At 32.2% G+C, this 72,089-nt stretch overlaps 4 protein-coding genes and 1 pseudogene across 5 annotated transcripts in view; 4 read left to right on the top strand and 1 right to left on the bottom strand.

Moving 5' to 3' along the window:
• LOC108663559 (uncharacterized) overlaps nt 1-2,556 on the bottom strand; it is a 6,401-nt gene extending 3,845 nt beyond the window's left edge. The window contains exons 1-4 of the mRNA XM_018128594.2: nt 1,969-2,556; nt 1,096-1,266; nt 898-969; nt 602-706 (exon numbers count right to left, since the gene is read on the bottom strand). Coding sequence (XP_017984083.2) covers nt 602-706; nt 898-969; nt 1,096-1,266; nt 1,969-2,451 — 831 coding nt within the window. The 5' untranslated portion in view covers nt 2,452-2,556. The remainder of the gene's footprint in view (nt 1-601; nt 707-897; nt 970-1,095; nt 1,267-1,968) is intronic.
• Nucleotides 2,557-21,470: 18,914 nt separating this feature from the next.
• LOC18586970 (cytochrome P450 714C2-like) lies at nt 21,471-23,597 on the top strand. Its single transcript, XM_018128706.2, has 5 exons — nt 21,471-21,841; nt 21,924-22,150; nt 22,263-22,510; nt 22,639-22,993; nt 23,067-23,597. The coding sequence occupies exons 1-5, from the start codon at nt 21,547-21,549 to the stop codon at nt 23,490-23,492; spliced, it is 1,551 nt and encodes a 516-aa protein (XP_017984195.2). The 5' UTR covers nt 21,471-21,546; the 3' UTR covers nt 23,493-23,597.
• An 18,883-nt stretch (nt 23,598-42,480) lies between these two features.
• On the top strand, nt 42,481-44,393 carry LOC148760443 (uncharacterized). Its single transcript, XM_088810488.1, has 3 exons — nt 42,481-42,538; nt 43,362-43,727; nt 43,821-44,393. The coding sequence occupies exons 1-3, from the start codon at nt 42,518-42,520 to the stop codon at nt 44,391-44,393; spliced, it is 960 nt and encodes a 319-aa protein (XP_088666614.1). The 5' UTR covers nt 42,481-42,517.
• A 4,048-nt stretch (nt 44,394-48,441) lies between these two features.
• Nucleotides 48,442-68,097, top strand: GYRA (DNA GYRASE A). 2 transcript variants are annotated; one of them, XM_018129599.2, is made up of 27 exons: nt 48,442-48,962; nt 49,384-49,453; nt 49,587-49,652; nt 49,760-49,861; nt 53,777-53,821; nt 53,927-54,025; nt 54,227-54,313; nt 55,502-55,572; nt 56,825-56,933; nt 57,033-57,095; nt 58,631-58,696; nt 58,814-58,902; nt 59,899-59,947; nt 60,734-60,820; nt 61,024-61,117; nt 61,283-61,353; nt 61,471-61,560; nt 62,927-63,052; nt 63,172-63,329; nt 63,915-63,996; nt 64,085-64,249; nt 64,338-64,439; nt 65,587-65,723; nt 66,430-66,550; nt 66,637-66,691; nt 66,833-66,929; nt 67,838-68,097. In XM_018129599.2, the coding sequence occupies exons 1-27, from the start codon at nt 48,592-48,594 to the stop codon at nt 67,995-67,997; spliced, it is 2,832 nt and encodes a 943-aa protein (XP_017985088.2). In that variant the 5' UTR covers nt 48,442-48,591; the 3' UTR covers nt 67,998-68,097. The 2 variants fall into 2 exon arrangements, with proteins under 2 accessions (XP_017985088.2, XP_017985087.2); XM_018129598.2 differs by having other exon boundaries at nt 66,830-66,929.
• Nucleotides 68,098-68,854: 757 nt separating this feature from the next.
• On the top strand, nt 68,855-70,321 carry LOC108663634 (serine/threonine-protein kinase BLUS1-like; annotated as a pseudogene).
• The last annotated feature ends 1,768 nt before the right edge of the window (nt 70,322-72,089 follow it).

Raw genomic sequence — 72,089 nt, 5'->3', positions numbered from 1 at the left:
TAAATTTCACCATTGCATCTCATACAATAATGTCTGTTTCTGAGCTATGATTTGTATGTCTTATGTTACTAGTTTGTTAACTAGCAGGACAACAACAAGGATATTCCAGCAGCAATTATTTGCACCATTATTTAGATTCTGCAGAGACTGCTGATAAAAAAGTCAAATAATTATTAGCAACTCTCTCACTTCATATGATGACTTCAATAATATGTGATATCACATTCCCAAAATTAGGTCAAGGAGAAAACACACAATCTGTAACTAAAATTTTCTATCATGAAAGCAAAATAAATGCTCCAATTATCAGTAAACTATCACAATATTCTTCTCTAGAAGATTAACAAGCATACTGCAGAAACAAAACTATGAAGACAACAGTATTGTGGTGCTCATTATTAACCAAGTCTCTTTTTTGGCAATGCCACTAAGTTAAATTTTTAAAGAAATAACAGAAAATGCAGGATCATAAAAACACTGAGAACAAATCACACTTAATATTTATAAAAAGTAAGATGTCTTTTGACTTAATTGCACTCAACTTAACTCATGTAGAGACCCAAAGGGAAATATTGAATTGAAGAAGCCAAAATTAACTTACGCTCTCCAGCTCATTTTGGATGTCGGAAATTGCCCGTCTCACTTCTGATTTAACAGTTTTGTATATCTCACTAGCACCAGTATCATCTCCCACCAAATTATTCCCCTGGAATGAGGTCAAAATGAAGCATGAAACTAAAGTACATCAGAAGAGTTTGCATCTAATGTGTAAAACAATAAAATTGATCAACATTGACATTCAAAAGATAAACACTTAGGAAACTAGCATTTAGGTATCTAACCTGAGGTTAAACGATCCATTTAGTATAAACCAATTCAAATGACCCACAATCTCACCTCCATCAGTTCAGCTTCTGAAAAAGAACTCGTCGAGACCACATCATCCCATGTTGCAGTTCTTAAACGAGACTAAACAAAGAAAAAACATGAAATATTACCACATCATTACAAAGAAAATCCCTCCCTATTTGCAAGCATACCAAATCAATCTTTCAAAAACATTTTATTCTAAAAAGAGGTCCATTGAGCTAATACCAAACTTGTAGGAGAAGCATCCAAAGGATCAATAGGCTTCCGTTGACTTGACCGTGTCAAACTAGACCTGCTCCTCGCAAAGTTACCCTTTTGACCATTGCTCGATGTAGCACTTAAATTACCTTTATTCCTAGATTTCATCCATAAATTACCTTCTTGCTCCACCTCACTCTGCCCAAAATCAACAATTATCAATAAAAATGAACTTAAAAGAAAAATAAAAAATCAAGTCTCTTATGATATGTTTGGTTATTAGTTTCACCACTTGCTATTTTTACTTTCCGCTTCCTCAAAGTTGCTAAAAATACTAGAAAAATTGATTAAAAATGAAGTAATGACTAAAATGTAACACCAATTCTAACATAATTGATCTATATAAAATAAAAATCATATATTTTATTTTCCCAAAAAAAATCAGATTTCTAATTTTTAATTCTTCAAAGGTATAACTTTCATATCCAAATGTGCTTCTTGCTTTTGGCTTTCAAGAAGCAAAATTCACTGCCATAACTTCAACTCCAATTTGTTCCTTGCTTTTGCTACTTACTCTTTTAACTTCTGGAAACGAAAGGCAAAATGCATCAATTTCAATTTATACAGAAAATATTCTACTTTAATGTATGTTACATTAGAACTAATTGCTGAAATATAATTTTTTGTTTTTACTAATTAGATTTCCATTTTATTTTAGGCTCCATTTGATCAATGCTTTTACTATTTTTTTTTCATAAAAAAAAAAGTAAAAAATAAGCAAAATGCATCAACCAAACCAAAGAAAAAATGTAAACAGCCAAATATTCATCATTCAAAACCAAAATACTTCCATTTGAAACTAAATTGAACAAAAACTCTGATAAAAAAAAATGGCAGAACCTCAGAAGAGGCCAAATGGCTCCTTGAAAGTGGAGTGCGGGAGACAGAGCGGACACGTCTCCTTGTATCCACAACGGACAAGCTCCGAGACAACTCCTTGCTATTCCCCGACGCCGACGCGTGTTTTCCATCAGGGCCAGTTCTGGAAACAGATCTGCCTCTCCTATTGCTATTCTCATCGGCGGCAACTGCTTTGTGTTTGGTTTTGGAAGTAATTTGGTCGGATTTAAGGACGGATTTGAACACAGTTTCGTTGTCGTCGTCGTCGTGATTGTTGTTGTTGTTGTCAAAGAGCGGGTTGTCTCTTTTTATGGAGAATTCGGAGAAGTCGGAATGTGAGGTTCTCGAAAAGGCGCTTACACTTCTGGATCTCCGAGGTGGAGCTGTTGCTGCTCTTTTCGAAGAGTCGGATGACGATGGCGTCGTCTTTCTCGTCGGGTTCCCTCTTCTTAGAGAGGATTCGAACGTCGATGATGCCGCCATTTTTCCTTCTCTAAGGTAGGAATGGGGGGAGACAGGGGAGCTGAAGAAAAGATTAAGGTCCAATAATAAAAAAATAGAAGAGACAACAAATAGAAACTAATTTCAATCCTTGCAGGTCCATTGGTCTTATCATCCTTTGTATTACACCATGTTTCGCTGGCGCTACTGTAATTTAAATTTAGTGGCACATGCTGACGCCTTGACGGCGATGCTTTTGTCCACGTCATCTTGGGATTGCTTGTGCTCAACTGTGTCAACTATTCCATGTTGATTTGGCAATTCAATCACCCAAACTTCAAATTTAATTATTTGCCAATTTCACTGTTTAATTTCTGTTTTTTTATTATGTACTAATCAGAAAAAATTCGACAATTTTAATCAATACAGTAACTTTTCCGTATTTTAATAAATTTTTTTATATATACCAAACACGATAATAATATTTATTTTAATTATCATATCTCGTAAATCATATTATACTATAAAACATATATTATGATATTTATTATTAAAACAAATATTAATAAAAATTTAAAAAAGGATGCGCTCGAACCTTAATGAGCAGTGGCAAAATTACAATCAGCTACTTTATAGATTCAATAATTGAAAGGTTTATTAAATGAAATTTACTTGTGATTATTTAGATTAAAGTTGTGGGGCTTAAGATTATTTAATGTGTATTTCATTTGTTACACTATGTTAAAATTCAGAGAATAGAGAAAAAGGGGTCTATTAAATTTATTTATAAATAGGATTGTATTTAATCCAAGATCAATTATTATTAAATTTTGAAATACACACAAATGTATATATTTTTTATTTATAATTTTGACTGTGGAAATAATATTAGTCAAATAAATATTAAAATTCAATGAATTAGGATTTTTCTCTTTCTTTATTTTAGAACTCTTCAATGACAAGATTTTTAATGTTTTCAAGATAGAAGAAACAACTAGTTTTAGCTTTGTATATTGAACTCTTAATCTCAACATTTAAGATTTCCTTTATACGTCTATCTCCATAATAATATTAGAACTTAACTAATTTTATTCATTATATTATGGACTATAATATTATCTTAGATCAGATTAATTGTCTCGTAATTTTGATAAAAAAATAAATTAAATAATGTAAGTTCAAATTTTAATTATTTGAAAAATCTAACAATCTCTCGTTTTGATTATATTATTTAAATTCAAATTTTAAAAAGCAAATTTTCTTAAAATCGACTCAGTCAAGACAACTGAAAACTTCATCAGTTTGATTTAAAATAGATTGGTCTTAAAGATTACTTCAAACATTTTACTATCCAACAAAATTTGTGACATCAAAAAGTAGCAATAACTGCATCTATAAGAACAACACCTTCACTCTTATCTACATGAATTTGATGCGGTAGTGTAGCAATAAACAACAATACTTTCTTGATGATTTATTTCATTTATTGGATTCATTTGTCAATTATTTTAATTTCTACTTTATGATTTATTAGTAAACTCGTTTGTCTACTTTACACATCTTCATTTGTGCTTTATGTGTCAAAGACATAACCTCGTAACTATCAATTTATATGCCCATCTATGCTTAAAGACTAACATATCTTACGCATTCACATATGCAAAATGCATATATACATAAGCACTTTATTACTAAATATCATAGAATAATCATTATTTATAATAAATCCAAAAACATTAACAACGACCAAACAAAATTAAACATAAAAGCATATAAATATATCAATGTTTAATCCTTCCATTAACCGAGGACATTAAAAGATTCTACAATACCCATATCATAAACATATTTATTGAAAGTGGCAAGACATAGTTCCTTAGTAAGAAGATCAACTATTATGTCATCAATTCCAATAAGCTTTATTGAAATGTCACCATTTTTACAAGTTCTTTAACAATTAAATATTTTATCTTCATATGCTTAACTCTTTTGGTACCTTTTTCGTTAATAGTGAACATAATTGCTTCACCATTATCACACTCCTAGAAATATGCCCATGCGCTGCACACGAAAACAATAATACATGTTGTAATAGTTGTGTTTATTATATTTTTCATTCTATATCTTTTTGTAAGTGAAGACTAAAGTTAGTCGCTGTACTAAAAATTACATATACAAAATGTTATAGTCAGTAGTAAAAATTGTAAAGCAATATTACGACAATTTATAATTTTATGTATTGATTGTTAGCTTAGTTATAAAAAGCCACTACCAAAAAACAAGATTTTTCTGATGAAAGTTTTTGTTAGAAAAAGTTAAAATTCTGTTGGAAATACCTTTTTCCAACGGATTTCTAGCGGAAAAATCTATTGGAAATTCCATCAGTAAAAGTCTCGTAGGAAATACTTTCCGTTAGAAATCTGTCAAAAATTTCTAACGAAAAATTTCGTTGGAAAAAATATATAATCTATCGGCTGTCTTGTAGCAATTTCATTGGAAATTTTCAACGGAGTTTCTGTTGGAAATTTTTTTCAAACGAAATTCCGTTGAAAATTTTCAATGAAATTTTTCATTGGAAAAGCATTTTTCACGGAAAATTCTATTTGAAAAGCATTCCCAATGGAAAATTTCGTTGGAAATTTCCAACGGACTTTTTTGTTGGAAAAGCATTTCCAATGGAATTTTCCGTTGGTGATGTATTTCCAACAGAAATTCTTTTTCTAATTTTCGATGACATGTTCTGTTAGTAATGCTTTTCCAACAAAAATTATCAATTAAAATTTCGATAATAAATTATCAATTAACATCCACAATTGACTTTCAAAATTTATAAGTGAAACACACATTAAAAACTAAAATTCAAAATCAAGTTTATACAATTAAAAATTGTCATAAACACACAATAACTAAAAATGTAAAACACATATAAATATAAAGCTAAATGTGCTATTAAATACCTATACTAAAAAAATCCAAGTTTAGCAATGAAAAAGAGATATCATATTATAAAATGTTACGTTCCTACTTGTTAAGATTTGAGTTTGAAGTACGCGTATTTTCTTGTTTTGAAAGCGTATTAGTCACGATCATTATTTCCATACGTGCCATAAATTTACTTATACTTTTCGTCATTGCATTCTTAATTTCTTCACGTATTTTCTCACGTATCTTACCTAAGTTTTTTGATATATTTTTCACTTTTTCTTCTAATGCAATTGCAGGATTAGTAGCATTTGAGTTGATAGGGCCACACCCAGACTCAAATGTTGCTACATTACTGTGTGTTCCACTAAGTAGAGCTGTAACAAGCACCCGAGTACCAAACCTATACACGTGAAGATGTGTAGTCTCCATCCCTCCAATTGCTTCAGTCCAAGCATGCGGATCGAATTCTGGGTGAGAAGATGAATCTTCACCATACTTCTGCGATAATATAGAATTATACATTTTCTACATAAAAAATTAAAAGATTAGTATTCAATTATGTCATCAACTTTGAAGTAAAAATTAATCAATTTTGTACATAAACTCGTAGATTTAGACTTGTTATCTATAAAATCACTATGACCCGCTAAATGCTTGTGGGTGCGATTGAACACTTCCAAAAAGCTAACATCTCGTTCTATCTCAATTGCTTGCATTTATTTACAACTATATATACTCAATCATAATCCATATATATAAATAACATGTAAGGAAAAACCAAAGTCAAACTACTAAATATACAATTTAAATTTAGTTTGAAAGAAAACCATACATATTAATGTGAAGTAAGATTAATTCATACCATTCTTTTTGCATGAACAACAAATGGAACTGAACCGTCAGTGTGCTTTGGAATGCTTCCTTCTTTTGGCGTTAAATGATTTTGCCTTGCTTTTATCGATTTGTTTTGCCATTCATCTGTACCTTATACCGTATCAATAAGGGCATCCTAAATTTCATTTGTGATCTATTCCCTTGACATGCCTTTGCAATCCCTAATGTTGTTTGTTTTGGCTTCTGTCATTGCTTTATTCCTCTCTTCTGAATGCGTGTTTTTTAATCGATCAGAACAAATTTTATCCTATATTCGTCGAACCAAAACATCATGATTTATAGGCCAAACACATTTTTCCTACATCAAAATAATAGAGTAACTAAAAAAATTGATACAAATTAATTGAAAACAAAAAGTTATAATTTAATTGAATAATAAACATAGTACCTAAAATTTTTTAAACATTAACTCCTTTATGTCATTAGGGACTTTTCTCTATGTCAACCATGGATCGTGGAAGTGATTTTTTATGATCCTTGTTATTGTAGCCGTGACAGCTTGCTCAAAAAAAATACTTGTACAAGATAAAAGAAAATTATTACATGTTAAAATATATAACAAATATAACTATTTCATTATAATACAAGATAACATACCTCTCTCCAATAAGAGTTATGCGTAATTTTTCGAATGGATCTACGGGAGTCTGTAATCCTACACTAGGCCCCTTACACCTTTGACCTTGAAGATGTATCATCTACACTTGCACCTAAATCAATAAATGTGGATCTACGAGAATCGTGAGTAGATGTCTCATTATCTACTTGCTCTGCAAATGCACCTAACAAAGAAGGTGGCTCAAAGGGCATTATTATTGACCTGCTGCATCTGTGGTTGAATGGATAGATCAGCAAACATACTAGCATTTGTAGGCAATGATATAATTCCAGAAGCATTTGTTGTTCTACGTCTCGATTTTGAATGCTTCCCTTTAACTATTGTTCCTATAATATTTTTTTGTTAAAATTCATACATAAATTTTTTTAAGAAAAATTGAAACAAACTATAAAAATCATCTATTTACAACAATCAAAAGAAATTCCTAATCATTTGTACAATAAAAGATGCCATTATAAAGTATTCATTTCAACAATTATAAATATAAACTATAATAATTTTATAACATATCAAGATTTTTCAATATTATAAAATTAAAGTTAAACAACTGTGTAACAAAAGATATAAAACCAATATCATATATGTCTATGATCATCAATCACTTTCACAGTAAGCAAATTCATGTTCTTCATTATTATCATTATCATCACCAAAAGTTTCTTTATCTTCGTCTTCAACTTCATCTTCATCTTCATCTTTATCTCCTTCCATGTCATCTTCTTCATCTTCATCTCCTTGCATGTCATCTTTTTCATCCTCAATCAAGAGATTAACCTCTTCATAATCACCACTTGCTAAAACTGTAAAGTTATCAAGTTCTTCCGATGGAGTAATATTAATTGAAATAGACATATCTTTTTGGTATACTTCTTCATTCAAATCAATTTCATTTTCTCTATCTCCACTACTAGGAATGTGAAATCTACTCCTAGCTTTTGTTTTAAATACTGGCCACCAATCACGTCGATCTCTTTTAGTTGATGGATAACTACTATAATAAACTTGGTAAGCTTGTCCAACTAAAACAAATGGTTCATTAGTGGCAAGTATTGAGTTGTGTTTAATTTCAACAAGACCATGAAAAGGGTCTACCTTAATACCTTTTTTAATATCAAACCAATGACACTTCAATAGCACAACTTTATTTCTAATACCAAAATACTCCAACTCGATTATATCCACTAAAATACCATAAAAGTCATGTTCATAATCATTGTAAAAACTCCCTTTTATGCATACCCCGGTATTCATTATTTTACAGTTTTATCCGTAATTTAGGGTGTGAAACTTGAAACCATTTACAAAGTATCTTTTGTAACAACTTATCATACGTCCTAGACCATGAGAGATTTCAAGTATATGTGGATCAATTTCATCCTTACGTTTTGCAACCTACGAACATGAAATACAAGACCAAAAATGATTAATTACATAATTAATGCATATTTGTTATTAAAAGTTCACTTCTAATTTACGTAAACATACATAATTTTTAAAGCATTTCACAAATCTTGCATCACGTACTTTCTCCAATTCATTTTTCGATATATGCACAACATCTCTCTTCACCATTTTATCAAATATCTTATCATCATACCCACAATTTACAAATTAAAGTTCATTCTTATGATCAATCATTTGAGTTTATGGTAGAATGGTACTTACTTAATATATGGGAGCACTTCTTCACAATTCATTAAAACATATAGCTCAGCAGCTTAAAACTCATCCTCATCTAAAAATCGAGTTTTATCTAATAGACCAAAAGCTTGCCCAAGATGAGTGAAAATTGAAAGACGACCTAGAAAGTCCACGTCTCCCCCATCATCATTACGTGGCATTCGATTTAATCTTGTTCACACAATAGATTCAAAATACCATAAGCAAAATGAGGAGATTTCCTCGATCATATAAGCCTTACATATAGATCCTTCAACAAAGGCTCAATTTTTTGCTTTCTTTTTTAAATGTTGCTAAAACCTAAAAATCACAATATTCATAAAACTTAATAAGTACCTTAAACTCTTATAACAAACTATTTGAAAACAAATAACAAGTATAGTACCTCTCAAATGGATACATCCATCAATACTGGATGGGTCCACCAACCTTTGCCTCGTAAGGTAAATGAATCGGCAAATGCTCCATAGAGTCAAAGAAAGCAGGAGGAAAGATCTTTTCTAGTTTGCATATAGTTTTACATATTTTCCTTCCAAAGCTTTCATATGATCTACAGGTATTTCAATTGTGCATAAATCTTTTAAAAAATGAGACATCTCAGTAATTGCATCCCAAATTGAGCGAGGCACTATATCATGAAAGACAATTGGGAGCAATCGTTGTAAAAAAAATGACAATCATGACTTTTCATCCCATAAAATTTGCAATCAATCTCATTAACACACTGAGATATGTTCGACGCAAAGCCATCAGGTAATCTCAATTGTTTCACTCAAGCACAAACAATTTTTATTTCCTCTTTATTTAAGGTGTATGAAGCCTTAGGCTTGAAAGTTTTTTCATTATTTTCCACCAATTTTAATTCTGGCTGCTTGCAATACACCTTTAAATCTTGTCGGACCTTTAAGTTATCTTTATCTTTCGTCTTTCCCTTACCATCTATCATTGTATTGAATATATTTTCAAATACCTTACGTTCAATATGCATCACACTTAGATTATGACAAATAAGAAGCGTATGCCAATAAGGTAGATCCCAAAATATACTTTTTTCACCCAATTATGTCTTATACCATAACCCGAAATCTTCTACTCACCACATTTTGCTCCAAATGGGATATGAGGAAACGAATTCAAACGTGACAATATTTCTTCACCTGATAATCGAGGAAATGAGAAGTCATGCTCAACTCTTTTTTTTAAGAAATTTGTCTCTCTGCCTCCTAAAAGGATGATTAAGTCGCAAGAATTGCCAATGACAAGAAAAAAAAAAAAGGTTTCCTACCATGATCCAATATGAAAGACTTAGAACGTTCCATACAATATGAACATGATAATCAACTATGAGTACTCCACCCTGACAACAAACCGTAAGTAGGAAAATCATTAATTGTCCATAATAATGCTGCCCTCAGTTAAAAATTTTGTTTCCTATATGCATCATACTTGACAACACCCTCGATCCACAATACTTTCAACTCATCTATCAAAGGCCTCAAGAAAACATCTATGTTTTAGCTTGAAATTTTCTTCCTCGGAATGACCACATTAAAAAATGTATATTGTTGTTTCATACACATCCATGGGGTAAATTATACACACAGAGCATTATTGACCAAACAGAATAATATTTCGCAGTCGGTCCAAAAGGATTGAAACCATCAACACATAACCTTAGTCTGACATTTCGAGGTTCCATTGCAAATAACTCAGGTGTGCGGTTGAAGTGTTGCTAAGCTTCACCATCAATATGGTGTCTGAGGACTTCATCATGACTTTGGTTTTGTGCATGTCAAGTCATATGTTCAGCAGTTTTACCTGACATATAAAGCCTTCGAAGCTTTGGTATAAGTGACAAGTAACGTAAAATCTTGTAAGGTATTTTCTTCTGCCTTTTCACACTTGATTTTTTCAGTTTATACCGAGGATGCCCACATATCATACAATGCTCCAAATCAGCAGTTTCTTCATAAAATAAGATGCAATTATTTTTGCAAGCATAAATTTTGATATATCCAAGTCCAAGTTTTGCTACTTTTTTTTTTCATTTTATAGAAGTGAGTAGGTAAAGTTTCATCTTATGGCAACATATTCTTTATTATCTCCAATAGCCGATTAAAACATGAATCACTCAAATTAAACTTTGACTTAACATTTAAAAGTTGTGACACAGTTGAAAGCATTGTGTGCTTTGTGCAACCTGATCACAAAGGTTCATTTGCATTACTTAACAAAGAGTAAAAGCTGGTTGCATTTGGATTTGGATCTTCTTCCACAAACCTTGATTGATTATCATGACTATAATTGAAAGCAACTTCCGGACCCATAGCATCCCTAACCACTCTAGTATATGAATTTTCTATTTCCTTTTCATATGTAGGTTCCCCATATTCCCCATGTTCCCCATTACTAGCATATGGTTCAACTCTATCTTTACTTCTTGATGATTGTCCAACATCATGTTCACCATGTAAACTCCATATTGTGTAAGCACTAGTAAAACCTTTTTTAAAGATGTGCTTTGCCACCTTATCGGAATTTAGAAACTTATTGTTATTACATCAAGAGCAAGGGCATCTAATCTTATTCTTTCACATAAATGTAGAGTTAGAACATGCAAAATTAATAAATTCTTTAACTCCATTTATAAATTCATCTCTAATGAATCCATCAGAAGTTAAGCGGCGGTACATCCAAGATCGATCTCTCATCATTTTGTAATCCTAAGTGTCATAGAATATAACAGTCAAGAGTAATTTCCATTCTTGTTTACAATAAAAATTGTTAACAATTACATTCCATTATGAAAAACTAAGTTAAACATTTTAAATATAAATTAAAAAAAAATAATAACATGTCAAGATAGTAAAAATGATTTCATACAATTACCTAGTGTTAAGTATCATTCCAATTTCATAACATATTAATAACTATTTCGTATAATTTTGCAACACAAAATTAAAAACAAGCCAGAAAGATAAAAGATAATAAAAAGCCTAAACTCAAATTTAAATAGAAACCAAATAGTAAAATAATTGAGTTTCGATAATAAAAAGGGGAATCTAAACTGAATCCCTGAACTGAACTAACCTAGTTTTTTCTTTGAAGTTGAAAATCAAAGCACCAATGATTGCATACAGCTCGAACTAGGAAGCAGCTAGTTCAACAGGAAAAAATATATGTATTTTGAGGAGCTAAGCAACAAAAGAAAAGAAAAGGAGTAGAGTCAAAGAACATAACTAATATATTTTTAACTTTTTAATCGTATATGAATGAGTTGGTCTATACATGTAGTGTACAGCACATAACTAATATAATAAAATAAATTTTAAAAAAAATACTACCACTTCAAGGGTAGAAGAAAAACCATTTCATTTTCAATATTTTTTCTTAACAAGTATTTTTTTATATTTTTGTTTTGATTATAATTCACCTAAAATCTTAAATGCCATTAATAAATTTCATTAATGACTTAATATCATCTACACTGTTTTTGTTATTTGAGCAATGTTTTATTAAATTACACCAATGCTTTCCTCCTTTTGAGCAACTATTCAAATGTGATTCTTTGTTTGTTTCTTTATTTGTCTATGTTGTTGTCTTTATCAATGCATACAAGCAATAACTACTAGCAACCAATGTTTTTTGCTTCAATTTTTTTTTTAGGTTACCTTTATTATTTCTCTTTTAACTGTTGTTTGTGGTTTTTCAATGTGTAAAGTTCCTACATGTATAGCCTAGCTGTGTGCTACACATAAACAGAGCACAACAAATGTCAGATCTACATAACAAAGTCATATAACTTGTTGCAATTGCAGTCAATTTGAACACCAGTCACTAATTCAACTTAAATTAAACCGTAGAAGTTAGTCTTAATGACTGATTGTAGATCAATTCATTAGATTGCTAAGAAGCTGCAGCATACATGCCTTAGAAAACTAAGGTAATTTATTTCGGCATTTAAACAAAAGGAACCTTATGAAAAATCCCACTATAATGACACTATCCTACATGAAATAGATCTACAACTTCGCTTGTTCTTCCTAGTTACTTCGATGACTAAAGATTTGGTAAGAGATTCAAGAAGCAACAACTAACCTTGACAAAATTTGGTCAAGCTCCTTCGCATATGAAACAGCAAGAACAGCATGAAGCCAATCCTTGTCAATATTCACAGGTGTTACTCTTAAAGGGTTAGCAATAGGATCTGCACCAATTGGCAAAGCTGATCTTGGGGCCTGTGGACCACCACCTTTTATTTGATGACTTTGTTGAGCATTTGTACAGAATTTCTCAGTTGTAGATTTGTACACAGAGGAAGTGCAGATATTAGAGAGCAAAATAAGGATCCTTCAAAAATAGCACAACAAAGGGAGATTCGCAGCAAAGGTAGCAAAACAAAAAAATTTTCGAAAAGTGATGAGTGAGCCAGCAAATAGGTTTCTGCCTCTGGTCTTAGCACAGAAAAAGGAAGCAAAGTCGAGAGATTTTGAGTCATGTTTAGGGATTAGTATTTGAGTCATATGGGTTTGGTTTCTTTTGAGACTAAGTTGGAAAATTTTAAAATTAGTTTGAATGGGTGGTAGTTTAGTTTATTTTTCATCTAAACACAAGTTCGAGTCTTTATAGTAACAAAAATTTAAATATTTTAAAATTTATTAATAAATGAATAATTGTTAATAATAATAAAACTTTAATATATTTATATTAAACTAAAATCAATATTATTTTGTTATTTAATTATAATATATTGTTTATTAATTACTAACTAAATTTATTACTTTGTAAAATATTAATTACTTATTTAAAATAAGTGTAAGTATATAATATGTTAATTTTAATAGTACATATTTATATGTATTACTTATATATATATATATATATATATATATATATATATATATATATATGAATACGAAATTAATGACATAATTTATAAATAAACCTATTAACATACATATAAGTTATATCATTTAAAATATGTAACTTGTAATTTCATATTAATACAGATTTATAAATAAATAAATATATAGTTAATATTAAATTACTATGAATATGATTTGTATATGTACATATAATAAACTAATATATTTTAAGTATATATTATTAATTAAGCTTACAATCAATTCTTCTAAATTTATATTAACTAATATTAATATACATCTAGTATTATTATTTTTGCATACCTTATATATGGTGTTATATATTTATTTATTTATTTATAAATAGTACTCATGATTTCAATTATTAAAATTTAATATGAAACTAATCGTAAAGGATGAAGTACTCAAAGTAATATTAAAATGATCTTATATGAATTTAATCAATGTAAAACATAATGTTATATTACTTAATTTATTATATATATATATTAATGACACAAATTATATATTATAATTTGATATATATTACAAAGTTTGTATAATTAATTGTCAATATAATTTTATAAAAACTATGATAAAAACTAATAAAATTAATAACTATAATCATATAAATAAAATTTACTATAAGCTTACATATAAAACATATTAATATATATATGTAGGATATTTTAATATCTCATATACATACATATATATATATATATATTAACTTATAAAGTGATATCAATTAAAGCATATAACTTGTAGTTTTATATTAATACAATAGGTTATATATTTTGTTTGTGAATAATACGGTTTATATATATATATTTTATAGCTATGATGCTAATTTGTATACATACATATAATAAACTATTATATTTTAAATATATTATATTAATAAGTTTATTTTATATCTATCTTTTTAATTTATATATATATATATATATTAAATCATTAATATTAATACGTACATAAAGTATTATTATTTTTTGTTTAATTTATTATTAGATCTTATCATGTATTTTTATAAAATTAAAATAATTATTATGTTCTTTTTATCAATTTTTTAATTTTATAAAATTAATGAATTTGGAACTATTAATTTGTAATTTATGATTCAATAAAGTTTTCAAAATGTAAAAAAATGAGCAAAGGAAAACATATTTAAATTTTTAAATATTATAAACTTCAGTATGTATATATTTGCTTTTATTAATATCTATTTTTTATAAAGGATTAATAAATTTTTTAAAAATTTTATTATATTTTAAGTAAAAAAAATTTTAAAGATAGTATTACCAAAAAAAATTTTAAAGATAGTATTGCCAACAGAATTTTCCAATATAATGTTTTGTTGGAAAATTTCCATTGGTAATGGCTTTTCCCAACGGAAAATTCCGTTGGAAACTTTTGCGAGCTTTAAATTTTTTTAGGTCTTTAAACTTTCAAACGGATTTCTAACGGATAATTTTCTATTGGAAAATTCCAATGGAAATCCGTTGGAAATTTCGTCGAAAAATTTGTTGGGAGAAATTTGTTTTTGCACTAAAAAAATCTCCAACGGATTTCCAAATGAAAATATTCCGTTGGTATATTTCTATTGAAAATTTGACGAAATTCTATCGAAAAAACTCACAAAAATTTTCGTTGGAATTTCGTTGAAAATATATGTTAACAGATGAGCATGAAAAAGCAAAGAGGGATGTAAGCATTTGTCAAGACCCGGAACCTCCCTCAGGCCCATGACAATCATCGCGACGTCTCGGTTGACACTCATTATCCAGAATGCCAACCGGAACCCCGTAAGGCTTACATATCAGTTTCTTTCCTTTCCTATGAGCAATCATTGTTAAATATTGAGTTTTTAGAGAATATATACTATTTTAGATCAAAAACAATCAAAATAAAATTTTCGCCACACAAGAGTATTTTGGTCATTTTTTTCTCAAAAATTTCGAAACTGGCTAAAACGTAATATACAAGTACAAAACACATAATTCATATTCAAAATGAGTTTAAAAGTCTAAAATCTTCATTTAAAACGAAATTACGGTTATTTGAATATAATAAGAAAATAAAAGAAATATTAAGAAAAATATTCTATTTTCTTATAAAACAATATTTATAAAGTTATACGTGAATAATTTTTATAACGTAAAAGCCAAATAAATTTATACATACTGAAATACAGTAAACCAAAATATTTAATTTAATTTACAATAACAAGAGGGCTCCCGAATAAACAAAAGTAAAGAGGACTGTGAACCTACGATTTGGAAAATGCAGATCCAATGGTAGTCCTCGATGAGATCAGCTATCTACAGTCTATACTGAACCTGAAATGGGTGGAAAGGAGGGTGGTGAGATTATAAAATCCCAATAAGTAAACAGACATTATCATAAATATCTAAAGGCGAGTAAAATGGAGGCCAGTTTAAACAACAAATTTCAACCCATTTCATAATGTTTCCAATTTATTTCTTAAACCATAAAATATTTGTAATTTACCAAAACAGTTGTTAAGGCTTATGTCTTTTATTAAAACAAGGCTCAAGCCAAAACTAATCCTCGAGGATACCTTGACCGAGGCATCTAACCGAGTCCGCCAAGGGTGTTAAAATATTCACACGTGAAACACATTTTTATTTTTAAAACCAGCCGTTCCTTGGCGTTGGCCGAGTTACACATTCACGTGGGGGTTCGACGTGAAGTGAGCTCTAATACTACCCCGAGAGTTACCCTCCTCGCCTCTACAACCGAAGTAACTATATAACTTGGTTTACCGTGCCCCTCTAATAGGTAGTCCACGAAAACCCGTCACTGCAGTGACTAACCCACCAATTTTAATAAAATTTCGACAGTATAACGTGGCTTTTATTTATTTATCCAGCCTGCATAGTAAAAACAACTTACATAAATTTCTCAATGCATTCACAAAATATAGCCACATATACTCATTTCTCATAAGCCATTTCTAGGAAAATATATATTTTTCAAGTCAATTTGCAGCCTCCAATTACTCAATTTCATAATCAATACAATATATTTTTATTTGTCACATTTATTCCTAAAACATCAAAAATCCTGTTTTAATCTCGTTCTCATTTCATAAAATACATAAAGGGCATTTAAAAATAAACTCTAGATAATTTACAATAATAATAAGTTTACTCACCGTTTGTACAAACTAAAAGCTTTCTAAGCGCCCCGATCACTACTCGTCGGGTACGACTTCTTTGCCTTTTTCGGAAGGCTCTCCTCCTAGACACATTACAAAAATTTATACAAGTCATCACATTGATGCTAAATCACTATATAATTAACTTAAATCCTATACTAATGCATGGTATGAAATGCAATAGCCTAAAACGGCTTAAACGCGGTATTAACCTATTTTTGGCACTTTGCTCGATAAATTGCTAACGCGCTCCATTTTAGCTCTAAATCATCCCATTCTCTCTTCAACATTTCTAACCATTAAATATCAGCCAATAACCTTCTAAAAACAACAAAATCAGCTCACTCCTTTCCTTGAAAAATTCGGCCAAAAATGGGACATTAAGTCGGTTAATTTTCTACTTTGTTTTTCTATCACGTTTAATCGTTTTTCATCATTTTCTCTTCATTTTTCTTAGAATAAAATCAATTCATCATCATTGTACAGCATTGAGCATCCAGCCAAGAGTGGGTATTGTGAAAATTTAATGATTTCTTGCCCAATTTAATTTCTAAACACATTTGACTAACTAAAACTATCAATTTAACTAAAAATCAAAACCTAAAAATTTCAATTTCTCTCCCCTAGAATTTCGTCCAGCCCTTGATATCACTTTTTGATCTCTCTCCTCAAGCATGCTAAATGGAAATAAAGGCATAGGAAAGGTAAAAATCAAGCTAAAATCGAAAAATCTTACCAGTAGACGCGTAAACGGTCAAAAACCGCGAATTCCCCTTTGAATTTTCTTGTTTCTCTTTGGTTTTTCTTTTTTTCTTCCTTTCCTCTCTATTTCCTTTCTTGTTCTTCCTTATGGCTAGCCAGCACTTAAAATGGGGTTTAAATGGGCTGACTTTTCATTAAAATAATATTATTTTATTTAAAAATACCACATGTCACTTTTTCATTGGTCCATTTTTAAAATTTCATCCATTTGTTTCCAAATTTTCACCATACAGTTGTCCCACATATCCATAGCTTAGATAAAATTCTCAGACTTATCCAAAGTCTCGGTGGAGTAATTTTTAAAATTTACACTTTTGTCCCCGTAAAAGTAAAAAATTACATTTTTGCCCAAAAAACTGAAAAATTGCCCATAGACATATTTTTCATCCCTTATACTCATACTATTCTCCAATTTGTCAAATTTGATCTAAATTCTCTCAAAATCTCAAATTTTGTCTGCGGATGGTAAAATTACAATTTTGCCCTACACTCCATAAATCACCAGAATGAAACTTTTTCACTTCCTATCATTAAATTATACTCCAAATAGTTAATCTTGGTCAAAAATTTCACTCCATGATCAAATTATTATCTTAGGTGGCAAAATGACGATTTTACCCTTGAATATCAAAATTTCCAATTTTACCCAAAATTAACCCTCGAACTCTGAACAATCATTTTTTAGTCATTTTTTGACTATAAAATATTAAATTTCATCCTACAATTCCTATTTGAACTAGTTCGAGGTTAAATCAACTCAAGTGTACCATGAGGTATAATACCGAGTTTCGTCTATTCTTAGGTGCTTTTCCTAGCAGAATAACATACTACTCAGTGCATGTATGTCATGACATGTGTTTATAGGGTCAGGTTTTACAGCATTCATCATGATATCCTCTTAACCAAGGGGAAAGCGTGCCCCTAGATCATTGCAAAAGTTTGAGACTAGTTAGTCGATAATGTCTAGGCCACATCCGAGTGGCAGTGTCGATTCGAGAAAGCCTAACAAAATCGCCTGATAGAGAAAGATGGTAGCTAGTAAAACACATAGTGGATTCTTTACCTTTTGCATTACATTAGAAGAAAATGGTACAAGTTCTTATCTCGTATTAAGATGATGTGAGCCCTTTGTTGTTGTCATTGTGTTGTTGATGACTACGAAGCCATGCATATTTCTGATGATGTGTTTGTTTTTCTTGTGATTGTGTTATGTGTTGTTAATGTTTTACGATTTGAAAACATGTTGTTGAAGATTGCGGAAACCTGCATATTGGTTATGATGTTTTTTTTTTTCTTATTATGATTGCAGTTCGAGATGCTGCAAAGCCCAACTAGATTCTCTGAGGTTTTCGAATGCACTCACAAGCGATAAAAAGGTGCCAAAGAGTTTGTGGACAACAAGTCGAGAACTGTTAGTGTAAGTAATAAAAATGAGTCAATTTATTTGGATTATATTATTATATATATGTATATGTTACTTAACAATTTAATTAATATAAATGTCATTTCTTTTTTTATTTGTAGGAATCATGTACATATGCTTTATCACAGAAGTACGATAATGATCCAACATCTCAGCCGGAGTTCGAACTAGTAGCATGGTTTGAGGCAATTAGAGGGCTGTAAACCATTCTAACCCATGTCTACAGGTTTAGCACCAGGATGGAACCTGCTACACTATTTGCTCTAATTGTGACATTTGAGTCTTCTTATGGTCCGATACCTTCTGCTGATGCTGCACAGGTTTCTTCGTCTGACCTAAGGGCTATCAAGAAATGAAGAGCGATGTGAAAAAGTTGAAGACTTGACATGCATCAAATTAAGTCCATCATGAAAGTTGTATTTGAGAGGCTTCCAAATCTAGCTGGCGAGTTTTCATCATTACAGCAATCACATCCTTAATCACAACAGCATTTACCCCTTTTTGATGATTTTGCCGAGACACAACCATAATTCCTTTTCATTGTAGTATAGATTCCTTATATTAACATATTTCAAGGATTTTCACATAACACTTCTTTTTTAATTTTTATAAATTTTATACTTTTTTCTATTTTATAATGCATTTTGGATTTTTTTAAAAACAAAATACTTGCTTTTAATATTAATATTATTATTCAATACAGGAAATACAAATTAAAAAAATTATAAATTTAATTATTACCAATAGAATTATTGACAAAATTTTCTCAATATCAATGAAAAAAATTAGATGTTAATTTCATCAGCAATTTCATAGGTAATTCCATTGGTAAATTACAGACGGATTTGCCAACCATAAATTTCTATCCGTAAATTACTAACAGAGTTGCTGATCGCAACTTTTCCATCGGTGTTTTTACTGACCGAATTTGCACGTGAATTTCTTATATCACCAATGACTTCCCCGGCTGACAGATCGACAACTTTATCGATGGAGTTAGCAACAAAATTTTCAGTAAGTAAATTTACCAACCAAATTTTTATTTATTGATAAAAATTTATGACCGACGAAGGTATTTACGACTGATTACCGACAAAATTATTCATTGATAATTGACATTACCAATGAAATATACACCTTTACCAACAAATTTTTCCGTCATTAAAACCATTTTTTTTAGTAATATTTGTTCATGAAATATTGAGTTTGTCAACTTAGCAGAGAGGTTATGCAGGGTCGGCGGCCCTTGGGTGAAGCCACCCAAGCAAGGGCTTTAGGCTCCTAATTTGGGACGGCCTCAATTTTAGAGAAAATTTATAGTTTATAATAATTATAATATAATTAATTATATTAAAAATATATAACAAAAAAATATATATAAAAGTAATTAATAAAATTATTTGTTCTTTTACTTTTTTAATTATGTGCATAATAAATCTCAATTTTTTATTACTTCCTTATTTTTAGAATGCTATTAATTCTTAATTATATTTTTTTATTTCTAATAAACTAACAGTTATATGTATTTAATAATCTCCAACAACTATTTTTTTCTCACTTATTTATCTTATTTCCAATCAATGCATTTAATGATTTCCAACAACAATTTTTTTCCCTTTATATAAAACTAATTATTTTTTTTCAATGTATAATATCTACTTTTGAAATCTTCCTTTCTTTTTTGCACATTCTTCATTTAACTTTAATTTTCATAAGAAGTCTGTTCTTTTATTATCTTCATAAAGTTGTGAGCCTCATTTACGGTTTGCAATAAACATTCAACAATTAAGCACTATTGTTCTAATCTATACAGATTTTTTTACTTTAATTTAGAGTTTTATGTTATTTTTATTTTATGTGATAGTTGATTTATTTGAATTAGAAATTTTGATTGTTGATTTTATATTAGCCATTTAAAAAATATAAGATAATTATAATAGTTAAATATTTTTGTACCTCATGTCAAATCAAAAATATGAATTTGGTTATTCAAGTAATTTTTTCACTTCAAAATAGATTTGAACAATTTAATATATATGAAAATATTTTTAGTTTTTTATTTAGCGGTAAAAAGTTAAAGTCATTTGATGATAATAGTTTGAAAAAATATTTCCTTAATCTTGAATGTTCCTTAAAATATAACAACTATTCTGATATTAATGGTTTAGATTTATTTTCAAAATTAAAAATTTTAAAAGAAATTATACAAGAAGAAAATAATCCAATTAACATACTTAATCATATAAAAATACTCGATTATTTTTCAAATGCATATATTGCTTTTAAAATAATATTAACAATTCCAATAAGTGTTACTTCAGAAGAAAAAAGTTTTTTAAAACTAAAATTAATAAAATTTTATTTAAGATCAATAATATCTCAAGAAATATTAAATGGATTGACTATATTATCAATTAAAAAAGAAATATTAGAAGAATTTGATTATAAAAATTTATTAAAAATTTTACATCTTAAGAAGCTAGAAAAATAAAATTTTAATAATTTTTTTAAAATTTTAATAAAAAAAATTTTATTTAAATATTTCATTTTAGATTTTTAAACTTATTGGGCCGCCGTTGAGGTTATGAAGTCAAAGATGCCATCAATACTCCACAGCAACAAATTAAAAGTATTAAATATGGCTGGCGGAAACTTTTTTTATAGAAATGGTCATGTGCACCTTAATTAATGAATTAAATTCTTTTCATATTTCCTTTTAGAATGACCAAAAGATTTCTATAATCCGCACCACCACAGTAGGACACACAGAAAAGGGGAAATCACTACATTCATGGAGATGCAATCGGTTCTTGTCAAGGTTTGGGTGACAAGTCTATTGCTTGGGATCTTTACTATAATCATACACCTGTTTGATACTCTTATATTGAAGCCAGGAAGGCTTCGTTCTAGGCTACAAAAGCAAGGAATTCAGAGTCCTCCATCGTCCATGCTGCTTGGAAATCTCCGAGACATAAAGAAGACACGATTGAAGGCGTCAAAGTCATTGGAAGAAGGAGAACAAGTGATAACCCACAATTGTTCTTCACTGGTGTTTCCATACTTCGACAAATGGAGAGAACAATATGGTATAAACTTTGCAGTTCAGCATTAAGTTTTAAGCCTTTCGATTAAAACGTTGACTAGGCTCTGGTACGTTTTTGATTCCAGGTTCAACTTTCATGTTTGCACTGGGAAACACGCAGATTTTGCACATAAGCAACCCAGATTTACTGAAGGAAATAAGCATAAGCACTTCATTGGATTTAGGAAGGCCTTCCTATCAACAAAAGGCGCTTGGACCTTTGCTAGGACAAGGCATAGTGGCTTCAAATGGAGCACTATGGGCACACCAAAGGAAAATCCTAGCTCCTGAATTCTACATGGAAAGAGTCAAGGTATGCTTCCATTAATGCAAATCCGATTGTATTCAACCTAATATCCATCCCCTTGAAAAGTTGAAATAGCAGACCCTGCTTCAACTTTTAACAACTCTATTAACATCTGCAGGGTATGGTGAAATTAATGGTGGAGTCCTCAATTGAGATCGTAAACTTATGGAATAGCAAGATTGACAGTGAAGGTGGAGTCGCAGACATAAAGATTGACGATTATATGAGAAGTTTTTCTGGTGATGTTATCTCAAGAGCTTGTTTCGGGAGCAATTACTCCAAAGGGGAAGAGATTTTCTCGAAAATTAGAGCTCTAATAGATTACATGCCTGCAAGAGTTTTGTATCTGTCAATTCCTGGAATGAGGTTCAATTTTTTTGTTTCTTGTGTTTAATTTTTCTCCCAATTCCTGACTTGAACCATTTCGAAAGAAAGTATCATGAAAAAAATGGTCCGCGAAAAATGATGGTCATGATTGGATTTGAAATTTTCAGATATCTTCCTATCAAGATCAATAGGGAAACGTGGAGATTAGAGAAAGAAATCCGCACCCTAATCTTGCAGGTTGTGAAGGAAAGAGAGGAAGGAACATCAGAAAAGGACCTCTTACAAATGATCCTTGAAGCTGCTAAAAGCAGTGATTCAGGCCAAGATGCAGCAAATCGCTTCATTGTTGATAATTGCAAGAACATATACTTGGCAGGGTACGAGACCTCTGCAGTGACAGCAACATGGACATTGATGCTATTGGCCTTATATCCAGAGTGGCAGGAAAAAGTTCGTGAAGAAATTCTTGACATTTGTAGGGGTGAATTACCAAATGCCGACGTGCTCCTTAGGATGAAGACAGTAAGTGCACAATAATCCTGGACTTGTATATATTAATGCCACCACAAAGTGTAATTTTGATTTGCATTGGCAGCTAACTATGGTGATTAATGAGGCGCTTCGGCTCTATCCTCCGGTCTCTCTCATGACTCGTGAAGCACTCGAGGACATCAAATTAGGGAATATAAATGTGCCCAAAGGAGTTAATCTTTGGATATTGGTAGTGACACTTCACAAAGATCCTAATATATGGGGGGCTGAGGCTGATAAATTCAACCCTGAAAGATTTGCCAACGGAGTTACTGGGGCATGCAAGTTTCCTCATGTATATATGCCGTTTGGTACTGGATCACATACTTGTTTGGGACAGTATTTTGCCATGGCAGAGCTCAAGATACTTCTTTCTCTTTTACTCTCAAACTTCAGCTTCTCTCTCTCACCAAGATATAGACATTCTCCAGCTATGAATTTGATTATGGAGCCACAGTATGGAGTGGATCTCCTGGTCAGGAAGCTCTAGCTCAGTGCTGTAAACCATTTTGTATTTATTTTTTGTTACCTATAAATGAATTGATAGGTAATGATACGAAAGTACTTATGGCATACATGAAATAAAAGTTTTAAGTTTGATCTCATATTAATTAAGTTTGAAGTTTCCCCGTGCTCTCTCTATTTATTATGAATTGATTTTCTTTTTTAAATTGAATGCTCAACATATTCAATCTCTTAAAAGCCAAGGCATACATGAAGTACACAAGAAAATGGCAAGTAAAAATTTAATACAAATAATTTTTTAAAATAAGTTGTGCAGTTTACATATTTATCTTGAATTAATAAAACTAGTTTGGTACCGAACCTAATTCAATCCAATTTGATTGAAAAAATTAATGATACGAAACTCAAATATATTTTCTTAATACAATTAAATCTCAAATGACTTGAACTTCTTAAAATGATTCAAATATGAAATCATCAAACTCAAAATAATTTTAAAAACTGCACTTAACTTGAATTATGACTTGGAATGACTTGACTTTTAATTAATTGATTTTATATAAAATACAAATTGACCAATTAATAAACTTATTCTTTCCTCTTACAACCAAAAGTTTAAAATTTGAAAAATTAATATTCATTTTCAATCAAATTAATACATCAATAATTTAATGCTGAAGTATTCAAACCAAGTTAAGCCATCTCAATTCTCTACCAGTTTTATTTAAATGTTAAAATTAGACCTTAAACCGATTGCAATAGTTACACGATTTTTTATAAGAGCCCAACCCCAATTTGCATTGTTGGATTAAACTTGGCTTCATCCGTAAAAGCCCCTGAAAAGAAAACCCTAGGAGGAAATAGAGAAAAAAACATTAAAAAAAAAAAAACAATGGCAGAAACTCCAGAAAAAAATAAAAAATAAGAGAAGAAAAATACGAAAAAAGTGATTAGTTTTGGGTTGGGTTTTGTTTTTAAGGATTTTGGGGTTTTAAATTGGTGAAAGGTGGGAAAATTGGTTGTTTTTGTTAGTGAAGGCTGTTTGGGTTTTGTGTTTTAGGGAGTGTAGACACTCCATTTTGTTTTGAATCTAAAAGGTGATAATTTCAAAATAATTCGGATCAAGTCATCACTGATATTACTTCGATTTCTCATTTTAAAGTTTTAAGTCTTATTTTTATTTGGACTTATTTTATTATGGGTGTAAGACTTAATGATTTTTAATTGAGTTTAAGATCCAATGTATTAAGTGGTCCAATCTATTAATTGAGAATTAAAGCTCACATTTAATAGGTCATGGTTTGCGATACCCTCCCTTCCCCAAAAATAAAGAATGGAAGGAGGAACATGCCTCTCCTCCCTTCCCATGCCATCATTGCATACCCACACCTCCTTGCACCTGCATAACTACGCTCAAAACATTTCCCCAGAATCACACTCAAATTCCACCTCTTTGACAACAACAAGAACACTACCATAGGGAGGGGATCCAAAGGAAGATAGAAAGGGGGTTTTTTATGAATGGGTGTAGTGATTAGCGGTATATTTAAGTTTTCTCTAGCTTTGGCTTTCCTGAGATTTGGAGAAAAAGAAGATTTTCGAAAAAGTATATCAATTAAACAAATTAATGAGGAGATTGAGCTGAATAAAAGGGATTTCTTTACGATAACAAAGGTCATAGATGAGCAACGACCGATAGCAGTGACAGTAGGTTCGGTCAACCAACACATGAGGTATAGAGATAACACTTTTTCTTTTTTATAATTAGGAGAGAGGAGGATTCGAACCCTACTCTTTAGGTATGGGATCATACATCAATCAATAAGTTAAATGTTCGGGTGCATAGACAAAGATAGAGGTAGAGATAAAGATAACACTTAAAAAAAATGAACAGAAAGAAAATTAAACAGCTCACGTAATAGAAAGAAAATCAAACAGCCCAACTTCTATGAATCATCCAGAACATGTGAACATTACAAAAGTTTTTAGGGTTTTCTTCTAAATTTTATTTCCAAATTCGTACAACAAAACAAGATTTTTTTTCCAAAAAAAGAGTTTTTACTCAACTCGTAAGGATGATCCCATTGATAATCTTTTACTTCTTCAAGTTTGCTATTGGAATTCCTCAAATCTTACACAAAGAGATGCTTGTGAAATACTCCTTTTTGCTTTTGTTTTCTCCACCGAAAGAAAAAGTAGCTGTTAAGTTTAAATGGACTACTTATACTGGTCCTAATTTATTTTCTAATAAACCCTAACAAAAGGAAATGTTTTAGTGTAGTCTCACATATTTATACATATTTTTTTTAGGTTTAGATAGTAAAAAAAATTCTAAACTATAATGCTTTATGCAAAAGGAAAAAAATTATTTTATTGTATTCTAAGAAATTCTAAAATTTGTATCTACAAATACTATTAATTTTGACAAAAATTAACCGTCATAAAATTCATTATATTTTTTTATTTACATACCTTGATAACACGGTTATGCGATAACTGACATGATCATATGAAAATTGATATGGTAGTTCTGTTGTATATAATGTGACCACATTAGTTGCCAAATGACCATATCATCAACTGACATTTACAAAAAAAATTTCAGTTGATATTAGAGTCGACGATTATTAATTTTTTAATTAAATTAAAGATTTGTTTGGATATAAATTAAAGGATAAAGGTTTTTTTAATTTAATAAAAAAATAAAAAAAATTTCTGTATAAAATAAATTAAGTCATATATCGTTTTAGTATTTAAATCTATTTTCTTTGACAGTAATAATATATTTTAGTTGTGTAAAATTTATTTTATTTAACTTTGCCTTGTTTTTCCAAATGAAAAAAAAGTCTATAAAGCTATGATAAACCATCATTGAGAAGCATGGGAAACCTGTTAGACTTTTGATAATATTTTTTTGAACAATGAAGCTGCAAATATGGTTAAGGATCCAGGAAAGAACAGATTTGGAAGACGACATTTTTATATGAAGGCCAAATGCAAAGGTAAAAAACGACGCCGTAGGCAAGTAATGGTTTGCATAGAAAAACAGAAAAGAAATAGGCACACAGCTGCCAGCATTTTGCTATTCCCCAAGCTCAATAAACCAATGATTTAAAGCCATCTGGTAGTCATAGTCTCGATACGAACAAGAAAGAAACAAACTCATCTGAAATAGGAAATAAAAATGAAATTTCAAAACACGTGACTAACAAAGCATAAGGCTAAAATAAACAAGCACGTGACTGGCATTAGCCTGGTCACTTTACTAACTAATTTCAAATACCACTTCGTGCCATATGAAATCAAGTGCAGATTGACTTTCTCCTTCAACGCACCCCCTGAATGTTAGAGTTGCACATTCCCAGCTTATCTCTCAAGGTCTCAAACTTCCATCTGGCAAGCCCTTTTGTGAAAATTTATGCTAATTGGTTGTAAGTGTAGCAATACATGACAGAAATTTCTCCATTTTCGACTGCTTCTCTTATAGCGTGAAATTTGACTCAAGTGTGCTTTGTTCTTCTATGATTGATAGGATTTGAAGCTGTTGCAATAGCTGATTTGTTATCCACCCATAAAACTGTTGGTTTTTCTTGAATAACCTTTAAATCCAGCAAAATCTTCCTAAGCCAAAGTGCTTAATTTCTGGTTGAATGAATAACGACATATTCAGCCTCTACTGAGGATTGAGCAACAATTTCTTGCTTTTTAGAGTTCCAGGGAAAGACACCACTTCCAAAGGAGAAACAGATGTCACTAGTACATTTGAAATCCTCCCAGCTCCCTGTGCACTCACTTTCCAATATGCCTCAAAGTTCCTGGTTCACATTCCTATTGTATTTCAAACTATAATTTAATGTTCCTTGAATGTATCTAAGGATCCTTCTAGTTGCAGTCAAATGTACTTCTGAGGGCTTTTACATATAATTGGATAATAAGTTGGTAGCATACATGATATATGGTTTGGATACAGATAGGTAAATTAGACTGCTTATTAGCTTTTTGTAATGAGTTTCATCAACCTCTACATTTCCATCATTCTTGCCAAACTTGCTTCCAGCAGCTAATTGTGTTGTTGTTGCTTTACAGCTTTCCATTCTAAACTTCCTTAGACCCTTAAATTATTTTTTAAAAAATCAAATAAACTCTTATTCTTCTATTACATTCAACTAAGTTTCTGTGTGACGGCTTGTGGTTCAAGATATCAGAGGAAGCCAAATGTGCCTATCGGGTGCACATTGAGAAGGTAGGTTGTTGAGTAACCCCCATTCCATCGGGACCATGCGATGTGGAGAAAACCCCTTTGGTGTTGAGGCACATAGACAACCTGCCTAAGGCATGCACAACTCATAGTACGCATCGAGCCATGCTATCATATATCATTTCTAGGGACATGACCGATGCAAGGACCTAGATGGGTATAGCCTTCTAGACATAAGGAAGCCTAGAATCATCAAACATAATCATCATTCATTATATATGAAGCATCTTCATATGTTTTCCATTATGTTGCAACACATGTATTATCGCATCGTTATGGAATTTACCAAATAACATGTCCATAAGCATTCACATAAGCAAATATTTCATAAATAACTGTGGTTTCATACACCCATTCATATAACATTCATTTGCGCACTTTTGGCGCTCACATACGCCCTCAAGCCATCATTCTCCATTCACATATACGCGTGCATAACATGCTGGGATTCAACCTCATGCTCGAACATGAAAATAATCAATAAATTAAAATAATATAACGCAGCGGAATGATAAACTAGCATTTACTCAGAGAAACAGCCGAATCCTACAAAATAAATGTTTGTGTTTTTTATGTAACTTTCAAATTAATTATGAACACTCATAAGTTTGAGAGTTACATACCTTGCTCTAGATATCGTAATCAAGAGCAAATTAAATCCAAAATATTTGTTTCTTCACCTTTAGGATTTGTCAAATCTTCAGCCACCCAAGTGTTTGGCCTCTAACAGTAATCCACAAAGTGATTGAATAAGACCTTCTCAAATGTAAGATTTTACTTGTGCTAGCAAGTTTTGTTTCTAAAACAAAACTCCAAAAGTTCTTGCCAAATCTTATTTTTGTTAGACAAAGAAAACTATTTTTCTTTTCTTATTTTATGAAACGGCTGAGAAGTGGTTTGAGGCTTTGAGTTTTAGTTTGCTAATATAGCATATTTATATAGCCAAACTAATTTGTAACCCTAAATACAACAATTGTATTTTAATTTAATTAAGTCTGTGAGAACTTAATTAATTTCTCACTTTATTTTATTTTTTTTAATTAAGTCCAACTTAATTAATTATCCTTATTTAATCCCAATCGTGTTACTTAATGTATGTGACCCATTAAGCTTCTAACATGTTGGCAATAAATATAAATCATAATCAAATATCAATTTGATAATTAATTTATATTTATTGATCATGAGCGGCATCCAGCAATACATCATAACCATCCAAATGTTAAAGAGTTAATTAAAGAATTTGACAAAACCTTTTAGTGATAAGCCTCTCAGTGCAATATAGTCATTTTATCAAATATCCTAGATATGTCATTAAGTATGGCGCAGTGTCTACTTATGACATTCCATATTAGTTCTCACAATTCATGACTAACCTTATGAATTTAGGAAACTAACTTTCCTTAAATTCATCATGCTTTAGCCAAAGACTTTACAAGTTAATCAAGAATTAAGAACAAGTGAGATACATCTCCTCATAGCACTTTGGGTGATGAATCCTCTCTTGACTACTCATTCACCTTCGCATGGTTCATGGAAAACCTAAAAACACCCTGTTTAGGCATCTGATTTCCTCCAGACCCGTAGAGGTGAAATCAAAGTATGTCATTCCTCATACAAGATGACTTGGTGTCTCAAGTCTAAGGACTAATTACACAACTATCACATGAGAACATTTTCCATAGATATTTGAGTGAAATACTAAATGGAGTTCTCATAGCGGGTCATGTTTAGTGAAATTATTCTTTAACAAGCACCTACATGTTATCCTCAAGTATCCCATATACTTCAATCTATGAGATCAATTCTTACTTCCCAAGTAAGGAAGCTTAACATGTATCAGTCTTTAAGCATTGTCAATATCCTGTCTTGACAATACAATGACTAGGAACAAGTTTAGGAACATGGCTTTGATGCATAGTGATCTTATAATTGTAATAACTTTACAATTCTCTTACAAGGCCTTTATGTTCCATGGGCTTCATCTAATTAGTACTTAATAACTCTTTATTATTGCACTAACATGAAGAAAAACCTTTATCACATATAGTTATGTGATTAAATATGCATTAAATGACAATATATATATATATATATATATATATATATATATATATATTGATCAATCCAATTGGCTCAAGGGCATATACCAACAATCTCCCATTTGCACTTGAGTCAATTGCCAACGTATCCAATATCAAACTCTTTCGCTTAGCAATTGTGTCTCTACTAGGACAACTCAAATTGCAATATTTGTGACTATGTTAATTTATATGTTTGACAATCTCCGTTGTCATAATTGAAATACTAATTTAGATCACAACGAGTCCTTAATTCCATTATTATGGCTCTTGTTGTTATTTTAATAACTCGGAATCATTTATTGGTTCATTAAACCAATGATCCAAATATCTCCTCTTTTGTAGCGTAAACAAAATATTTGTATCCGATTATAGATATAATCATGCAGTTATCTCTTGTTTTGGATCCAATCCAATACAACTGCTTAATCATGACTTTATATCACTTTTAACATTTATAATTCTCTCTATGTTAAACTCCTTTAACATGTAATCCTAAATTCTTTTGTTGAATCCTTTTTTAGGCTTTAACTCTTTAGTTCCAGTTTTGTTTTTCTAAGACTGGTAAATGTATCTTATACATTTTTTAATGAGTAACTTATCTTAGTCTCACTAACCTTATGATGTGCACAAAATATGTTTATCTTATTCAATGTATTCAACTATTTTGAATTTATTACATTGAATAGAGATTATTATCCAATCATTCATGTTGGATTATTTAGTAGACTCAGCTTACATGAGTAGTGCATTAATATGCATCCTACTAATGATTTGTATTTAATAGATTTATCTCATGAATTATGCATCTTTATGCATCCCATTTAATCAATTTTTGTGCATAGATTTGTGAGACCCTGTCAAGCTCGATTAAAAGACGGTATTGTACCGAGTGGTACAACTAAGTTAAATCGACCCTTGAGCTAGTTCAAATAGAAATTCTAAGAGGAAATTAAAAATTTTGAAAACCCACAGAATGGCTTAAAATAGTGATTCGGAGTTCAAGGTCCAGTTTGGAGTCCATCAGGAAAATTGACCGATTAGGGACAAAACGATCATTTTATCATTTCATGATTAAATGGAGATTTTTAGCCAAGATTTGATCACATTTGACCAAGAGTAATTATATGAAATATAATTATGATTATTGGAGTATAAAATGATGTTTAGCAGTGAAAAAAAATTATGATTCTTGGTATTTTTGGAGCACAAGGGCAAAATGGTAATTTTGCCACTAGAGGACTAAACGGGAATTTTTATAAAACGAGTTTTTTGCCCCATTTGGTTAATATTGATCAATGTTAGTGTTATTTGAGGTTGAAAAGTAGACATAATTTGATTCCGGTACATTTCGGAGTATAGGGGCAAAATCATAATTTTTTCTCCTCGGGGGCAAATCAGTAAATTTTTTACCCCAACACTTGTCAAGGCCAAGGGATTTTATTCATCCTGTAAATGGATAAACATGAGAAATGTGTGGTGGAGAGAGATTGCTTAATGGCTAAGTATGACACATGGACCAATGGAATGGTGACATTTGTCAAAATCTCATCCATTCATTATTTTCTTTATAAAAGGCATAAAAATCAGCCCATTTCTCCCATAGTGATCAGCCAAACCAGAAGAGAAGAGAAACCAAGGAAGAACAAGCCCTAGGTGGAAAAAAAATCAAAGAGAAAGTGTTGGAATTCAATGAAACAAGCTAGGTAAGTTCAAATTTCTTTAATTCTCCTTGATACCTAGCTTACCCATGCTTTTGTTCTTGATTTTCGTGGTTGAATATTGAGTTATTATGATGAATTCAATTCTGAAAAATGGGTATGGAAGAGGAATTGTTGTTGGAATAATTTGATTTTAGACTATGTTAGTGTTTAGGGATAGTTAAGCATGGTTATGAACAAAAACACAAAAGAAATATTCAATTTCTCTAAGGTTCCTTCTTGGTCGAACCATGAGGGCTCAATATCAATGGGGGATTGTTTTTATTTCAAGGAAAATGGCTTGAAAAATGATGAATTAAGGTGAAACGGTTATGTAGAAAAATTTTCGGTGCTAGTGCACCAAATGACCAAATTTTTCTATTAGGAACTGTGAGGGTTCTAATGCTGAATTTGGCTCTATTTAAATGGTATGTGGTAAATTACGGTATTAGAGGAGAAATGGATTAATTTGGAGTGAAATTGAACGCATTGGCCAATTGATAGGATGAAAAATCGACTTAAGCCACTACTGGGTCTAGATGGCTACCCGTGCATTTTTCATTTCATATCATATATATATCGAGCTTGAAATAGCTTATGACTGTTAGACACAATTTAATTGGAATATGTGTCATGGATTATGGCTAGGTGGTGAGCCATTAGATACGGGTAAAGGACTGTACCCGTGGACTGAAAATATGAGTATTTCTACTCCTAATACCGGTGAGTGGACCTACATTTCAAACTTGTTTTGGGGAATATGAAAGATTCTATCCAACTTGTCTTAGAAAATGTACCTTGGGAACAAGCTTTTAGTAAAATGATTTTATATTGTGAAAATGTGCTATACAATGGTTTATGTGTTATCACAATATGATAAAATGCATGATATGTATTGGATGCTTCTTTGCATGTTGATTTGGACCCGGCTATGTGCGAGTGGGAGTGCACATAAGTCGTTGCTGACCCGGCTATGTGCGAGTGGGAGTGCACATAAGCCGTTGCTGACCCGACTATGTGCCAGTGGGAGTGCACATAAGCCGTTGCTGACCCGGCTATGTGCGAGTGGGAGTGCACATAAGCCGTTGCTGACTCGGCTATGTGCGAGTGGGAGTGCACATAAACCGTTGCTGACCCGGCTATGTGCGAGTAGGAGTGCACATAAGCCGTTGCTGACCCGACTATGTGTGAGTGGGAGTGCACATAAGCCGTTGCTAACCAGGCTATATGCGCATAAGCCGTTGCTGACCTGGCTATATGCGCATAAGCCGTTGCATATGAGATGATGATGATGGGATGATATGCATGATGATGATGATGGGATGGTGTGCATGTTGATGATGGGTATATGGTTGTAAATGCAAATATGTAAGCATTTGTTTTGTTGAAATTTAGAAGTTTACATGTGTTATATGTTGCTATTGTTATTTTAGTAGGATGACTTGTTTTAAGGGAAAAAGGAGACTTTTTCCTTGATGTTCTAGTTCTCGCTGCAGCGAGAATGAAGTTCGCTACAGCAAGAAACTTTCTGTCTATTTTGCTAACTTGTGGGTTTTTGCCATATTTCCCATTTCTTTGGTACCATAGTTGAGCATAGATTTTTGTAAAGTGATTTACTCATGTGGGGTTTACATGAGGGGTTTAAAGTAGCTAAAACAATTGCATGGTTTTGAGAAAATGAATGCATCATGATTTCGATAAACATTCCTTATGGTATGTTTGTTCCCATCTTGTTCACTCACTGAGTATTGTACTCACGTTTTATAAAAATTCATATTTTCAGATCAGGTGACTGTTCGACCCTAAATCAAGGAGTCCCCATAGTGCATCTCTTGGGTATGTGTCTGACATTCGATAGTAATCCCTTTTATTGTAAATGTCTCCGCTGGAAGTCATGGGTCCTTTTGTATTGTGAATACAATCTAACAATGTGAATATGTGTATGCAATGTAAATTGTTAAATACATGACTGGTATAGTGCATGTATATTATTATCGATAATGTCATGATGTTTTGGCTATGTTCACACCCGGAAAAAGGTGTGTGTATATGCATGATATGATAAATTTGTTAAGCAAAGGTAAATGGATAGGCTTGCTTGGGCTTAGTGAGCTATGCTCATTGAGCTCATGCGCCGGTCATGGCCCAGAAAATTGGGTCGTGACAAGATCTTATCTATTGGATTTCATAATTTCATGACTTTTGACCTTTAAAGTGTCATTAGCTCCCACTATTTCTATCATGTATAGAAATCTTGACAAGTAAACTAATTTACTTTCCTTTGAGGTGTTATGTCCATAACTTTTATGTATACTTACATGTCATTAGTCATTAATCATTGGTTATGGGATAAAATCCTTTCAAAGGTTAGTTCATGCAATTAATTGGGTTTGGAATGCTTTGCAATTCATCTTTTATGAATTCATTATGATAATCAATTGTTATTTAGTTCTAAGCAATCTTAGTTTAGATCCAAGATTTCATTAAGAGTGCTCATTGACTAAATATGTTCATAATCTTATTATGAATTCATTGAGTTATGACTCAATTTTGTCTAAGTCAACTCATTAATTACCTTTTTTTATTCATAATCAAAAGAAAAATAATCTTACAATGAATTTTATCATTATGACTTAATATTGATTATCATATATGCAAGGTTATACTTAAGGATAAATAATTTAGAACAATTCCAAAATAAAATGAGATGTTTTGTAAATATGTAAATATATATATATATAAGCTAAGCATCTCATGCTAGCAAAATATAATTCTATGTTTCCTAAACATAAAATAAAATATTTAGCCATAGGTCCAAAACCAAAAACATCCCATCTTGACAATCATGCCATGAAAATATTCAATGTTCTAAAATTATTTATTGTTCCACAATCTAATATAGGTCGACAAGCTTGATCACCATCAACTATGGTTGTCCCCTTCATAATCCTATTCTTCACTGCATCTTGTCATTAGTTCCTTCAATATGTCAGGCATATTAAAACCATTAATAAAAAGTAAGGTGTCATTTACCAAATAATGAAAAATAAATCATCATATGATTCATACTTGATGTGGAAGCTTCTTTTTGTTTCTTCCCTTTGATGGATTCAAGATAATCCTTGCAATTGCACCTCCAATGCCCTAGTTTGCCGTAGAAATGGCATTTGTCATTGTCGTTCTCCTTCTTCACTTCTTTAGTAGGCTTTATACTTTTTGAAGTTGATACCTTTTCATCATTGTCTTTCTTAGAAAATTTTCTTTTCTTATTTTTATTTTTCTTATAAAAGACAAGATGAGCAGAAGGCTTCTCCTTCGTTATAGTGTTCTCAGCCTGTGTGAGTATATTCAATAAGCCTGAAAGGGTTACCTTAATCTTGTTCATGTTGAAGTTCAACATAAACTGTGAATAGCTCTCTGGTAGCGAAGAAAGTATAAGGTCTATGCTCCAATCATAACCATAACCCAACCCAACTGCTCAAGTCGAGTGATATATCGTATCATCTTAAGCACATAAGGCATTACCGGGCTTCCCTCAAGCATCTTACATTGAAACAATTCCCTTGAAATGTCGATTCTCTCTGTGCTACTTTCTTTATCAAACATTTCTTTAAGGTTCACGATAATATCCAGGGCATTCATAACTTCATGCTGCTTTTGAAGATTTGGACCCGTGCTAGCCAACATCACTCATGTGGCTTGATTTAGATCATCCATATAAACTCTATAAGCCTCATTTTCCTCATTTGTAGCATCATCGCTAGGTTCCTCGGGAACGGACCATTTGGGACATAAGCCTTTTTCTCTTGTTTCAAGACAATCTTGATATTACGAAACCAGTCAATTAAATTTGGATTTGTCAACTTGTTTGTATCAAGTATATTTTTAAGTGACAAACTATTCGCCAAGATAGATTTATATCCTATATAAATCAATATAAATGATTATTAGTCATTAACGCAAATTATATAATCATAAAGACAAAGTTTTAAAATCTTACATTATATTCTCAATATTTTATCAAAATAATAGCCCTATTTTATTATTTCGAGATATTTAACATTTAAACTTCTTATTGAGTTACGACTCTTTTCATCTTAGCATGACCTTGAGTGACTCAACAAGCCATAATGAAACTGATTAGGTAGGTAACTTAGCTTATCAATTATATCTCATACAACTCCTAGATCAGTTATGTGACAAATCTTTGTCTAAATGTATCATATAAATTTTCTCTAACTATGCCTCTAATACTATGTGGTCATGTGTGACACATCCGAACAACATGATACTAGTTAAGTAAGACCCACCAATAACTCAAACGTACTTGTGTAAAAGTTTGGCCTTGAGTGACTCAACAAGCCTCCAATTAAAAGAGCAGCTTAGTTATCTTGTTATATGGTGGAAGGTAACTTTTTGACTCAATATATTAATGAGGGATTTTTATGTATTAACTCATTGATTAAGGTCTCATTGATTTAGCATTGTTGACATGCATAGCATTTATCGTATTTCACATATATCACATATATATGTATTGAAAAATAAATCTATCTCATGCCAACTACTAGTATGATTATGGACTTTACTAATTTTAGTTTCCTTGAGCTATTAAAGAAATTAATTGGTCAAATTCCTAAGGGATTCACACAAACATCATCTTCAAGCTTTGCTTGTAATCTCCTTGAATCTCCATGGCACCTTTGGATCTTCATCTTCAAGTTACAAAAACTTTTCTATCAAACCCTAATTTTACACTTTGATGTAACTAATTACATTTTATAATCAAGAAACCTTGAGTTACAATAAGGGGGCTTAGGGGAGAAAAGAATTTTACAACCCAAATAAAATAGAGATAAGGTAGGGTGCGTAGACCCTATTTTAAAAAAAATACCATGAGAAATAAATTTAATCATCTATGACCTAATCTTCTAAGGTCTAAGTGCATAATCATCCTCATGCTATATAATTACAATCAAAAGTATAGAAATAAATGCAAACTCAATATCACTTGGTGATCTTGTGTATTTTTGAGAAAAGCATCAATTAATTCACTTAAAGTGCTAGACTCAAATTATTTGATATTATTTTATTTCAATTTAGTGTTTAAGAAATTCTCATTTTCAAAGCACTTAAAGTAAACATTTTACTTTGTATTTCTTATTAGAAATTCATTGATATAAAATTTTCTTTTTTAAGACTTTCCATTTTACTTCTTTCCATAATTAAAACTCCTTTTAATCTTGGAAACCATTTTATTTTAGGTAAACTTCCTAAAATATATCTAAGACAATATTTTAATTTCTAACATTTAAAACATGGATTAGTTTCCTAAATTGTATGTTGTTTAAGTTACCTAAATGGTGACTTAACAAATTTTGAAAACTTCTAGTCAAACCAAAACTTTAGGAATTTCTTGTAAAGTAGGAAACTATTTCCTATGAATTTTCTAAATTAAAATATTATCCTTAATTTTAAGAATTTCTTTTAAAGTAGGAAACAATTTCCTATTTTTATTAATCATCCAAAATTAAAATTCTATCCTTAATTTTAGGAATTGCTTTTAAAGTAAGGAACAATTTTTTTTTTATGAATTACCCAAAATTAAAATAGATGGTATTTTAGTGCTCTTAAAACTCCATAAATCATGAGTCAAACTCATGAAAAAGCTGTTGAAAATTTCTAGTAAGTGTGTTTAACAAGTAAATACAAAATTCATAAAGAATTAAGCCACTAAAACTGATCATAGCTATCTAAAATTTTCTGAATTGAATCTTTGATGTTTCGGAACTCGAAAACATGATTTTTATGAACCCTTTCATACTAAATCAAGTTTGGCCGAAACATGCAGTAATTTAATTTGATAAAACTAGTTTTTAACAATTAAAAACAACTCAAAAACTTGGCACATTAATCCCTAAAACACCTCAAAACTATTCAGTTTTAACTTGGCTTTGCAAGCATTTTAATCCATTCATTAATTTTTCAACTAAACATGATTTTAAACCTTTTAAAACATGTTTTAATGAATTAATTATATACTGTCCAGATTTGAATTAAAATAGAAAAACAAATTTTAAAGAAAGCCTTTAAAATTTATATATACCAAATCAACACTTAAATTAATCCTATTGATTATCACCAAGAATTAAGCATGCAAATTACATGAAAAATATCAAACAATGCCTTTGATACCACTATTAGGATTCGACCTCATGCTCAAACCTGAAAATAATCAATAAATTAAAATAATATAACGCAGCAGAATAATAAACTAGCATTTAATCAGAGAAATCGTCGAATCCTATAGGATCAATGTTTGTGTTTTTCATGTAACTTTCAAATTAATTATGAACACTCATAAGTTTAAGAGTTACATACCTTACTCTAGATATTATAATCAAGGGCCAATTAAATCCAAAATATTTGCTTATTCACCTTTAGAATTTGTCAAATCTTCAATCACTCAAGTTTTAGGCCTTAAACAGTAATCCACACAGTGAATGAATAAGACCTTATCAAAGGTAAGATTTTACTTGTGCTAGTAAGTTTTGTTTTTAAAACAAAAAATCAAAAGTTCTTGCCGAATCTTGTTTTTGTCATACAAAGAAAACTATTTTTCTTTTCTTATTTTATGAAACGGCTTGGAAGTGGTTTGAGGCTTCGAGTTTTAGTTTGCTAACATAACATATTTATATAGCCAAACTAATTTGTAACCATATATATAACAGTTGCATTTTAATTTAATTAAGTCTTTGGGAACTAAATTAATTTCCCACTTTATATTGTTCTTTTCAATTAAGTCTAACTTAATTAATTATCCTTATTTAATCCTAATCATGTTACTTAATTGAAATTTTAGTTATTACTTCATATTCATGCCATCAATCTATGAAATTACTTTGAACCATATAACACATTGTAATAAGATTTGAACAAAAGTCGTAATAAGACATCTTAACCTTTATTCACCATAATTGTAAGAATACATTATAGTCTAAAATCTCCAATTGTACATTTATATTAACACTATTTACAAACAATTATGCTATGAACAACTCGACCTTTATAGCACGTTTGGTATGGGGAATAGCTATGCTATTCCCCTTCTATTCCCGGTCATTTTCTACACCTTCGTTTGGTTACAAATTGGAACACGGAATACGGGTGCCGCAGGAATAAAAATTCCATAAGGCTGGCTTTTAGCCAGCTTTATCTATTCCCTCCCCCTCCCCCCGTAATATCTATTCCATGTCTCATGGAATAGCTGTCAAACATGTAATGACTAAAATGCCCTTACCAAACTTACAAAATTACAATTTGATCCATATAAAAGATTTTTTTCTCTCTCTCTTCCTCCTTTCCCTCTTTCTCTCAGCCGTTCTTCCCTTCTTTCTCTCCGCCACTCTTCCACTGTTTGGGTTCTGACAATAGCACCGCCTCTCTCGTCCAACTTTCAAGTTACGTTGGTCTCTTCCATAGTCTAGGTACTTACTTATTGTGCTTTTATTTTCTGTTGATTGGTTGTGATTTGGTTTTGCTGTGAAACTATTTTGGATTTGTGTGTTTTCCTGTAAGTGTTTCATGTGTTAAAATCCTTGTTGCTGTTGGGTTTGGCTTTCTGCGTGGATGTTGGGTTAGGGGTGTGAGTCAACGACACAGGGTTCTGCTGGTTTGCTGCGAATTGAATTGCTGGGATTTGGGTGTGAGTCAACGACACAGGGTTCTACTGGTTTGCTGCGAATTGAATTGCTGGGATTTGGGTGTGAGTAGCTGTTTGGTGGTGTTGACACCTGAGGTTTCACTATAGAATTATAATAGATGTTAAATCACTTGAAAGCAGCAAATAACAACTTGAACAATAATAATAAGAATATAAGACAAATTGTATACATTTTTTTTAAATGACCTGTAATAGTTATTATTTTTATCTGTTAATGACCTGTAATAGTTTAGTAAAAATGCTTCTACTTGTTGATCATCTGGGTGTTTTTCATTTTTTTTTCTTTTGTGTTAAAAGTTTTCTGTATTTGCATGCTGATCGTATGAGTATTTTTTATTTTGGTTTGTGAAATTCTTTCTGTTTGCCTTAAGTTTGTTTGGTATTTCCTCCTGTGTTGGTTGTGAACAATACCTGTTTCTCCCTGACTTGGACAATGGCAGCTTCCTCTTTGTTGTTTTGTCATTATTTTTGGGGTTCAATTAGGAAGCCGTGACAGTCAAATTTGAGATTGGTACTGGAAATTTTTAACAAATTTCGTCTGCATTGCACCTTTATAAAATTTTGATTAGTTGGGTTTAGTCTTGAGTTGTTAAAATCTTTGAAGCAGTTCTTCTGTATTTGAATGTTGAATAGACCTTTACACATTTAAGAAACTTAATTTCAGAATAAAGAATTTAGTGCGAAAATGGACTAGTTTTGTCAATTAAAATGCAAATTTGTAATTATTCCTTATCCTTTATCTTAAATTCTGTTTTCTTATATCAACTTCAAAAATTTCGTATGTCTTTTATCATTTTCCTGACTCAATTCTAGATGCTGGGACATGAAGCAGCAAATAATTGGTACAGTGCTTTAGCAAAATGTTAGCCTCAATAATCTAAAGAACCTATCTGATGAACTAGACTGTTGGTTCATTGTTCACACCAAGATGATTAATGACAGACCAAATGTTTTCCTTAACTCATACTTAATGTGTATGCATATGTACTAATCTGAAAACATTGAATCTTTGATAGGAAAAATGAGTTGGAAGGCCTTTTTTTTTTTTTCCAACATCACATGGAACGGTACTATTGCATTTGCATATCTTTTTGTGTGAAAAACGTTCTGTTAAGCTGGCCTTGTTGATGAGTTGGGTTTGGGGACTTTGGGTGAGACTTGCTTTTTAGGCTTTTAGCTTATTTCTTATAGCTGTGGAGAGGAAGCTTTTCTTTGGCTTTTTATGGAAACATGTTATTAAGACTTTGCTTAATGCAGTTTACTCTTTTCAGATCTGTCTATGGGTTAAGAATCTTACTTTCCCTATTTTATTTATCTATTTATTTCTTACCTTTTCTTACCAACACCACTTATTATTTTTTGGAAAGATAAAGACCTACTTATTATTAAGATGAACAATTTTATCAATTAATCAATATATTGTTGATTAAATGTTGAATTTCAATCTTCCAATAATTTCTTTAGAATATATAAATTAATAAAATGGGTGTACGAATTGAATATGAAAGATACATATATACATTTCTATTCCTTTTAAATAAATTTTGTTCCTTTATACTTATTTGCTGCTTGAAAAGGCATTCTAAGTCAATATTTTTCATTTAAAAGCTTGACAATGAAGGGCTTTCAGAATATGACAGGCTGATAGCGTGTATCCAGATATACACATCATATGAAATTTTAATAAGTTAAAATAATTAAAATACATTATTTTATTTGAAAAAGAATAATTTATTTTAATAAAATAAATCCTCATTCACATTTAATTCCCATTCACATTTCACAACTAAATTTGAATAAAATAATTTCTTAGTGCTATTCCTTAGAAGACTTAATTGCAAACTTTTTCAAACAAAGGAAAAAATACGTCTACACAATTATAAGTTTATTAGGCTTTTGAGGGGTGTAGGTGTTTTAATGCCCGCATAAAAATTATTTTATTAAGCTTATTTTATGTGGTATGTACATTGTTAATGGTAAATGAGATGTGTAAGAAGCTTAAAACTCAACTATAAGTTCAAGTCCATGTTTGACGAAATTAACTAGATATTTTCAACCCGTATATTGTATACAATATAAAGTTAAATTCATTTCATAATACAACTATAAAAACAAAGCAAGCAAGGTTCAACACCCATATTTTTAATTTTCCTTCTAATAAAAGTTCAATATATAGATAGCATTAAATCATTGAATCTTACCTTCTTCCTCTTTACTCACCCGTATAAAAGATAAGAATCAAAAGTCAAAATAAGGATGTGTTTGGTGTTAGTTTTGTTTTGAATTTTTTGTTTTTGTTTTCACTCTTCTTAGAACTAACTTCTTTATCGTTATGGGGTAAGTGAATAGTACTTTCACACTTCATCATTGTCAATCTTTTAATTTTACACGTTTTTATTGCCATATGGCTTTAATATGTTATCTACATAATAAAATAGATTAGAATATTTATTTTTTGCAGTTATGGTTCGTTTGTGTTTGAGAAGAGATGCTGAACGACAAAAAAGGCTACTAGCTATTTTTAAATTTTATATGGAGATTTGTCGTGCTGTTAGTTCATTCTTGACTTTATTGTCAGCAGCGTCAACTTTATGTACTTATAGGCCAAGAGTAAGATCTTATACATTAGATTTTGCTGCAAATCGAGAATATGTGAGGCGACTTGTGTATGATAATGATATTTCATGTATTTCACAAATTAGGATGAATAGAGAAGCCTTTTTTAAATTATGTGAAATGTTAGAAAGTATTGGAGGGTTGAAGTCAACAAAGAATATACTTGTAGATGAGCAAGTAGCAATATTCTTACATATTATTGCTCATCATGTTAAGAATCGAGTAATTAGTTTAAATTTTAGAAGGTCGGGTGAGTCAATTAGTCGGCACTTTCATAATGTTTTAAATGCAAACCTGAAATTGCAAGAACATTTGTTTAGAAAACCTGAGCCCATTCCAACAAACTCAACAGACAATCGGTGGAAGTGGTTTAAGGTAGATTATTGATCTTATAATTTTTTGTAACTATATATATACAAGACATTAATAGGTTTACTTATTAGTAATTCATTACATCCGATTTGTAGAATTGTTTAGGTGCTCTAGATGGGACATACATCAGAGTTAAGGTGCCAAGTGCAGATAAACCTGGATATCGCACTCGTAAAGGGGATATTGCAACAAATATGTTAGGTGTATGTACACCTGACATGCAATTTGTCTTTGTTCTTCCTGGTTGGGAAGGGTCTGTAGCTGATAGCAGAGTTCTTCGAGATGCACTAAGGAGAAGAAATGGACTTAAAGTGCCTCATGGTAAGCTTTCCTATGATAATGGAAAGGTATTTCAAATTATGTACTATATGATTATTCAATTTAAATAAGTAAATAACTTATTTAGTTTGTTTTATATAGGTTGTTACTATCTAGTTGATGCGGGCTATACAAATTGTGAGGGTTTTCTTGCACCTTTTAGGGGTCAACGATATCATTTAAATGAATGGCGTCAAGGCCATGAACCAAGCAGTCCTGAAGAATTTTTTAATATGAAACATGCTGCTGCTCGCAATGTTATAGAAAGATGTTTTGGATTATTAAAAATGAGGTGGGGTATCCTTAGGAGTCCATCATTTTATCCGATTAGGATACATAATCGGATTATTATAGCTTGTTGTTTGCTTCATAATTTCATTAGGAGGGAGATGAGTTTTGACCCTATTGAAGTGGATTTAGGAGAATATGTTGAAACCAACACAGCAGTTGATGAGGATTTTATAAGTACTATTGATCCTACTGATGTTTGGGGTAATTTCAGAATGGAATTAGCAAATCAGATGTTCAATGAATGGCAAGCATCTAGGCAAAATGATGATTGACATTTGTTAGGCATATTGATACTGAATGACTATTGCTGGGTTTCTTTCCTCAGTTAAATTCAAGTTGTACTTTTTTTTAATTTGTTTTTAATGTCTTATTATTTTATCAATTGTTGTTGTTAATTGTGTTGTTTATATTGTACTTTTTATCATGTGAATAAAGTTTGACCAATTTTAATATATTATTGGATATATGTCTTTATTTTTAATTTTTTTTGCATTCTAATAATATTTTTTATAATTAAATATTTGGTGTATGGTAGAAAACAATGTCCACATCTTCAGCACTAGCTTCTCAAAGTTCAAAGGGAACCAAAAGAAAATGGAATTTTCATGAAGATGTTGCACTTGTTACAGCTTTGATTGATTTGCACAATATAGGAAAATACAATGCAGACACTGGGTTTAGAGGGGGTTATTTAATAGAACTTGAAAATATGCTTGCAACAAAATTACCAGATGCAAACTTGAAGGCGAAGCCCCACATAGAGTCTAGAATAAAGACTTTGAAAAAAGAATGGGCTATTATATATGATATGGTGCAAGGGACACATACTAGTGGATTTGGGTGGGATGATCAAAGGAACATGGTTGTTGCTGATGATTCAGTATGGGAAGCTTACATACAGGTACGTTTTTGAGTTTGGGTTATTTAATTATTTTCATATTAGTTTCTTACTAATAATATAACTAATAGTCTTTTTTTTTTTTTTTGTTATTAGAGTCATAAGGAGGCTGCCCCTTTTAGAAGAAAGAGTTTTCCCTTCTTCAATGAGCTAAGTATAATTTATGCAAGAGATCGTGCAACAGGGAAAGATGCACAAACTGCAGCAGATATCCTTGAAGAAATGCAAGACTGTAATGATACAATCAATGAGGAAATTGAAGGTGAAAACCTAGCTGGATATAATTTTGAGGATGAGGATTTTTCCAATATTCAACCTCAAACTTCAGCTCCCAGAAGTGACACAACTTCAACAAGGAAAAGGAAAAGGCTAAATGAGACTGGTGATCCCATCACATCTGAATCAATTATTGTTGCTGCAACGATATTGGGTGAAAACATAAAAGAGGCTGGAATTGAGTTTAGCAGAAGTGTTGGGGCAGAGGTGAACATCCAACAAAAAGCTCAAGAGTTGGATGGGATTTTAAGTCAAGTAGAGGGATTGACAGCGATGGAAAGGGTTTTAGCTTCAATTAAACTTCCAGAATCTCCAACTCTTATGTTTGTGTTTTTTAGTATTGATCCTAATCGAAGACTTGAATGGCTGAGGACATTTCTTGCTGACCGTTGAGCTTGGATGAATCTAAAACTTTTTGTAAAGGTAAGTTCCAGAGATTGTAACTTTTGGGCACTTGTGCTTGATGTTGATATTAATTATGAGGTTCATTAACAAGTCAAAATCCTTTTGAATTGACAATTATGTTAGTAGTTGTATAAGGGTGATATTATTGTAGCGACTTTATTTGCTTTATGCATGTTGTAAGTTAGTGTAATAGGATGAATATTCATCCATTAATTTCAAGGTCAGTGTATTTTTCTGAACTAGACATGATTTGTAGATTATATGTACTAATATTTTCATCTAAAAGGCATTTAGTATTACAAGGCTCTTTTAATATTTATAGCATCTCCATGCTAATATGCTTTAGTTAAAATGGTAAATTGTCATTTTCTTGCCAGATATGGAATGCAAATAATAAATTGAAAGACACGGTATTTCTCTATTTGCCATTTATGTTTCCGCAGCACCAAATGTTGGGTTCAAAAAAATGATTTTCTTCTTTTTTTAAAAGGGTTTATGAATTTGCATTTAATCTATCAAAAGACATAATTTACAATTTTTTTTAGAAAAAAATGATTCATAATATATGAAAATGATTCATAATATATGAAGAATTGGCTTAAAAAAAATCTATACACAAATTTAATTGATTATGATAGATAAAATATAATATAATTAAATTATATTTTTAAATAATTATCTATTTATAAAAATATGTGATTAAATTATAATTATTTTTAGTAATTAGGGAAAAATATAATTATGATGGATAATTATCTTTTGGGATAAATGTGTATTTAAATGATAATAGGGATAATTTTATTTTTTTATGAAAATAATTGTTAATATGGTCAAGGGTATTTTTGTCTTTTTATCACCTATTCCTTTCTTATTCCAATCTTATTTCTACCAACCAAACACTGTGATAAGTCATAATAGCAATTCCTGCTCTATTCCATTCACAATACCAAACAAAATAATAACTATTCTATTCTATTCCCACTTTATTCTATTCCCACAGAATAGCAATTCTATTCTATTCCTGCCTATTCCGCGAACCAAACGTGCAGTTAGTAGTGGAGCAACTCCAAATAAAGTTCTATGAGATGCCTTTACCTATCCGCCATAGACAATATGTGCCGATGAACGCATGCTAGGTCGATCACTATCTGCAAAAAGGGGTGAGTCTCACAGACTCAATGATCATCAGCTCCGTAAGCAGGGCGTAGATGGGAAACAAGCTTAGAGCAGATCATTTGAGTAATAAAACCAGAATATAAAGTGATAACCTTATAAAACCAAATAACAAGTAAGGTATTTGTGCCTTGTAAACTAATGCCGTAAAATCGTAGTGCAATATTTTCCTTGGTAAACAATGCCAAAAACAAAGCATAGTAAAATAAATTTCAATCCTCGAAATCATCTATTTCCTTTAAAAATACAATAGTCGTATAAAATCACACATGCTCCCAAAATGTGTGGCATGTAAAAATAATCGTGCACAACCATGTATATCAACTCATAATCAACATATAAAGCACTGAAAGTTTTCAATCAAATAAGGGAGCTACAGAAAACATTAACTCTCCACCATGCAAAAGAGTACAAGTCTAAAAACTCTCAAGGCTCTTGAGTAGGTAATCATAATTCGTGGACCCTCTTCCACATGATAATAATTTGAGAGGCCTCCCACCACCAAATTCCCACAACCATGGTAGTCTCAATGATGTTGGCCGACATCGAAGAAATCATGTGGTCGCAACTACGTATATCAACTCGTGGCCTTGCCACGTATAACAACTCGTGCCCTTACCACGTATAATTACAGACCGTGCCTTAACCACGTTTAACAGCCAGTCAACGACCCAAAGGTTCTCTAGCTAGAGCTCACTTGTGCACAAGGGTCACACTATCCCGATGTGAGATTCGACTTACTCTCGATGCTCTCAATTTATCGAAACCGTTTTCAAAACCAAATCAAGGTATTCGAGTTTTTTGCTTTAAATAATTTGAAAACAAAGTTTGATAACCTTTCAAATTGCTTTTCACATTAAAATGCATGGTGTAAATATTTATATAAAGATCGAACTAAAACTAGCTCTCAAAAATTTGCATTTAAACCATTTAACAAATACATTGAACTATGCACGTCACATAAAGATACAAGGCACGGATTTGATGCAAAACATTGCAAAAGGGCTTGTTTCGTGGTTTCTAAAACATTTTACATATATATATATATATATATATATATATATATGTATAGTATACACAAACAACTTCCAAATCAATTTGCATCCACAATTTACCTATCGTTTCTACCAACTCATGCTTTCTACAATAGCAACGTATAAATCATTGCAAACTATATATTCAAATCACTTATCATTTTCTAGCAACTCATGCTTTCCACAAAAACAGTATAATTGATTACAAATCCATTTAAAAATCGCCTACTAAGGCTAACAACTCATGCTATCCACAATTGCTTTTAAAGAAAACCAGCAACGTTTATTAAACGTATATCAATATATAGCTGACAGAACTTTGAAAATAGACACCCCCCACTCACCTTACAATGGTGGAATATCACTTCGCCCCTTATCCGGTTATGTTTCAATTAAATTCTCTTGCTAGTCACCGCGTTTCCTCCTCTAGTTAATAACCACGGTAATCCTTTTTCGCTTGCACACTTCCTAGCAATAAACCAAGCTTAATATACTTAGGATTGATCATTTTAATTTAGCTCACATTTGCTGCCCTATGTATCAAATTCTTATTCCTTTCATTATCAAGAACTATTCACACTTCAAATGATTATTTTTCACTGTACTCAACTGAACACATTATTTCCAATTTCATGCATACACACAATTATATATATATATATATATATATATATATATATATATATATATATATATATATATGGGCAGTATCTTAACCAAGAATCCTTAACCAATATCCACATTGCTCATCTTTATTCATATAATTACTCTAACAAACAACTTTAACATTTCTAATTAGCTCATTCATTTTTAGACCTTTTCAACATTCATTACTCCTCACAATGGATCTTTCAAGATCTCTACTAACACAACAATAGTCATTTTTTCAAAATCTTTCAACTACACTTAAGGTATTATTCATTTTTACCTTTGAGATTGCTTGATCCGCACAAGCATTCCCATATCCTTCCACGTTCCAATCACCAAACTACCAATATTGTGCACACATTATTTTCTTGATTCTTTTACCAATCATAGGCCTTAAAACATAATACCATGCTTACCTTTTCTCTTTCACTTTGAATCCATCATGCATCCAAGTGATATTCCACAATTGCTTTTAAAGAAAACCAGCAACGTTTATTAAACGTATATCAATATATAGCTGACAGAACTTTGAAAATAGACACCCCCCATTCACCTTACAATGGTGGAATATCACTTTGCCCCTTATCCGGTTACGTTTCAATTAAATTCTCTTGCTAGTCACCGCGTTTCATCCTTTACAATTTGATCCTTCAAACATTCTTTTAATTCCATTTTCCTTCCTTTACATTTATACACAAAAAATATCAAATTCATGCAGCACTGTGCATTATACTATTTAATGCTAACTTTTGTGTAAATAGAGAAATCTACAAAAACAAACCACCAAATCATCATCTTTATATGATTCTAGGGCATCGACTTTTGGTTAACTGCGTAACAATGGATGTACATAAATTACAAAAACCACCTTATACTTTTTTTAGGCAATATCATGAATTAAACATCAAAATGTTGACTTCTGTTACAAAAAAAAAAACAAACACCTTCAAACAACTACGGACATTTGCTTCAAATACTGTCAATAAAACCATGCATTATAAATCAAGAACATTTTATCATCCGATTTCTATTCAGTATCAAAAACAATGATGATTCCTTTCCCACATAACAATCACAAATCTAATGGTTTTTTGCGGTATGGTTTTTCTTATCTGCGCCAACTTTCATGTTTTATATTAGGCTCGTGTGCATAGCACGGGCCAATTCTAGTTTAATCCAAACGGACAGGAATTGGCGCGCAAGAACCCACCAAAAAGTTTCTCTAGGGTTTTACAAAAACCCACCCTAAACCCCAACACTTTTCTTCTTCACTTTCCATGGCATGAGTGAAACCCTTCTCTTCTTCTCCCACTCTCTCAAACTCAGCTCCCATGTCTCTCTCCTACACTCTCCGATTCTCTTTCCTCCGCCACAACCTTTACCTTGCCCCTTCTGGTGTCTCCGCTCTCCGCCCTAACCTCTCCCACCTTCGATTCCTCTCTGTTACCCCCACTCGCCCCCTCCTCAGCCCTGTCAAGGCAAGGCGCGCCGGTGGGCAGGAGGACGAGGATGGAGCGGGAAATGGAAGTTTGACGGCCATTGTTAAAGATGGCAGCGGCGGTGGTGGGGATGGTCGGGTGGTTCCCACCGAGCTCCACAAGGAGGCTACGGAGTCATATATGGCTTACGCGTTATCCGTGTTGCTTGGACGGGCTTTGCCCGATGTTAGGGACGGTTTGAAGCCGGTGCATAGGAGGATTCTGTAAGTAATTTATTTGGAGTGTTACATGTTCTATCTGTTTTTTTAAGACTTGCATTTTCAATTGATTTCTCATTTTTTTGTTGGAAAAGGTGCACAAGTTTTTTCTTTTTATTTAAGGAGTAATAAATAGATATTCCCTATTTATTTATTTAATTTGAACAGCTTAGTCAAGTTGCTAAAGAGGAAGCCCCTTTTCTTGATTCTTCGTGGGGAGCACTTCAAGGGTAAAATTTTTAATGCGCTAGGCTGATGTGGGAGTGCTCCTTAAGATTGTCAGTCACCGGGGAGGGGATAAGGGGCATGGGTTAAAAACTTATCAAATCTGAATCCTGTGTGTCTATTGGTCTGTGCTTTTATCAGTACTCTCGTGTGTTTATGTGAAGTATATTAACTAACATGCCTTTGGTTTCATTACCAACAGATTTGCAATGCATGAATTAGGTCTTTCATCTAGAAAACCGTTCAAGAAATGTGCTAGAGTTGTTGGAGAGGTAAAGCATTTGATAGTAGTTGTGTTTTTTAACTGAAATGCTTGGAACTTTCTTCATACATTTGAACCCAGCAGGTTGTTTTCTTATTATCCACATCGTTTAACTGCTTCTGTTTTTTATGCCTCTATTCCAGGTTCTAGGTAAGTTTCATCCACATGGTGACACAGCAGTATATGATTCCTTGGTGCGGATGGCACAGGTAAGTATAAATTTGCTTTCTATGTGCTTTGTTGATTTATTGCAAGATTCATTTTGAGTTTCTCTTTCTTCATGATTCATTTTAACAGTTTTTTATCTTTCATCTAGGATTTTTCGTTGCGATTCCCACTTATCCAAGGACATGGAAATTTTGGTTCAATCGATGCAGATCCACCTGCTGCCATGCGTTATACAGAGTGCAGACTTGAAGTATGTTTGAAATTTTCCTCCTCTTAAACATGATTTTTGGACTCTGAATCTTTGCTTGAATTGTCTTCTTTATTGGAGCTTTAAATTAGAGAAAGAAGCTGGAAGTTAAGACTCTGATGCTTGTGCATTCGCTGTTGTATATTCATTTTGTTGCCTTGTAGTAAGAAACAGATGGGAAGGTTAATAGAATTAAAAAAATGTAAAAATAATTTATGTTTCAAAATGTTAAGGAATGATGGAATTTGAAGTCATTGAGCTGCTAAAGACATTCGTTACGTTATTCTTTTTTTTTTTAATTTTTATTATTTATGTTTAAATTAATTTTCGTTTCCTTTTCCCTTTTGAGTCTAAACTGAGCCTCAAACAAAATAGTTGTACCACGTGAAAGCCTACCTTACTAAGAATAGATGATACCTGCATGAACACAAGTTGGGTCAATTTACAAATGGATAGGTTATATATAGAGAGATACATCAGATGGCTCCATAGTAACATCTAGGAAAATACTTTTAAAATGTCAAGAATGAAAATTCATAACTGATAAGATAAGATGCATTGAAGTTACTTGAACAATTGCAACACCTCTTACTTGTACAAGTCCTGATAAAGTAAGAGATTTAGATGCAGAATTTGTACACGGCATCCTGGGTTTAAGTACTTTCAAAACTTAAGACTACTTCTTGACTTTGAAAGCTTACTTCACATGACTGTATGCATTTCCCTAGTTCTTTTGTCTGTTGTGACATTAGGTGTCTTTTGTCTGCTCCAATGTGGGAAAAAAGAAACCACTTGAGGACAACCATGCCTTTTTTGTGTGGGGAGCAGTCATAAGCTAAGACTTGATTTGTACGAAAGATTTCCTGCTAATTTAATATAGAAAGGCTTCTATATAAATTTTGAAGCATCAGCTGTGGTTGATAATGAAAAACTGATATAAGCTTTTTCTTTCAACGTTTGCCCTTTAGAATTTTTTAATAAAATCTAGCATTTTGTTTTTATCGTTCATCATTAGCTCTTCTAAAATTTACCTTTTCCATTTTTCAACCCAAAGGCTTTTGTCCATTTTAGTTAGAAGTTATGATTTATTTGCCCTTTGTGAACAAGGTCAAAAGATGGCCATTTTTATCCGAGTTGGAATAATGATTCTTCACATTTAGGAATTCAATGAAGTGGCTGGGGAGGGCTGTTTTTTTGTCCTTTTAGATCTTTTGGTTTTCATCTTATGGTTTTATTTTCTGATGCTTATGGGGATTATAAATTGACCATCTTCAAACCTAACCCCTTTTTGATGGACTTTTGATTTCTTATTGCACTCTTTTCTTCTATGAGTTGCTCTTTTTCCATTTAGAACTTTGTGGTCTAGGAATATTATTTAGTTTTGATCAAAGGGAATGTTTCTAGTTACTGTATACCTTAATGCTAAAAAATAGTTTGTACAGGAAGATAGCAGTTAGGATGTGCACTACATTAGGCATGGAGAAGTAAGCAAGGTAGAAGGTCCTAAAGAGGAAGATAAGCATTGGTTTTAGTGTTAATAGATGAAGCCTCAAGTTATCTAGAAACAGTTTGACCTAGGAGCATTACATGGAAAACACATTATTTAAACTCTAAATTTTATTATGTTGAAGAAAAATCTGATTGGCCTGTTTCGTAGAATCCCTTGATTTTAGTGTAAGTATTTTCAATTCTTTAGTTACAATCAATTGGCAAAAATCAACTGATGCTTTTATTATGTTGGATTCTTGAAGTGAGGATAGTCAACTTTTCTTAAGTTCCTATTCATGAATATAGCAAGTGCTTTCACATGCCACTTGATATTTGCAGTTCCAATCATTTACACTAAACATTTCTCTCAATGATATTGTTGTAGAAAAACAAGCCAAAGATTGACACCTTAGTATACCCTTACTTAGGGAGTTTGAGAATTATGGTTTTTGGTTATCCTTTTAGCATACAGTCTAGGGCTTGGCATTATTGGCATTGTCTCATCTGTGCATGCTAGTTCGAAGTTTTAAACATTAATAAGAAAATGGTTTTGGTGATATATCGGTCTACTTATGTGCTCTTTATGTAGGGATGGCAATGGGTTTTTTATACTTGGATACCCTACATGACCTGACTCGATTAAATAAGGTTTAAGGTATCTTATTATTGGGTTAGGGTAGGGTTAGGTAGTAAAACTACTACCTTTCATGGGTTCGGATAGTAAAACTACTACCTGTAAGGGTTTGGGTAGTAGTCTTTGGAAACCCATTACTTGAACCCAATTATAAATAATGGTTTTTAATATTAAATATTAGTTTTATATATATTAATTCTTTATAATTTAATGTAATGCTTACTAAAATTTATTAATTGTTCTAAATATGATTTTAAATTTTAATTTATTTTTTTGTGATTCAACTTTAATTTGTTAATTTAATTTTGATTAACAGTATACATAAAAATTGATTTTAAATTTATTTTAATTTGGTATTTAATGGGTTTTGGTATTAAATGAGTTCGAGTATTTAATGGGTAGTGTCTAGAATATTTGGGTACAGGTTCAGGTAATAATTTCAAAATTTGATTGGGTATTTATAGAGTTAATAATAGTCGGGGTAGGGTGCCTACCCATTGACATCCCTAGCTTTTGTACCTATGTGCACATTTATCCATCACCAACATGTCCGTATAGTGGATGGATTTGCTACTTGGAATGTGTGCATTGATACATGTGAACCTTTTCTGCATGTATTAACAAGTCAAAACTTTTATGCTTTAAGGATGTAGTTTGGAAGTGAAAGCCTTATGTGCATTGATACATACATTATCGGACATGTTAGTTAAATTTTTATATGTAATTTCTCTGCTTTTTCTTTCCACTGCTTATTTGCCTTCTTGTATAGAGAAATATGAGTGACTCATCCCTTTCTACTGCAATTTTCTTAAGCCAAACAAATTAAATTGTTTCAAAAGTTTTGAAATGAGTCCAAGTTTATAGACTACCCATCAAAATGTAGTCTTTTTATGGTACATACAAAATGCGGAAAATGGGGGTGGGGGGGTGGGGGATTGGACAGAATTGAACCTTGGACCTTGAACAACTACATGGGAAGCTTAAATTGTCAAAAATTTATTGCAAGTCTACTTTAAGATGAATCATCTCATCCCACATCTTTAACGGTGCTTCCAATGTGCTGGTAGGTATCCAGGAGGGTGGTGTTAATATTAAATATTGTCAAGTGTGGTCATCTCTCTCTTTCTCTCTATATGTGTGTGTGTGTGTGTGTATGTGTCACATTGGCATAATAATTGAACCATTTTTGTAATTCTTTGCACAGTTAATTTTTTATCAAATCAACCGGCAGATTCAACCTATTCATGTTTGTCATGAATGTCAAATTTCAAGTTGATGCAGTATCTATATCACATCAATAGAAAAGATGTATTTTATGCCAAATATTTGATGGTTGAAAGTTTAAAGATGCCAACGAAATAGTCAGAAATGTTTAATCAACTTGAAATATTTATGCATTTTATATTAATAGAGTATCAATTCTAATAGTTGGATGAACAAAATATAAACTGTATAAAAAGTTAAAAGATATAGAATTGCATAAGTTCTGCTCTCTCATTGTTCTTGATTTATTTCTTTCTTGGCCTTTGGTTGGGGGGGGGGGGGGGGGGGGGGAGGTGATTTCTTTTTTTTTTTCTTTTAGATATTGATGTATATATCATGTTCCTTACAACCTTTATTTTGATGTTTTTATCTTCTTATCGGTAATATTTGTGACTATGAATGGGTAGTTATCCCTTAGTTTCTTCTTAATTTATTGGTTAGAGCGTTAAAGTTCAATTGCACTGATTGTTCCATATTCTTTATTTTATCATTGTTGCACTCTGTTGTCATTTGCTTCAATTTCGTTCCTGCAGGCACTCACAGAAGCAATTTTGTTGGCAGATCTGGAGCAAGATACGGCAAGTTCTGGTCTTTAATTCTTACCATATTGTCAATTCACAGCTATGATGCTTTAAATTTGTTGTTTGTCTTTTGAACAGTTTCAATCATTAAATTTATTGCAGGTTGATTTTGTTCCAAACTTTGACAATTCACATAAAGAACCATCACTTCTGCCTGCTCGATTACCAACATTGTTGTTGAATGGCACCTCTGGGATTGCGGTGAGTTCATCTGATTTTTTTTTCCATTAGAGATTGATCTTTACACCCACACACCAAGACACAGACACAGAAACACACACATACACATACACATATACGTTCCTATGTATATACATCAGTATATATGCCTATATGTTTTCAACTGCAGCTAATGTTTATAATTATTGTGGAATATCAATATAAGATAGTTATCAATTTCAGGTTGGTATGGCAACTAACATTCCTCCTCATAATCTTGGAGAGTTGGTTGATGTGCTTTGTGCATTAATTCAAAACCCAGAGGCCTCAGTAAGTGCTAAATTCTCACTGAAATGGTAGAAATTCTGAAATTGCTTTTGTTTAATATGTTGGCAGTTTCACTTTTTGACCATACTTGTAGTTATCTCATTTAAATGAAATTTGAGGTGGATTAGTTTCATTTATTTAGAGCTTGTTCATGGGAATATCCTATTATAATGTCTTTGCTTAGCATCTTGGGAGGCCTGAAGGAAGCTCAAATATCTTTTTTGAGTTGGCATTGTTGGTCAGTTGGAGGGGGTAGCTTTTAGTTGATGAGCTATAATTTTTAAGAGATTTTATCTCTTGGTGTGAAGGAGAATGGTTAAAAATGGTTCTGTACTATACCAGAAAAGGAAAAAGTTTTTGTTTGTTGATTATAGGTGTTGCTAAAGCTCACAATGCTATATTTAATTCCAGTTTTATTCTTGCAATAAGTTTAAAAAATGAACAAATTTGTGGGTCTGGCCCACTTATGACATTAAGCAATAAGATTTAGTGTGGTCAACTTATTCGTTGGATCTTACATTAGTGATGCAAAGCTCTTTTGTAGTTGTTATTGAAATTTGTGGCCAATATTTATATTATATGCATTTTTTAGCTATGGATGGGGTATGGCAGCTATTGGAAAAAAATTCATTAGTAAGTAGGTAATGGTTCTATACCAACAGATTCAAATATTTACCAAAAAGATGGACAAAAGATTCTTTTTCATTCTGCATGGATGCTAACAGCTGTATGGTCTTCGCATCAAAGAAGTTGGCAACTTTATCATGGGCTTATTGGGCATCGAGGATTCAAACTGGATAAACTGTTTTGCAGTTTGTCTAAACCACCTGTAATCTGGACAAGCTGATGGAATTATAGTGTCTGATATCTTAAGTTAGTTGGAAATGGAGTTTCTCTTTTTAACTGTATTAGTAGGATTGAACTTTAATTGTCTGCTAAGCTTATGCTGTTAGACCATATTTCCACAATTTGAAATTACTGTGCTGATGGATGGTTAAGTTATGTGTACTTGTGATTGCTATATATTCATTTAGATATACCCCTTTGGGCATAAATGAGCTTTCTTTTATATGCATATTCAATAATCCACATTAATATACTCATAACTGATATTATCATTATTGTTGTTGGAGGTTCTGCTGCTTGTTTTCTTTTGATATTTAGTTCTCATATTTATTTTTGCTGTCTCAGTTGCAAGAATTGTTGGAATATATGCCTGGACCTGACTTTCCAACTGGAGGGCTAATAATGGGAAATCTTGGGTGAGTTACTTTTTAGCCCTCTGATGGCAAGAAAACAAAGTTATAGCCCCATTATTTTCATCAATAAGTGTCAGGATATGAAGCTTTGATCTTTACAAAGTAACTCAGGGTGCTTTTTTGTCTCTTTTTGGGGTTATATTTGGCGTAGATGGTCTTCTGGCTGGGAGGTTTACTACAATTCCTCATGATGCATGGCTATTTCTATTTTTTTTTGTTCATAGTACATTAATGGCATATATGCCTAAATTTCTGGCAGTGTGGGGTTAGGCACTGGGTTGTTCACCTCTGTTATAGATGGATCTATTATAATACTGGTGTGAAAAAGTTCTTGACTACTATTGATGTAACTAAATGAAGGTGTCATTTGTCGTAAGGGGGCATACAGATAAAAGCTTAAGCGTTTTTAAAAATCACCTCATTGTTGAATCTAAGCCTGCCAAATAAAATCCCTTTGGAGTAATCAAATAATGCTAATTAATTTGAAGACCCAATTAATATTAGAGATTGATGGGCTGAACAATCTGAATGAACTGCTTGAAACATGACTTGGCCCTACACAAACAAATTAAAAAAGTTAACAACTTGAACTCAATAGACCCAAACTTGAATCCAAGCTAAACTGCGGTTCCTAGGAGAGTCAGTGGCAAAAGCGGACCCTGATCTGACCCAACATTAATTTATTCCAAAAAGCAAGGACTTTAACTTGATTGACCTGAAATGACCGAATCTGACCTGGATGTACCTATTTCTATGTATAATTTATTCAAGAGTTAAACTATGGTCATAGTGGTCAAGAGGCATTTCTAGCAAGGCCCATCTGAAGATCGCCATATTAATTGTCAGTTGACAATATTTGTTTGAACTTTGAACAAATGTTATGAAAAGCTTTGAATTGTAATCGTTGCTGGATTGACTTGCTCAAATGTTGGGAAATTATTGGATACTACTATTTTTTCAAAATAATCTGAGAACTTATTAGTACATGACATGCATAATATTGCAGGTGAGCTGTGTGCCTTTCACATGAGTTTAGTTAAATATATAATGTTTTAGCTTTATTTGGAAAATCAAGTGCTTTTTTAATAGTATAAATATTTAATAAGATTAAGAGTCACATACACTAGCTTAAAGCTCTTTTCGAATCCCTCTCTTTGCTGCTTGTTTTACCATTTTATGTAGCTTTGTTCTGATTCTGGTTGAAAATATGAAACTACATGTACTTAAGTTTTCTGATATTGATTACTTTGTTAAGGATCTTAGAAGCATATCGAACTGGACGAGGGCGTATCGTAGTCAGAGGAAAGGCTGACATTGAATTGCTTGATTCTAAAACTAAGAGAAGTGCAGTTATTATAAAAGAGGTGATCATCTTGATTGCATCAGTTGTAGATAGTAATTTTCCTCACATTGTACATGAGTGGTTTGATAGCACTCCTTGTTTACGTTTGGGAATGAAACAGATTCCTTATCAGACTAACAAATCCTCGCTTGTTGAGAAGATTGCTGAACTGGTCGAGAATAAGGTATTGCCATCTTATTTAAGAATGTTGCTTTTCTTGGAAGTGTGTGGCAAGTTGATCGCTTCTGTTTTTGCACCTGTATTCCCTTAAACTTTCATTTCTCTTGCAAAAACTGAGGAAAAATAAGGGGAGGAAGAGGAATGAAGGGAAAAGTATGCCTTCATTCTCTTTCAAATTGAATAACAAGAGGGAAATTGCATTTTAAAGAAAATAGTACATTCATTCTGGGCACTGTCTACAATCTGTTTTAGCTGCTCCTTAATAACCCAGCTTGAATTTGGAATACACTGCCTATTTTTTCAATCCTCTTCCTCTGTATCATGTGCACGAAGTGTAGAGCAGGCAGATGCTCTATGAATAAGGTGCTCAAGTAGGGACATGAGATTGTTTATTCTTACAAAATCTTAGCTTCAGAGGTTCTTCAAATTGTCCATGTTACACTTACTGAAACTACAAACAAGGTCATTATGTGTCTGTTCATAAGTGTTCCTGTCCTTTTTAAACAAATAAAAGCCAACTTAAAATAATGTCTATTGCACATTAATTATCATTTGCCTTGAATTTGTAAATAGTCTCATTGCCACAAGTTTCTATCCTGTAGGGAAAATTTGAAAATTTAAATTGCAATTATAGTCAACATAAAAACATATATTTATTTTGCAATTGCTGAGAAAGGAAATGAGGGCACTAAAACATGAATGGTGGGAACATAACAACTTAAGGGTTGGCTGCCTTGTTTCCATTATTTTAGGATTTTACTATGAGGTTTTGATGCTTATACTTGTGGTTTTCCTTTTCCTATTTTCAAGGGAACTGGTGTAATTTGTTCTCTAGTGAATTTTTTTTGGAACACTTCAAATTTATTCTCCAATAGCTCTTGATGTATTAATTTTGCCTCCATACTTTAAATTTATTCTCCAACAGCTCTTGACATGGAGGATTCATATGCAATTTGCCACTACACTATGGCTCAATGTTGAATTTTGCCTCTATACTTCAATTGCATTGGATTTGCCACCATACCTTTGTTGATTTTTGGATGAAAACTAACGGTGAAGGAATATTACATGGATGCAGTATAAATATGTTTGGAGAAGCTGAAATTATGAATTCTGCTTCATAATCATTAAGGGGCAGAGAGATCCAGTGTGAATTCCATGTCTTTGCTTCTCCAAATTTTTTTTAAACTGCATAAACAGAATAGTTCATGAAATTTTCCTTCACTGTTAAATTTTGTCCTAAAATTAACCAAAATAAAAGTAGTGACAATGTTCAACACAAATGAAGTACAGTAGCAAAATTTAACAGTGAGCCATAATATAGTGGCTAGTTCGATACTTATTCCTTGAGTTTTGATGGTGTGTGGTTCTGGATTTTAACTCAATGAAGCATTTCCTTTGTTGCTTTATCTTTGGTGTTTCTTGAATCAGGTGTTTTTGACCTGCACTAAGCAAAATTTTACTTTAAATTGAAATTGTAGAATTAAATCAAATTAGGATAAGCATTATCTTATTATGATCATTTTAATTTTTTAACAGAGTTTAGAAGGCATAAGTGATATTCGTGATGAGAGTGATCGCTCTGGAATGCGTGTGGTCATTGAGGTACAATATATTTGATGTTATGCGGTTAGTTTTGTTTCCAGTTGGTAAAGACGCCTTTCCCTTCGACCAAAAAATAAAAAAATAAACACCTTACTGACCTTTTTTTTCACTCCACAGCTTAAACGGGGATCTGACCCATCTATTGTTCTTAATAATCTTTATCGCCTCACTGCTCTTCAGTCTAGTTTTAGCTGCAATATGGTGGGGTGAGTAGTTTATCTATCACTTTTATGACTATGGATTGGACTCAAGATGTCATGTTTCTACTAGTTGGTTTTCATAAATTATCAGCTAAGTTGGTTTATTCAACTTTGCAAAGATCACTTCAATTATTGGCCTAATATATGAGTGTATATAATTCAGATTTCTTTTATGATACATGCTTTTTCTTGCTATACTTGCCAAAATTTGTGGTGGGTGCTCTACCTAGAACTAATTGGTAAGAAATTGAGATGTCTCTTATATATAAGGTCCCAAGATATACCAAAATTGATGAGTTTGAAATTGATTTTATCACCACTTTACACGCTCCCTCACGAATAGAGACAATGGACTTAACATATGCTATGGAAACTTCATGGGTAGGGATAATAGGCCTATCATGTGGTGTGAACTTTATGCATGGGAATAACTAACCTATCGCATGGGACCAACAAAATGGGTTGTTCTTGCTTTTGTGGTGGTCATCTTAGCTATAATGAGTTGGTTACAGGTGGATAGATTTCTCTTGTACGTAAGGTTTCATAAGAACCCAAATTCACATAAGGTGGATTTTAGTAAACAATGATATATCTACTGTTGTGCTTCTTTTGTAATGTGAAAGTAATAAGTGCACACTGCTGTGCCTTATCTACATGACAATCATGGCTCTAAAATTAATCCTACTATAAGTTATTAAAAAAAAAAGCTTAATTTGAGAGATATTATGATTTCTGCTGTGCATGCCAATACTGAGTTTTACTTGCAAACCTTCTTCAATATAAAAGCATCTCAATTCTTGGCTGCAATGAGCCAATCTGGAGGGTCAAACTTCTCCCTGTTAAGGGGACAACTAATATGATGAATTGTTCAGAACAAAAATAACATCAGACTTTTGATACGGAAATTGTTTACATTTGTAACTGATGCTCTGTTTTAATTTATTTGTCACCATTTCTTTCGTAATGATGTGTTGAATACATCTTGCCAATCTTTATACACAGTATTCTTGATGGACAACCAAAGCAGATGGGTCTAAAAGAGTTGCTTCAGGTGAGTACTGTTTGATGCTTTTTGTTTTGGATTTATACCAGTTTTGCCTTATATTGCGACTGAATTGAAAATTATCTTACATGTTCAATACTTATGGTTTTATTGAGTCTTTTGTACATTAATATCCAAATTGTCGTATTGTCTGTATTTATACATTTTGACAAGTAGGCCTATTTTAGTGTCTGGTACTCTGGTTTCTCTCCTTGAAAGTGTAAAATGGAGTAATATATGTAACTAGAAAGTAGCTTTGGCAAGTCTACAGGGGCACTAATATTGGCTTAGGACATACATGTATTTTTATGAAAGGCTAGGACAAGTGTGTTGAGCCCATCAGTTTGGATTCATGTCTCGAGTTATATAATCATTATCATTACACTACAAATTTGCTTCAATTTTGTGCATGGGTTTGTGTGTTTGATTTGTAATTAATTTGGACATGCAAGTTGGACCCATCGCCTTTCATTATGTGCTGTCATTGTGCTGCATATTAATGTACCACATCATTAGTTTCCAGTGTACATATAACAGCTCTATATCTTGCTCTATCCCCTATGGCAAAATTTCTCCGTGTGTGGTTGTTTGTTGGTATGTATGTGTGTTTCTTATGCATATACAATACACTGATTGCACATCTCTATGCTTTGCCCTATGGCAAAATTATTAACAGATGTGCATCTTATGCTATTTTATCTTCAATGGTTACTCTTGTTTTTTTCCTTGCAGTTCTAGTATTCTTGAATCTTAGCAGCTTTTCCTTTGTCTCTTTCTGTTTTTATCTTCTGTCAGGCATTTTTAGACTTTAGATGCTCTGTTGTTGAGAGGCGTGCAAGGTACAAGCTTTCACAAGCACAGGATAGAAGGCATGTTGTTGAGGTATGTCCAAAAAATGGGTTACATTTAATATAAAGGAACATAAGGTGTTTGGGCATCCCATCTGCGAAAACCTTTATTTCTTTTTGCATTTGGTGTACACACACACACACATATTTTGGTGGTGATTTCATGTAATATAACAATTTTGCAGAGGTGGCAAATTTGCATGTTTCAATCTTTTCTTATTTTCAATTTGCACTCAGGGTATTGTGGTAGGGCTTGATAATTTGGATAGTGTGATTGATATAATCAGAGAGGCTTCAAGTAATGCAGCTGCATCAGCTGGCCTAAGGAATGGTAAGCCCCTTAGACTTTAACTTATATATGTCTTCTTCATGCTTCTCTGATTGCATGGCGTATTTTTTTTCTCGTATAACAAAAAACATTGAACCATTTGTAGTGATGGCAGCTTTCTATGATGGCATGTAGTTTGTTTAATTAAATCTTTTTTTTTTGACGCAGAATTCAATCTTTCTGACAAACAAGCAGAGGCCATATTGGATATAAACTTAAGAAGACTTAACCTTCTTGAGGTGTGTAGCTGCAATTCCTATCATAAATAGGAATCTATTTGCTCAATATTGCTTCTTAGGTTATTATATTTGCTAGTTATATCATCTAAAAGATGTCCTATACTCGTTATTCTGCAGCGCAAAAAGTTTGTTGGTGAAAGTAGATCACTAATGGAACAAATTTCAAAGCTAACGGAACTATTATCAAGCCGAAAAAATATATTGCAGGTAACATTTTGAAGTACAAGTTATTTTATTCTGATCGATTCTAGAAGTTTCTCATATTTAAGATGCTGGAAAAATCTAATCACAGTAGAGTTTGATCATTGATGGATGCTGAAACATTTGCTGGTGATGCTCTTTGCTTGGCTACTTATTGACAATGCGAATCTTATTACATTTAGTTTGTTTCATCTGCTGTGCTCAAAGCTTAAATTAATTGAATGAAGAAACTTGTGATTATAAGTATTGTGTTTGAAAAATAAATATCATCCCCTCCCTGACATACAAGAATAGAAGAAGAGCAGAAAAGAAATAGAAAATCTTAATGTATCTGCTATTTTGGAGTCCAATCTAAAATTGATCATATATATTTTGCAAACTCTTTTGTTAATAATTTGCTTTTAGATATGTTACTCCACCTGCCCCGTCCCTGCTTGGGTTCCTTTAACAGCAGCTTGTCTTCTTTTGATTAAATAATAAAAACAGTGACATCTAGAAGGCATTCAATAGAAAACGAAATTGATACACTAAAGAGTGATAACAAGGTTAACAAGTTACAAGATGGGGACAGATAATCAGTATCAAAAAAACAATTGTGGATCTCAAATTTTCAATGGACGATTATTACTCAAGGAGCAATCTGTAAATTTGCTCCTTATAAATTTGGTGGCTTGTTTAGGCTTGGAAAATAGATCGAGGATAAAAAAAACTTTTCTTTTTCAAGTTCTTGAATTGAGATTATAATGGAGGGAGAATCTGTGGTTCCAAAAAACTAAAAAAGAGGTATGCTGGATCTTAAAGGCTACATGAAGATTAAAGGAATGATGAGATTGGGTCAAGAAACAAAAGAAAAAGGGAAAGAAAATGGAGAAGAACATTATATGTAACGGAAGTAGAAAGAGGCAAATGTTTAAAAGAAAAAAGATTGAAAGATGATTACAAGCTTGGCTGTTTGCTACAAATAGGGGAAATAAGGGAGGAGGGAATGCTTGGAATTCCAGAGATGGTAAAGAGTTTCAGGTAAAAAGCCTACTCCTAAGTCTATATAATAATAAGTTTATCAAGTAATTAAATATAAAATAAAGGGTATTTTGGGAATATACTCAGGGCCGGGCAGGGTGGGAATCAGTCTAAACCCACCCCTGACCTGTCCCCACTTTTAATCCTAGAAAGCCTGCTCTGAGCTGCCCTGTTCTCGATTTTTGTTTAAAAAAGGATCGTGCTCCTATTGGGGTGGGGCAACTCGGAACCTCTTAGTTATTGGTTATTTTGCAATCCCTAGTTCTGACAGTGATCTAAACTTGTTTCAAGTATTTTGCAATTTTTCTGGTTTCTTGTCTTCTTCATTTTGCTTTTCAACCTGTTGTTTTAGTTAATAGAACAAGAAGCGATTGAGCTAAAGAGCAAATTTTCGAGTCCAAGACGTTCAATTTTGGAGGATTCAGATGGTGGTCAACTTGAAGACATAGATGTTATTCCAAATGAAGAAATGCTGCTGGTAAATGATGAAATTGACTTCTGAATGTGAACAAAATAGCCTTCTTTGTCAATTTTCTTTACATCGTATTTGAATATCACATTATATGGTTTTGCTCTGAATTATTTTTGTTCTTTCAGGCATTCAGTGAAAAAGGTTATGTTAAGCGGATGAAGCCTAACACCTTTAATCTTCAAAATCGTGGAACGATCGGTAAATCTGTTGGAAAACTTCGCTTCAATGACGCTATGTCTGACTTCATAGTTTGCCGTGCACATGACCATGTGCTTTATTTCAGGTACTTGCACCCACCTTTGCCTTATTATTTTTATTGTCATTAGTGTCATTTGTATTTGTTATGAAAATTGAATGATTTTTCCTTGGTGAATTAGCTTTGAGTTCTTTAACCAAAAACTGGGGAAAAGAATCTGGTTTTAACTGTCTTTTTATGCATGAAAGGCAACTAACCCCAATTACAATAGGTGGTTTCTATTTGACATTTATTCCTATTCCCCTTTGATAAATTCAGGACAAAACATAAATTGCTGAGCCTTGTTTATGCAAAAGAGGTTCATTACCAAGCATAATTCAAAGTAAAATTTGAGTGGCTTGATCTAGAAATGTCATACCATTCATGCATGCTCATGGTTCAGTTAAGTATGGTTTGCCCTGGTCATTCGATGATAATTTAGTCAGGACTACTTTGGTAGCTATTCAGTTGGCCTGTTGAAACCCTGTTTATGGAATTGGCTGCCTGATACATTGGGTGTGTGAAGGTTGTCATGTTCTTTGAACTTGCATGTTATGCTACGTACCATCAAGATCTGTAACTCTTAAATCCTAACAATAAATTTATATTATGATTCTGAAATGCCTTATGCAGTGATAAGGGAATAGTGTACACAGCTCGTGCATATAAAATTCCAGAAAGTAGCCGGACTGCTGCTGGGACACCTTTAGTCCAGGTATTTATTGTTTTGCTATCCTCTTTTTGTTGGTACTTATTTTCTGTGCTCGCTAAGGGCAGCTTGTGTTGTTTCATGCTCATGACAGATCATATCTTTATCTGAAGGCGAGAGAATAACATCGATTATTTCCGTGAGTGAGTTTGCTGAAGACCAGTTTCTAGCAATGCTTACAGTGAATGGCTACATCAAGAAAGTATCTCTGAATTACTTTTCAGCAATTCGGTCAACTGGAATTATAGCCATTCAATTGGTCTGTCTTTTGGTCTGCATTAGCATGGAACTTTGAGTCTAATCTTTCAAATACGATATCCCTTACCTTTCATATATTAATACGCCAGGTTCCTGGGGATGAGCTAAAGTGGGTTCGTTGTTGCATAAATGATGACCTTGTGGCCATGGCTTCACAAAATGGAATGGTCATTCTAAGTTCCTGTGGCATTGTGAGTAATAATTTGTTGCTTTATATCCTTCTAACATATTTGCAAGATTCACCCAAGGTCATATGTGTACTAGCTATGACATGAGCAAATATGAGAAGCTTATTTCATTGTCTTTTTTATTTTCTGGTTCTATTTGTCTCTTAAATTGTTCTTATTCATAGTTTTACAAAGCCCAAGGTAAACTTGAGTAAAAGAATGGAGTTAGCTAGAAAGATTAGGGTAAAACCTGGGATTTTGAGAAGGATTGAAATCTCATGCCTTTCGCGGTATATTGAGTTTCTTTGTCTTTGCTGCCCTCTGGACATAATCTCTACTTCTTATCACTTTCTTTTCGCATTTCTCTCTCCATTTCTCTTCTCCTCTTTTTTGTTTTCCTGCTACACATGCAGAGAGTCTTCTACTCAGGATAATTAACACACTTACAGTTGTGGAGTTTAGGATGGAATTTCTGAACAAGAATTTTGTGAATAATGTTAATGAACATTTTGCTTGTATATAATGAAAAGAAAGATGAACTTGCTTTTTTCATTGAGATATTATTTGTGTTTCAACATGAAGAAGGGTGTCAGGCAATATGCTGAAATCGTCAAATGGATACTAGGGTTATAGAAGCTTCTAATCCTAGCCATTCAAACTCAATAAAAGATCACATGCTAACCCTGTAACCACTTAATAAAAAAAAAATATATAATCACTATAATGAAACAGTAAAATTAAAAGAACACATCATGACAACTAAATTAAATAAATTATAGAGTGTTCCTGCATCACTATCTCAAGTTGTTATCGAGTTGGTTCCTAGTAGTCCTGAGTGGGGTTTGACTCACTTTTACCTCTAGCCCCAAATTGCAGCACAAATAATATCTCAAAGCACTATGCATCAAAGATTTTAAAATTTTGAATTTTATTATTAATTAGCATCTTTACAATTTCCTTCTGTAACAGTTATTCCTCTAGTATTTTCCTTGTACTGCAATGAATTTATAAATTGCCTTGTCTTCAGGTAACCTCTCTTTTTCCCTGCACTGAGATCTTTTAAAATAATGTTAGATGGTAGCAGGGACTAATTCATTTGGCATTCCTCCATTTTTGTTATGATTTACGATGTAGTATGTAGTTATTCTTATTTCTGTTGTTGTGTGCTCAGATCCGAGCACTAAGCAGAAATACCAGAGGAGCTATTGCCATGAGATTGAAAGAAGGAGATAAGATGGCAAGCATGGACATCATACCAGCACCAAGGCATAAAGATTTGGATAAGGCAGAAGAAGATTCCATGAACAAGTAAATTGTTTTAACTATGTAATATGTTTGTCCATGGTGGTTGCTATCTGTATTCTGATTGCTGAATTAGAATAAGTTTTAACCGAAGCCTACCAACATCATCAGATTAGTAGTTTGGGTTGGATTTAGGGGGCTCTGGTAATTCAATTCAAAGAAAATGTTTTGAGAATCTCTTCAACTTTATTTAAACTCTACAAAACTGTTGCACTGCTCCTAAATTTGTCTTGGCTTTCTCCTTTTGCTCCCCCTTTTGTGGTAATATGTTGATTGGGTAATAAATAAAGTGTGTTTAGGATGTAAACCAGACCTCCATTGCAATTGCAAACAGTTTCTGCTCTGTCGTTTGTAGAACTGTATGTCAACTACCTAATATAGTTCAAAAGATTTTCAGGGCCTTCTCTTTAAGTTGCATCACTCCAGAATTGTGGACCTAACAATTTGCTTTTAGCCATTGGTTTAAAGCTACTTTGTTGATAGATTGAATCTATTTCAATACTTGGATTTCCATTAGTTTCTATTGTAGATATATATGCCATCGCCTTTATCATGTTTCATGAGATAGGGGTGTGTCTGTTTTGAGTCTTACTTGTTCTTGGTGCATTCCTGTTGACTTCACTTCCTCTTCATTTTTAATGTTTCTATTATAATATCACGCATTGGCTTTAACTTATGTACTTGTTATGTTTATTTTCCTTCCCCCACATAGCAATAAGGGTGGCAGTGGCCCTTGGTTGTTGTTTGTTTCTGAGAATGGCTATGGCAAGCGGGTTCCCTTGAGTAGCTTCAAACGGTCACCTTTGAACAGAGTTGGTTTAATAGGTTACAAGGTACTGCATCACCTTGATTATTAAGGGAAGTTTTATTCTGCCAGATTTATTTCTTCTGAAAGATAACAAGCGTTTGCTCTCTTCAGTTTTCTTCAGAGGATCGCCTGGCAGCTGTGTTTGTGGTTGGTTTTTCATTGGCAGGTAAATCATGTAATTGGTGATTTAGATGTAATATTCCTGTAAAATCTAACAGAATTACTCTTAATTCTTGAATTATGTTCTAATTATTCCCCCCCCCCCCCCCCTCTCTCTCTCTCTCTCTCTCTCTCTCTCTCTCAGAAGATGGTGAAAGTGATGAGCAAGTGGTTCTAGTCAGCCAAAGTGGTACTGTCAATAGAATTAAAGTTCGGGATATCTCGATACAGTCTCGCTATGCAAGGTATATGTAGGAAAGTGTAATTGTGCAAGAGGTGATTAGTTTGTTAGTAATTATGGTTAGCCATGGCATGAAAATGCTGCATGTGCATCCCTCTCCGTCCCTGAAGTATAATTAAGTTACAATTTCACATAGACGACTGTGGAAAATTGGCAAAGTTTGTGTAGATCACATGCTTCAGAGAAGGATCATAGCATTACCCATGGTTGTAAAGATGGGACAGTCTCAAGGCTTGGGATGAACTAAAGTTTAAATCTTGCAAAAATTAAAAAGAAGAAAAGAAGAAAGAAGATAATTCATTAAAAGAAAATTGAATTTGCATCCATATTTGTATCATCCAATCTTATGATTCTCAAATATATCCATATGGACAGGGTAATTTTTTGGAATTGCCTAATTCCTCTTATTTAGTGTATAAGCCTTTATGGGTCTCCTTGGAATTTTAATTTCTGAAGTAGAAATTCATGGCAGTCTTAGATATTGTTATTCAGCATTGTCCTCTTTCTATTTTTCGCTTCGTTTTAGGGTTGATACTTTTCAATAATATATATATATGGATATTTGTTTTCCTTTATTCACATATTCTGTATTACAACATAATTTAAAAGTGGGGAAAATTATTTTTCTTATTGAAAGCTTTGGATCTTTGCTATTGTGTTGCTTCAACAATCTATCTTTTTTTGACTCAAGTACAATTTTGAGAGATTAGAAGATTCGAACTTTGCTCTTTGAATAGGATATATTTACTTACCATTGAGTTAAATGCTTTAACAATCTACTACGAGTCATGTTGAAACTTTGAAACTAATGTAGGGTGAAGTTTGTTGTGATTTCATTATATTGTCAAGGTGAATTTTGTTGTGATGTCAGTATATTGTCAACCTAGTTATTGTACTTCATTCGTTTTTCAGGGGTGTTATTCTGATGCGACTAGAGTATGCCGGAAAGATTCAATCAGCATCCCTAATCTCTGCCTCAGCACATGAGGCAGAGGAGTTGCTTCCAGATATGCTGTTAGAAGAGTCAGCAACTAATGTAGTTGCAACTGAGAACATTTCTGAGGCTTCGTAAAGAATATTGGGGGATGTTGTCAAATTTGTATCTTGTGCATTATGTACATGTAGCCTAATGAAATTCTCTTTTATTTATATCAGAAACCCTCTTTTTTTCTTCTTTTTCTCATTTTAAATTTGCTTTTATTTCTTCATTTGGGAGTTTCTTTCTTATTAAGATGTCTGTAAAGATGGGGAAAATGTGAGAAAAAGTGTTACTTCAAACTTTAGAATGCCTGAAGTGAAAGCAGAAGACAAGGCTTGAAGCAGGTGGAGATTTTTCCAGAAGCACCAAGAGAGGATGATGGCTCACATCAATGATTTACCATTCAAACATATTCACTAAGAAGGGTTTTTAACAATATGATAGATTTAATTTAATACAAGGATTTATTTTGTATTAAAGATCCTCTTAGCTTTTCTACTTTCATCACTCCTTTTTTTTTTCCTTCCCTTGTTTCCCTCCCAAATCTTTGGTTTTCCTTCATAAAATAATTTGATCATTTTTAATTGAATATTTTAAAATAGAAATTGATAAAACAAATTTCCATAGTTGAAGTAATATTTTTGTTTAAATTATTTTAAATTATGAAATTTAATAAAAATTTATGAAATTTAGACAAAAGAGGGATGAAAGCTGTTAGCCCATTTTTCATTTTTCCTTTTTCTTTTTGTCTTTTTATTGTTTCTCTTCCCATTTTTCCTCTTTTTCCTTCTTATCACAATTATTATGTTATAACTGAGAGATTTACATAAAAGCTTGATAAAGCTTTAATATAAGGAGTGGGTCAAATTCAATTCCATGTTTGACTTAAAATATAATTACAAATTATGAGAAAAAAATGAATTTAAAATGACAACTCAAAAATATAGGCAATGGAAGAAAGTTTTTATCCAAAAAAATGTTTTAAATAAAAATTATGAATATAAATAAGTTGAAAAAAATCGTCTAAAACCTTTGGCTCATGAACAAGAAGATCATACTCCCAACCTTCAATTCCTTTTTGAATCAGACACTTACAGAATCATTGATGATATTAGGGCTGGTGTTATTGTCAAGGTTTACAAAACCGAGTGTATTCTTGTGGATTCAAATATTGTTGCCATCAAATCCATTGATCTTGACCAGTATTCCAAGGTTGATTTCGACAACAACATTCGACGTGAAACCAAGATCATGTTGCTTTTTTCACACCCCCACATCCTCAATGCTAATTGTTCCTTCATCGTCGATGGTCAACGTTTTTGGGTGGTGATGCCCTTTATGTTTGCCACTCCTTTACAATCCATAATCTCATCTTCTTTTCTCGATGGCTTATCAGAGCAATGCATTGCCATTTTTCTCAAAGAAACCCTAAACGCATTGTCTGCTTATTGTTGATGCATGCTGATGTGATGGGAACTCTATATTGGGTGGCCCTAAAAGCGATCTACTCCCATACAAGGTATAATTTCAAAGTTAATATATGGTTTTTGGAATAATCGTGGTTGAATTAGCCATTGAAAAGCCTCCTTTATCTTATCTACGTCCTTCAAAGTCTTTAATCAAGAAGATTAAAGATCAGTTTAGATTTTTTTATTATGAAAGTAATGGCAAGAAAGGTAAGAGCAAGCAATTTTTCAAGGCATTTAAGAATATGGATGCTTCGTATCTTGATCAAGATCTTGCAAAGCGACTCTCGGCAGAGTAGCTTTTGAAACATTATTTTTTTCAAGAGTTGCAGAGGTTTGGAATTTCTTGAGAAGAATGTTTTGCAGGGATTGCCTAGTGTTGAAGAAAGGTTCAAGGTAAACAAGATTCCTAGGAAGGGTGTTGATGTTGATGGGGAGTCATGGTTTCAGCTTGTTGAATATAAAGGATTAGTTTGTGGAAGTTCAATGAAAGATAGGTTTGAGCTTGAACTCATATTCCTCAACAAATCAAAAGAAGAATTAATTGTGAAATGGTCTCATTTTAGTGGCAAAACGATCATTCCAAAAAAAGTAGGTGAGACGAATAGAACAAGTAACTCCGATGGGACAAATTTGAATTCACCGAAAGGGATTGGAAAAGAAGCAGATGAAGAAGAGTTGAGCATTGAGGGAATTGTAGGGGATAAGCCAAGAGTTGAGGGTACAATTAATAGAGAAACAATGGCGGGTGGCCTAACGACATTGATAAATAGTTTGGATAATCAAAGGTGGAGGGTGATAGATACAATTGGACTGTTTGGAGGGGATGTGACCAATTGGTGCAATTGATTGAGAGGTTGAGGTTGGATTTGGAGAATGAAAGAGAAAAGGTTAGAAATAAAATTGGAATTTATTAGAATTCAAATTGCTGGTACTGATGAAAACAATTAAAGTTTGGAATGGGTGAAATTTAAATCTATTTTCATGTTGTTTTTTTTGGATAGGAACCTCTGTTTTGTATTCATTAGAACATCATTTTAACTTCTTCAATTCCTCTTTTTATTGAACCTTAACAATATAGGAGCATTGAAACGATTTGTAAGCATATTTTTTGTGATTATTACTTATTGGAGACATGTTATTATTGTTAGTTTAAAAAAATCGTCTATAATCTATAACTTCTATAACATAAGTAAAAGGCCTCCTCATTTACCCACGTGTCGATCCAGGCAATGCCCACTTTTTCAATCTCTAAACTCATTAGTAAGTCCAACTTTACAAAAGAAGTAGCTAACCCACATTTTCCATCAATCTCTAAACCTATTAGTAAGTCCAACTTTACAAAAAAACTAGTCAACTCATGTTTCCCCATCAGTCAAATTCATATCTCTTTTCTTTATAGCTAGAGAAGTTACGTTTTTTAGGGAGGAGTTTTGAACCTGTCAAACTTGAAGGGAGGGTTTTGAAATCTCAGTAATGGGTTCTCAAATAAAACCTAAATTGCCCACATTAGTAAGTCATGTGACCCTGTTGGTATTTCCCTGTCCATTCCTATCCCCTGTTTTTTTACTCCTTGAGTCGGCTTAGATCTACTTGATTATTTTTATCTTTTCAGCTTTCCTCATTGTCAGTTTCCCCTCGGGTCTACGCTATACTTTAAGCTTGCTCTCGGGTCGACTTGGGGAACAACAGGGAATCATGAATTTTTAATATTTTATCGTAGATTTCGGTCAAAGAGTTTCGATTTTTGGGATTCAATGCTATGTTTGCTTTTTGGGATTTCATTTTGGCCATTGGATTTTCTACGCCCTGTCGACATGTGTGGTCTGAGATGGGTGCCGTGTCTAACCTTTTGGTTCCTACCATATCTTTATTTTTTTTTTGTCCTATCTTGGTTTTTATTCTTCACTTCAGTGTTTAGCACTTCTTAGGATAGAACAAGATTTTAGTTTAAGGTCCTTTCTCATGTTTAGCTTTCTTTTTTTTATCTATACATAACTTTGCTTTGAGTGCTAACAAGTCTAACTCAATTTTCTCTTAAGTCAAGTAAATAGTTTTTTATTTAACGCAACGCGGGGTTCAATCCTAGTTATATTAAAAGTCTTTCCTAAGGGCTTCAATTGGGTGCCATCTGGCCTAACCAATTGTTTGACACATGATGCGTAATTAGAATGTTTGGGACGCCCTGGAAGGTTTCAATTGGGTGATGTGAGGTATTGGATTTTTTTGGGAGGATTGTGGGTTGCTTTTCGATAGAGCGTTTCTTTGCCTTGAGATTGACACTATCGGTTTGACAAATGGCATAAGTCCATATAGCACCATGTCAAAGATTTTTTTTATGGTTTTGTTGGTGCATCTTTATTTGTAGATTAACTTTGGTCTTTTAATTCAGAATGTGTTCTTTCTTTGGAGAGTAATCTAGGATTTTTGTTTTGGTGGCTCAATTGTTTGGTTTTTTTGTGTGAAGGCGTGTTCTTCAAAGTTCTTTTCTCTCCATTGCATGTGTTTTTTGTCATTTGTTTCATCTTTTTCACTACAAGTGTTTTATTTTCTTTAACTATGGTTTCCCTTAAGTATTCTCTTCTTCTTCCTCTTCGATACTTATGGTCGGTTCTTCATTTTCTTTTACTTTTTGTTGTTTTTGTTTTGTTCCAATTGGTTTTATACTATATTTTTATTGTTTGTTTTCATTTGTTGTTTTTGTATCATTTTGTCTTTC

This window comes from Theobroma cacao, chromosome 10 (assembly GCF_053813885.1).
Source record: "Theobroma cacao isolate CCN51 chromosome 10, ASM5381388v1, whole genome shotgun sequence".
Taxonomy (NCBI): Eukaryota; Viridiplantae; Streptophyta; class Magnoliopsida; order Malvales; family Malvaceae; genus Theobroma; species Theobroma cacao.
The sequence above is the reverse complement of the archived record's forward strand: the minus strand, read 5'-3'. Positions and strand labels throughout refer to the sequence as shown.

What these genes read in the sequence shown, in the direction of transcription:
- LOC18586970 (XM_018128706.2), top strand. Translation starts at nt 21,547, where the DNA reads ATGGAGATGCAATCGGTTCTTGTCAAGGTTTGGGTGACAAGTCTATTG. An exon ending in CAAATGGAGAGAACAATATG is followed by an intron (nt 21,842 to 21,923) that starts GTATAAACTTTG and finishes TTTTGATTCCAG; the next exon opens with GTTCAACTTTCATGTTTGCA. An exon ending in TGCTCCTTAGGATGAAGACA is followed by an intron (nt 22,994 to 23,066) that starts GTAAGTGCACAA and finishes TTGCATTGGCAG; the next exon opens with CTAACTATGGTGATTAATGA.
- LOC148760443 (XM_088810488.1), top strand. Translation starts at nt 42,518, where the DNA reads ATGGACTTAAAGTGCCTCATG. An exon ending in TGGACTTAAAGTGCCTCATG is followed by an intron (nt 42,539 to 43,361) that starts GTAAGCTTTCCT and finishes GGTGTATGGTAG; the next exon opens with AAAACAATGTCCACATCTTC. An exon ending in TATGGGAAGCTTACATACAG is followed by an intron (nt 43,728 to 43,820) that starts GTACGTTTTTGA and finishes TTTTGTTATTAG; the next exon opens with AGTCATAAGGAGGCTGCCCC.
- GYRA (XM_018129598.2), top strand. Translation starts at nt 48,592, where the DNA reads ATGTCTCTCTCCTACACTCTCCGATTCTCTTTCCTCCGCCACAACCTT. An exon ending in GCCGAAAAAATATATTGCAG is followed by an intron (nt 61,561 to 62,926) that starts GTAACATTTTGA and finishes CTGTTGTTTTAG; the next exon opens with TTAATAGAACAAGAAGCGAT. An exon ending in CTGGGACACCTTTAGTCCAG is followed by an intron (nt 63,997 to 64,084) that starts GTATTTATTGTT and finishes TGCTCATGACAG; the next exon opens with ATCATATCTTTATCTGAAGG.